Here is a 72,089-nt window from a genome sequence, read left to right as displayed (position 1 = left end):
GGTGGTGCATCTAAGCGAACCCTGGCTAGGTTTCTCCCTCCCTGCATTTTCTCCTTCACCTCTGTGCCAGTCCCTGGGATCTGGAATTGTCCTGCCACAGAACCTCTTCATCTGTTCCTCAGTCATCTGCCTCCCCAGCCTGCCTTCAGTGCCCATTCCCTGGCTCTGCTCCACTGGAGTTTGTGGTGATATCATCTTCCTCCTCCTCCAGCTTTGGGCCCCACCACACCCCAAGCACTGAACTCCTGGATGCTGAGCTCTGCCACGAACCCTTCCTTCATCCTCCAGCCTCTGCCGACTTCATTTGATTCTTGCCACACCGTTGGTAATTCTCTATCTGAAATCGCTTCCAGTCTCGCAGATCTTTGCAAAGATCCTTCTGGAATAACATGTGGTTAAATGGCCACTTCATTTTGGTTTCATTTCTCCACTTGGCTTAACAACAACAACAACAAAGGCCAGTCCTAGGGGCTCACGCCTGTCATCCCAACCACTCAGGAGGCTGAGATCTGAGGATTGCGGTTCAAAGCCAGCCTGGGCAGCAAAGTCATGAGACTCTCATCTCCAATGGACAACCAGAAAACTGGAAATGGAGCTGTGGCTCAAGTGGTAGAGCACCCAGGTCCTGAGTTCAAGCCCCAAGATAGGTATACTGTACACACACACACACACACACACACACACACACACACACACACAGATGAGATTTCAGCCCTCATGGAGTGGCAGTGTCTGCTCCTGCCAGTTAACACCATCGTTTTCCCTTTTGTCTCGGATGATGGTGTTTTGCACATGGCACCATTAGACCAGGGGTGAGCTGGAATTGTCCTCTCACCGGCCAGCCCCGGCACCTTGCAGTGGATGTTCTATGGACTCCTTCCTGTGTGTTCTGGTGCCTTCTTGAACAACTCCTTGAAAGACCTCCCACGGTATTTGTCAGCTCCGGTCAACCACCTCTGCAGGCCAGGTCAGCCAGTGGACCAAACCTTTCTCCTCCAAGGAGAGAGAAGTAAAACGTCAGAACACTACATATTGCTCACAGGGTGGGAATATTAAAAAAAAAATTAGGTTATCATAGACTGTCCTTGGAAAATTCTGTAGCCCCAATTCTGACCTGAGCCAAACCATCGGGAAAAAACACTTCTCTACACGATCTTCCTCCCTGGACATGGCCCGTATCATACATACCGTATCATACACAATATATAGTATATATTACATATACTGTGTACTATTTAATATAAGTTATTTAAGTATAACACATGTATAATGTATAGTATGTATATATTATATAATATATAAACAGTATATTTAAATAACATTTAGACTATAACATATTTAAATATATATATATATATTTAAATTATATATTATTTAAATATGTATATATTTAAATATATTATATTTACTATATTAAATATAATCATATATATGCATATATACATATATGTGTATATATATATAGACCTATATCTATATAGATATCTATATTTATGTCTATATCTAATATCTACAGATCTAGATCTATCTATCTATCCATCTATCTATCTTTCTATCTATCTATCTATCTATCTATCTATCTATCTATCTATCTATCTATCTATCTATCTATCTATCTTCTGTTTATCTATCTATCTATCTACAAGTCTTTGCTCACTTGGGCTTGAATCTTTGTATCCTCTGGAAGGTTCTGGAGCTTTCCAGATGTCTGAGGAGAGGCTGATGTGGGATTGGCCCCATGTGTGGATGGAGTTGGGGTGTGGAGAAGTGCAGTGGCCCCTGGTCCCACAGCAGCACACACCGGGGTCTTCTGCCTGGGAATAGCCCCTGGGTGGATGGGGATGCATGTGCATGTGCACACACACAAACACACACACACACACACACACACACACACACACACACACACACACGGCTCCTCAGAGAGCGTTCTCCAGTTCCTGGTAGACTTTAGGAAGGCGTCCATTGGTCTCCACGTGTAGAATGTTGTTTGACTTAAAAGCGTGTGTTCTCCTTTGCATCTCTCCCGCTGTCCTCCAACCAACCAGGTGTAAGGCAGGGCACTCAGAGCAGTCAGCTGCCTGCACACGGGCCCTGGTTAAAGCCCAGCAAACTCACCATCAGGAGAATGGAGGCAAGGCAGCCTCGCCATGGCTGTGAAGCTTGTTTGTATAGTGCATGTCAAAAATGACCTGGAGGATGAGGTCTTAAATGCAAAAGCTTTATGGGTGCTTGGGGGCAAAATAACAATAAGAATAACAATAACAATAGCACAAATATAATAATACTAATAACAACAACAATAATAATTATAATAAATGAAATAACACTCCCCCAAATGAGACCGTGAGATGTTCAAATGCTACTTATATCTTTTGCTTTATGCACTCTCCAAATGTAATTTGAGAAAATATGCCATTATTCTCTTTTTTTAAATCTTTGGTTGGTTGTGGGTCTTGAACTCAAGACCCCGGATGCTGTCCCTGAGCTTTTCTGCTCAGGGATGGAGCTCTACCACTTGAGCCACAACTCTGCTTTTGGCTTTTTGAGTGGTTCATTGGAGGGATAAGAATCTCACAGACTTTTCCTGCCTGGTCTGGCTTCTAGCCATGATCCTCAGCTCTCAGCCTCCTGAGTCGCTGGGATGACAGGCGGGAGCCACCAGCGCCTGGCTGTATACCATAATTATTTAGAAGCTACTAGAATAAAAAATGCAAGGAAAGGAATTGACTATTCTAGAAATCTCAGGTTGAGGAAAAGTGCACGCTAGGGAAGTGCTGTACACACAGCTCCTTGGGCGTTTGAAACAGGCCTTTCTGGATACCTCCGGCTGTCCTTGAACTTGATATTCCCCCGGCATGCTGGGACTACAGAGGTGTACCATGACACTTGGCAAACAACATCTGTATTTAACAACCTAGTCGTCAGCCTGAGCTCTAACTAGGGCTGTTTTCTCTAGTGAAGCCGCTCTTAACTCCCTCCTTCCCTTCCTCTACTACCACCACCATCACGTGTGAGAGCCATGTTCTTCAGTAAGACAAGAATTGTGTCCTCCTAAAAAGAGTCCTTTGTTGGGGCTGCTACCATCATCACCGCAAATGGTACATATACGTCACAAAGTTCCTAGAGAGAGAGATTGGGTCACGCAGCCCATGAATGGACACAGAATTTAAGTGTCCGGCTGCCAGCCTTCAAAAAAGCCAAGTGAGGGCATTCGAGGCTCTGGGTTCAAATCCTGATACTCACTCTCGTACACACACACACACACACACACACACACACACTAACACACACACAACTTAGAGAAGAACATAGGTTGAAGATGACCTCATATGTGACAATGATTCATTTTCTTTGCAGATTTCCATGCGCATCTATAGACTAGCAGTAGCAAAAGCAAACAAAACAACAAAACAGAACTATGGTGGCCCTCTCAAATTGAAAAAATGAAAAACAAAGCCAAATTAAGCCCATGGTTCTGTCAGCTTCAGGCCTCCCACCAGGCAGAGAAAGTCGTTAAATAACACGAGGAGAATGCTCTAGAACCAATATACACACTGTGCCGAACAATCCGGTACTTGAGACATTGAAATGATAATTGTCCATTTGGTGACAATCATACAGACTAAGGTTAATTTCTGTGATTCTCAGCCACTCAGGAGGCTGAGATGTGAGGATCGTGATTGGAAGCCAGCCTTGTCAGGAAAATTGATAAGGCTCTCATCTCCAGTGAACCACCAAAAAGCTGGAAGTAGAGCTGTGGCCCAAACGATAGAGCACCAGCCTTGAGCACAAATTGCTCAGGGACAGTGCCCAGGCCTTGTGATTAAGTCCTAGGCTTGACACACACGTGTATTTTTGTTGGTCATGGTACTTGGACTCAGGGCCTGGGCGCTGTCCCTGAGCTCTTCAGCTCAAGACTAGCGCTCTACCAGTTGAGCCACAGTGCCACTTCTGGTTTTCTTGTGGGTTATTGAAGATAAGAGTCTCAAGGACTTTCGTGCCCTGGCTGGCTTTGAACTGCGATCCTCCCTCCTCCCCCCACCCAATTATACCCCCCTCCCCCCCCACACCGACATTGTAAAGTTGGTTTTGACATGACATTTTGTACTTCTCATTGTTGCAACAGGTCCACCTGAATCCTTAAACGACTTGTTTGTCCCCATCTCCTCCACATGTTATACTGACATCAAATATAGTGAAAGTGGGGGTTACACTGTGGGGGAGGAACATACAAAGCAACAAAGAAATAATCTTATAAATGCGTTAGAAACACATGCATGAAAGAAACGAAAACATTAAAATACATATTTAAGGGTTCATTTTCCTAACATCACATTATCTGACCTTTTCTGCTTGACTCATACCTATACTAGATATTGCAAATAAGGGAAACCATAGGACCTATGCTTCTTTGGGCCTGGCTTACTTCCTTCCCTCCTCCCTGTCTTCCTTCCTTCTTCCCTCCTTTCCTTCCTTCTTCCCTCCTCCCTATCTTCTTTTCTTCCTCCCTCCCTCCTCCGTCTTCCTTCCCTCCTTCTATCTTCCTTTTCCTTCCCTCCCCCTTCCTTCTCTCCCTCCCTCCATCTTTCCTTCCTTCTTCCCTCCTCCCTGTATTCCTTTCTTCCCTCCCTTCTTCCTTCCTTCCGCCTTCCCTTTTTTCTTCACTCCTCCCTGTATTCCTTCCTTCCCCCTTCTTCCTTCCTTCCTCCCTCCCTTCTTCCTTCCCTTCCTTCTTTCCTCCTGTCTTCCCTCCTGTCTTTTCTTTCCTCCCCCCGTCTTCCTTCTTCCTTCCTCCCTATCTTCCTTTCCTCCTCCCTGTCTGCCTGCTTGCCTTCCTTCCTTCCTTCCTTCCTTCCCTCCCTCCATTGTTGTGTCCCCTGGGATGAGGAGCTAAGGTACAGAGAACTGGCACACAGACTGGGCTGAGCTGTGTAAGCCTTGGGGTTGGTTTGTGGGAGATTCTTAGGAAAGTCTGGGGGTTGGGGTGGGGCTGGGACTGCTGATGACAGGGCATGGCTGGGGGGCAGACCAGAGGGCTGGTGATGAGAGTTTTGAGGTTCACCTTTGGTGCTGACAACAGGTGGGGTAGTGCGTGGTACAGTATCTGCCCCAGAAGCATTTTCCTTGTGCCAGAGGTTGGTTATCATGTGTGTGTGTGTGTGTGTGTGTGTGTGTGTGTGTGTGTGTGTGTGTGTGCATATGGTGTTTTCTTTTTCCAGTGCTGGAGTTTGAACCTGGGGCTTCATGCTTATTAGGCAAGTGCAGTACCACTGAGCTATAGCCCAGGTACTGTTATATGTATATGATGTTGTTGACCTTTTATTTTTGATGCCAGTCCTGGGACTTGAACTCAGGGCCTGGGTGCTGTCCCTCAGCTCTTCAGCTCAAGGTTGGCACTCTACCCCTTGAGCCACAGCCCCACTTCTGCTTTTCTCATGGTTTATTGGAGATAAGAGTCTCACAGACTTTCCTGCCCAGGCTGGCTTTGAACTATGATCCTCAGATCTCAGCCTTCTGAATCTCTGGGATGTCAGGCAGATGCCTGGCTACTTCCTTGCTTTTTAAGTTCCCGATTAAGAAGACAGATGTCAGCATCTGCTTCCCACCTAGGCAGAGCCGAAGACTGATCATTAGGGAAATTTAAACTTCATTAATTACCCCATGTTCATAAGAGGCTCGGAGAGAACAGGAGTGCTGCTTAAGTAAATATGTTCTCCTCCCCAGGTGACGGCTCCCCTGCTATTCAGACACAGGCATCAGGGTTGGCTTTTTTGCCATTTAATTTTAATTTTAGTGGGTTGGGCCATTAAAAAACATTTGGGTTACCGAGCATTTGATCAGCTTCTTCCAGCAGGTTCTCTCGCAGAAACTGCTCTGTGCAATTTTGAAGCTACAAGCGATGTCTAAATCTAAAGTGGTTTATTTTATGTTACGTGTTTATTTTTACTTTAAAAAATTGTTATTATAAAGGTGATGTACAGAGGGATTACAGTTCTATAAGTCAGATAAAAAGTACATTTCTTTTTGGACAATGTTTATCTTGTGTGTGTGTGTGTGTGTGTGTGTGTGTGTGTGTGTGTGTGTGTGTGTGTGTGTGTGTGTGTGCTGGTCATGGGGCTTGAACTCAGGGCCTGGGTGCTGTTCCTGAGCCTTTGGATTTAAGGCTAATGCTCTACCACTTGAGCCACAGAGCCACTTGTGGCATTTTTGGTGGTTCACTGGAGGTAAGAATCTCATGGACTTTCCTGCCCAGGCTGGCTTTGAACTGAGATCCTCATATCTCAGCTTCCTGAGTAGCTAGAATGACAGGCGTGAGCCACTGGCGCCTGGCTCTAAGTTTGCTTATTTATTTTTTATTAGCACAGAGCATTCCATCTGTGAATAGCTGCAGCCGCCATCTTCTGGTTCCTTTACCCGGGAGTCCATGAATGCTTAAAGATTTTTCTTGTCAATTGTAGCCCAGGTTTAAGGGGACAGAGAAATGTCAGTTGATAAGTGAATGTTTCATGCTGAATTGTCCCATGTCAAGATTTCTTGACCTCCCATTACCCCACCCCTCACCTCCCAATCTCCGAGACGCTGAATAAAAATTGTGGTTATGTGTGTTGCTGTTTGATTGTCTCTTGCTTTAAAATTTAAATATTTTCCTTAAAATTTAAATACTTTGTTCATTCTGAGTCTCAAAAAGTGATTTCAAGCCAAGCACCAGTGGCTCACGCCTGTCATCCCAGCTACTCAGGAGGCTGAGATCTGAGGATTGTGGTTCAAAGCCAGCTCGGGCAGGAAAGTCCATGAGACTCTTATCTCCAATGAACCACCAGAAAATCGGAAGTGGAGCTGTGGCTCATGTGGTAGAGTGTCAGTCTTGAGTGAAAGGCTCAGGGACAGTGCCCAGGCCCTGAGGTCCAGCCCCAGGACTAATAAAAAATAAAAAAATAAATCTCACAGTTTTATTTCCTCTCCTTTTTCCTCCCCTCTCCTTGATAACTCAGGCTTCTCATTTGTGAGTAAGCTGAAATACAAATTCCTAAAGACTCCCTTAAAAAAACTGTCTTCCTCAAAACCTCTCCTTTGCAAGTTGTTATAACTGATTGTGACCGTCTGTTTGCACGGCTCTCACTATTTTTCCTTTTCACAAATCTGACCACCTTAGAAGCTGAGATCATTCTTGAGTTATTTTGGTCCATCAGTTGCCTGGTGAAATTTAAAAAAAAAACCCACATACAACCCAGTAAACACTCAATAAAGACTGTATAAATAAGTAAGTCTTCCCCTTGGAGATCTTTCATGGACCTTTCTCTCTTCCTCATTTGGTACCTTAATTATGTCAATTACTGTAAGTGTTCCGTTCCTGATTGCTGCAAGAATTCAACCCATTTACCCTCGAAGAATGGTTCTTATGAGAAGCAAGCAAGCCGGACATCAATGTCAGGAAAAGGACATCATATCACCACATATCTGATGCATCTGGGTCCAGGATTTCTTCGTTCTGTCACAGCAGGGGTCATGTTTTCCCTGAGGGGGTCACTGCCATGACTCTCAGGGGCTTTAAACATTGCTTGTGGTCCAGTCCCACACACACAGAAGAGTCATGAGGTCAGACTTCACTGATAAACCTTACATGACTTCCCCAAACCAAAGACAGCCAGCCTTCCATATTCACCTGGGCCACATCTATGGGTCCAACCAATGGTAGACAGAAAATCTCTGCATCACCGGCCACCAGTGACTCATGCCTGTAATCCCAGCTATGCAAGGAGGCTCATGGTTCCAGGCCAGCTTTTGCAAAAAGTTAGTGAGACTGCCTGCCCCACCCCCCACCTCAATAGAAAGAGCATGGTGGCACATGTCTATAATCTCAGCTATATGGGAGGTGTAGGTAGGAGGATCAAGGTTTGAGGCAGGCCCAGGCAAAAGCATGATGCCCTTTCTGGAAAAAAAATAGAACCTAAGGAAAAAAGTATTTGAGCTTATGTTTCAAATGGTAGTGCTTCTGCCTTGGAAGAATGAGGCTCTAGATTCAAATCTTGGTGCGAGCCCCAGAAAAATCTTTTGGTGTTCTATTTCTCTCCAATCCTCTTTCCCACATCAGCCTCTAACTGGCTCCCTGTACCCCAAGTCGTCCCATCCCACATTGCATTGCAGACCGCAAGTGAGCTGTGCATTTCCACTGTTGAACTACGGTTTCCTCAAGCACGATTGTCATCAGAAAGCTAGCACTGGAAATAGGGCTGATTCTCATTTTTTGGACTTTTTTTTTTGTCCTTGCACCCCCCCCCCACCATGGTTTTAATTCACTCGGTTCGCAGCCGGGAAGCTTAGCCCAGCAGTACGGAGCTGGTGCCACTGCCTTGCTCATATGTCATATGAGCATCAGTGGCTCATGCCTGTCTTCCCAGCTACTCAAGAGGCTGAGATCTAAGGATCACTGCCCAGGAGAACTCAGTGGACAGTTCCCATGCAGGAAAGAAACATAAAGATGAGGGTGAGCAGAACCTCCATTTTGCTGAGTTTAGAAGCTTTGTCCCTCAAGGAAGAGGAAGAGAACAGTTGAATGAATGAACCTGCCAATTACCAATGAATGAATGAATGACCAGCAACTACTAACCAACTAACCAATCACCAATGAATGAATGAATGAGCCATCAAGTACTAACTAACCAACTAAACAATCACCAGTGAGTGAATGAATGAACTATCAACTACTAACCAGCCAACCAACCAAACAATCACTAATGAATGAGCCATCAACTACTAAGCAACCAACTGACTAGATAAACATCCAACCAGCTAACCAATAACCAATGAAAGAATAAACATCCAACTAACCAACCATCAACAAATAAATGAGCATCAACTACTAACCAACCAACTGACCAGCCAAAACTAACCCAAAAAACATCCAACCAACTAACCAATAACCAATGAAAGAATAAACATCCAACTACCAACCAACCAACAACAAATGAATGAGCCATGAACTACTAACCAACCAGCCAACTAGCTAAAACTAACCAAAAACATCTAACCATCAAGCTACTTACCCACTGCCAACAAATGAGTGAATAAACCAATTACTAACCAGCTAACCAACTCACCAAACATCCAATCACCAACAAACCAATCACCAATGAATGCGTGAATGAATGAACCAACTGCCAACCAACCAATGAATTAACCAGCCAAAAAGCCAACCATCAACCAACCAAGCAGGCAGGCAAACACTGAATAAGCCAGCCAGTCCACGGCTGCCCACTCCAGTCCACGCAGCTCTCTGTGGTCCGGGATCTGCAAGGGCCACCTGGAAGCCTGGAGCATGGAAGCCAGGCTGCCCAGATGGTGTGGGAGGTAGGGGAGGCAGTGGGGAGGAAGGAGTAGGGAGCAGACAGTTGGGACAGGAGCAAAGAAGTAGCAGAGAAGCTTACTGAACCACACCCAGGCATGCTCCTGTGGCTGCTCCTGGTGTCTTGTCTGTGTCATGTGTGATCCAGGTAGAGCCCTGTGGTTCTGACTCTGCCTGCCCGTGGCTGGGTGAGATCTCCATCCAGGCCTTGGGCTGTGAAGTGGGGTAACATGACAACAGATGAAGCAGGTCCTCCGGGTTCTCAGTCCTGGGTCTCCACTTGAGGTTTCATGAGGCACCAACCATGCACGCAGAATGCTAAGGCCCAGCCACCGGTGGCTTTCTCTTATCCAGCTACCTCTACGGGTGGCATTCTCTGGCTATAGCTAACCAGAACAGAGTGAAGCAACAGGAAATATATATCATATGAGCGTCAGTGGCTCATGTCTGTCTTCCCAGCTACTCAAGAGGGTGAGATCTGAGGATCACAGTTTGAGGCTAGCCCAGGTTGGGAAAGTCCATGAGACTCTTAGCTCCACTGGACTGCAAAATGCTGGATGCAGGGTTGTGGTTCAAGTGGTAGAGCGCCAGCCTTGAGCATAAAACAAAAAGCCAAGGGACAGTGTCCCAGGCCCTGAGTTTTATTTCTTCCAAGGTGGCTGTGAACCTGGCACATTTCCACTGTTTCAAAACCATTTCCTCTTTGCACTGACCACACAGAGGAGGCAGCTCGTCCAATTGCTTGTGCCATGGGCGAAATAAAAGACCCTGGCTTGCTTTGGCTTTTAAGCACATTTTCTTTTGCACATGCTTTCTTGTCCCTCCCAAATGGAGCCATCCAATTACTCTCCTCTTTGGTCTTTTAATTTCACATTTTTTTTCCTTTTTCTTTTTTGTATACTTGGAGACTGCACTGAATTCGCAAGCAAAGCACCCAAAGAGCATTTAGATGAAAAGAAATGTATTTTACCTTGTAGCCACGTCACCTGGACTAGCCCTTGTGTTAAACCAAGTGAAGAAAACAAGGTTCTTATCACTATTATTATTATTACTTGCTCATTGTGGGGCTTGAACTCAGGGCCTGGACACTGTCCCTAAGCTTTTTTTTTTCCCCTCAAGGCTAGCACCCTAGCATATTAAGTCACAGTCTTTTGGGCAGCTAACTGGAGATGAGAATCTCACAGACTTTCCTTGCCAGGTCTGGCTTTGGACTGTGATCCTCAGATCTCAGCTTCCTGAGTAGCTGGGATGACAGGCATGAGCTACCAAGCACCAGCCACCTTCAACTTTTCTTGAGACTCCTCCCCTCCAACACCACAGTCCCCTCTTCTGCAGTTTCCTCGCTTAAACCTGGGGTGCTGGCCATTCCTTGTAGGCCTTTCATCCCCTGCCTCACCATTCCACCAGAACATGCGAGTGGGTACAACCTCCCTCCCCAAATCTGGGAGACATGAGTCTCAGCTTCGCCTGCTCTGAGAATAATGATGAGGCCTTTGCTGAATTCTGAAGGTCATGGCCGGGTGGGAAGGTGGAGTTGCAGTCTCTTTCCTGTGCCATCTGTTCCCCGTGGATCTCGATGCTTCTAGGTACAGCATGTCTGAAATCCCCCATCATCTTTTCCAAGTGGGTGCTGGGCCTTGCTGGTGCGTTGGGGTCTGGGTTGGCCACAGTCGTGGTTGACACTGAGCGCTTGTGGTGCCTTGTGTGACTGGGTGATTTGTGTGTGTGTGTGTGTGTGTGTGTGTGTGATTTTTTGGAGAAGGCATGGCATGGGGTGTTAGAACAAGTGGGGGAGGGGAAGAGAGAATGCTGGACATCTTTTCTGAGCAGAGACACAACGAGGAGGGGAGTGGTTTCCTAGGAGATGGAGCTCTTCTTTATTTAAAGTTTTCCCAAAGAAAGATTTCTGTGCTGGCTTCTGTTCAGTTACTAGATGAGGGGGAGACAGCCTGGGAGGCCCCACTCAGCTCTGCTCTCCGTCAGGAGCCATTGTGGGTCAGCTGAGTCCCCCCCCCACCCCACCCCTTGTCCTCCCTGCTTCCCTTTCCTACAGCGATCCTACCGAAGGCAGTGGGGCTTGGCTTCCCAGGACTGAGAATCAGTACCTTGTTGGAGAGGGAGGAGGACTCTGTTTGCCTGAGTGCTTGTGATAAGTGTCTCGGCCAGTGGAAGGTGATAGGAGTCAAAACATGGGTGAAAGCACACGACGGCTACCACCCTGCCCCAGGCCCCTGATTTCAGCATCTTCCTCAGCTCAAGGGGCGACCAGTCTTCCTCAAGGTTGAGCGAGGTTGATGCGGACAGCACTGGGATATTGCACAGTGCTGGCTTGGGCTCCTGGTGTGGATCTGGGGAGATCTGAGGGCCTGATGCTGAGATCTGAGGATCAGGGTTCAAAGCCTGCCTGAGCAGGAAAGTCCGTGAGACTTTACTGCCAATGAGCCACCAGAAAACCAGAAGTGGCACTGTGGCTCAAGTGGTAGAGTGCCAGCCTTGAGCTGAAGAGCTCAGGGACAGTGCCTAGGCCCTGAGTTCAAGATCTATGACTGGCACACACACACACACACACACACTCACAGAGTGGAATGGCTCAAGTCTCTAGAGCTCTAAGTTCACACAGGAGTGTAGGGTCGGAACACGTCTTGTCACTTGGTCCCACAAGCATGTCAATACTGTAAGACAGCTATTCTCTCTGTTTTTTTGGTGGTCATGGGTCTTGAACTCAGGGCCTGGGCACTATCTCTGAGCTCTTTTGCTCAAAGCAGGCCCTCTACCAACTTAAGCCACAGTGCAACTTCTGGTTTTTTGGTAGTTTATTGGAGTCAAGACTCTTATGGACTTTCCTGCCCTGGCTGGCTTTGAACTGTGATCCTCAGATTTCAGCCTCCTGAGTAGCTGGGATGACAGGCGCCTGGCTTGTAGAATTCTTGCAAGGGCAGTGAAGAGCCGGGCAGCTGGCAGGGTCTGATCAGCACAGCCAATGACACCCGCAGCGATCACCCATCTTTGCTCCCATCCTCAACCAATCAGTCGCTGTAGGCCTATTTAATTAAATCTACCAGTTGATCTGATCACAGGAAGGTTTCCTTTCTTATGGACATAGACACTTTAACCACTGGGAAGATATGCCCTACATTTAACATGATGAATTGCCATTTTGATTCATATTAAGTCTCTGGTGAATCTGTGTAGTGTAGGTCAGCTCTCCTGGATTCCTCCCACTCCACAGGGATCCAAAAACTCAATTAGTTGTCTTCATTAGTTACTATCTCTTCTTCTCATTAACTAATGGCATGGGTCTCTTTCTGGGCCACCCAACATGTTATTTAACATTATTCTGTCTCAGATTCATACAAGGCTTCAAAAGGTAGACAGGAGCTGTGGACAGGAACCGTGGACAGGAGCTGTGGACAGAATACATAGCTCAGCTACTCTCAGGGTTGATTCCAAATCGTTCTATGTTGATACAAGTGTCAAAAAGGCAGATGGGCAGGGGCAGAGGGAAGATACCTGCAGTTTCGGTTATCCGTTTTCTATTGTTGCTTTAAGAAATCATCACAGCCTATTGCTGGTGGCTCCCGCCTGTCATCCTAGCTACTCTGGAGGCTCAGATCTGTGGATCAAGGTTTGAGGCCAGCCTGAGCCAGGGAAGATCATGAGACTCTTATCTGCAAGGAACCACCAAATTAAATAAATAAATAAGGGCAGATAGAGAGTTGTGGCTCAAGTGGTAGAGCGCCAGCCTTGGGCAGAAGAGCTCAGGGAAGTGCCCAGGCCCTGAGTTCAAGCCCCACAATCGACAAAGAAAAAAAAGAAAAAAGATCATACACTGGGCCTCACTCTGAGTCTGGGAAGAACATTACCATTTCATGAGATCCTGATGGTCTCCTGGGGTCAGGGGTCAAAATCATCACAAAAGCTGCCCATGTGTCCTCAGAGATTCACAGTGAACTTCCTCAGGCCAAACGAAGTATCTAGTCTTGGGTGCTGTTTAACTTGGTTTCTCAAATTTGATATTTTAACATTTTGGGGTGAGTGTGTGTGTGTGTGTGTGTGTGTGTGTGTGTGTGTGTGTGTGTGTGTGTGTGTGTGTGTGTGTGAGTGAGTGCCAATCCTCTGTCTTGAACTCAGGGTCTGGGCACCGTTCTCCACTTTTGTGCTCAAGGCTGGTGCTCTATCACTTGAGCCACAGCTCCACTTCTGGCCTTTTGAAGGTTCATTGGAGATAAGGACTTTCCTGCTGAGCTTCTCACCACGATCCTCCAATCTCAGCCTCTTGAGTGGCTGGGATGAAGATACAGACTACGGGGCAGTTCTTGTTCTCACTGGGCCAGCCTGGACTGAAGAAGAGCACAGGTTAGCAAATCCATCCCTGGGGCCGGCCCGGACCACCTTGCTGTCCATCGTGTCCCCTGTGGGTTTTCTTCATGTTCTCCATGCTGGTGTACTGAGGCTGCCAGCTGTCCCCAGCTGTTCCTAGCTCTAGGCCCCCTTTCTGGGCGCAGGGCTTGGACGTGTTTGTCGAGGGCATGTGTCCTTGCTTTCTTGGCTGGTGACTTTTCTGACACAATAGCTTGGGCACACCCTGCTGCCTTCCATTCTCTGCAAACATTCCAGCAGAAGGCCTCCACAAAGGCGGCTCAGCACCTGGCCAGTCTCAGACAGCAGGACTTAACTGGGCCTTTTCAGGATCGACATGAGCTGGCCCCACCCTCAGAGACAAGAGGACAGGGGACAGACAGACCCCCCCCCAGCCCTGTGAAGGACAAGCAGCCCTTTACTAGTGGGTTCCATCAGCCCAGGGAAGGATTCTAAGAGGCCTTGTCTTGCCTTGCATTGGGGCTTATTGGCTGGTTTGTGGCTGTTTGAACTGCACTGCATCAGGGAACATCCTAGTACTTGAGACACAAAAGCCACAGGCCTTGAATGACCACAGGAGGGCCACTAAATTGTGCTCCACATCTTGGCACAATTGAACAATGCTTAGTTAGGTCAAAACTTTGTCTATCATTCTCACAAAGACCCAAGTGGATTTCCCATGTCTGTCTTTTTTTTCCCTTCCTTCCTTTTCTCTCTCTCTGTTCCCTCTCACCCCTTTCTCTTTGATGCCAGTCCTGGGGCTTGAACTCAGGGCCTGGGTGCTGTCCTTGAAGTTCTTTGGTTCAAGGCTGGTGCTCTATCACTTGAGCCACACCTCCAGTTCCAACTTTTCTTGGTGGTTCATTGGAGATCAGAGTTTCACGGACTTTCCTGCCTGAGCTGGCTTCCAACCACGATCCTCAGATCTCAGTGTCCTGAGTAGCTAGGATGACAGGTGTGAGCCACCAGCATCTGGCACTATTCAGAGCTATTTTTATTTAATGCAACAAATTAGGCAAGTTAGGTGAAATAGTTAATATTCCAGAAGGATACAAATTCTCAAAAAAAAATTCCCAAGAAGAAATAGAAGTCTAAATAGGTCTGAAATATATAGAGGTTGAATTAGTAATTAAAAATCTTCCTACAGTGCCACCCCAGTGCCAGCTGGTGTCAATAGCAAATTTTACCAGGCCTTCAGAAAATTTCAATAACACCATGCTAAATAAACATGTTCAGGAGGAAGGATGGGCTACGTTCAGCTTGACAGTGCTAGTGCAGACTCAAACCCAGATAAAGGGGGCACAGGACAAGGAGCCAAGGAAAATCTCTTCCCAGGAGTGTAGCAGCATCCTCTAAAACCAAAAACGTTCCAGAAAGTGAAATGAAAACCACAATGAAAAAAATCTCTAAAGACACACAGAAATATCCACTGTCAGAAAGCCCCACATTCTTATACACTGGGAAAATTAAAATTTTTAATTTTTTTGTGCTTGTACAGGGAATTGAACTCGGGTCCTTTTAGCCTTTTATTATGATTGAATTTTAAAAAAGTTACATACCTGTCATCCCAGAGACTCAGGAAGCTGAGATCTGAGGATCACAGTTGAAAGCCAGCCTGGGCAGGAAAAGTCCGGGAGACTCTTATCTCCAAGGAACTACCAACAAAACCCAAAGTGGAGCTGTGGCTCAAGTGGTAGAGTGGCAACCTTGAATGAAAAAAGCTCAGGCAATTTGATGTTAGTACACTAGACACATAGATGTAAATATGACAATAAAATCCCTATGTGCAATTAATTTATGCTAATCCAGAAGGAACAAAAGAAAGCGACTCAGACACAAGTAACTGTGCCTTGCCTACGGCTATCATCGGAAAAGCATTTACTAGCATTCACTGATAATTATTACACGTGAGGTTGGAAATTAGCAATTTTCTCCTGTCATTCCTTCAGCATTTATGACTTGCATGAAAAACCTTTTGTTTCCATTGTTCACTATGTGGGGCATCCCAAGGGAGTAATGATTTATATAATGAATCATGGTCAATAATGGTCATTATTGATTTTTGCTTATACATTTATGTATATTTGGTGTATATGCTGGTCCTGAGGCTTGAACTCAGGGCCTGGGTACTGTCTTTGAGCTTTTTCACCCAAGGCTGGTGCTCTACCACTTGAACCACAACTCCACTTCTGGTTTCTGGTGGTTCATTGGAGATCAGAATCTCATGGACTTTCCTGCCCGGGCTGGCTTTGAACAGCCAATCCTCAGATCTCAGCCTCCTGAGTAGTTGAGATGACAGGCATGAGACACCAGTGCCTGGCCCAAGGATATTTTAATCATGATCCTTGGTGATCTCAACCTAGTTTTCCCTGTCCCCTTCTCCACCCCCACCCTACCCCCAGCCCCTTTGGCTGGGTATTTTGAAAGTGATGCTGAGCACTCTGGAGATGAAGCTGAATGCAAGCGCAAGTTGAACTGGAAACGGGTTTAGTGAGATGTTATTTATGAAGCTCGAATCAGCTCCTTAGAGACTTAGGTTGTTGGTAGCTTGCCCCAGAGAGAGAAAGACTTTCTGGTACAAGAACAAGTCACAATTGCCCTGTTCATCTCCTTGCTCTTTCTGGATGTGAAGCTGTGGGATAGATAAATGGATTAAAGTAGATTGCTGGCAACTGTGAAAGTGGAAGGAAAAAACCTGTTGAAATTGTTCTGGGAAGGGGAGAAAGAGTGCTAGAAGGGGTGGGACTGCAATATATTGATAATCTGTGTGGAAATGTACAATGAAACACCTGTAATACTAATACAAGCTAACGTATATGCATATACATTATAGACATACAGAAAGAGGCACTCTGTATTGCATGCATGCATGCATGCATGTATGTATGTATGTATGTATGTATGTATGTATGTATGTATGTATGTATGTATGTATGTATGTATCTGGCATTGCCTCTCTCTCAGTCCTCGGTGAGAATTTGTTTTTCTCAATAAGCATTGCTGGGGAATACAGTCAGACCCCTTGTCTCATTAGAACGCACTTTCCTTTGGGGTGGTGAGGAGGTGTGCCAGGACATCATAATTTGTCACATCAAGGAATGGCGTTTCAGATTTGAAAAAGCTGCCTGGCTCCTGATATAGTTTTAATGAAAGGTCTGTGGTTCACAGAGGCCAAGTTGTTTGTAAAAATGTGTAAAAGTAGCCGGGTGTCAGTGGCTCACACCTGTCATCCTAGTTACACAGGAGGCTGAGATCTGGAGGATCATGTCTGGAGTCCTCGCTGAGATCTGGAGGCCGGAGTCTGGAGGCCCAGCAAGGGGCAGCAAAATCGGCTGGACATAGTCCCCTGTGGACAAAGCCGGGTTGCCATTCCGATTTTAAGGAGAAGTCTAGAACCAGCGGGCCGCAGTCCTGCTAGGTCCTGCACAGGAAGCCGGTGCAAAGTGGGCCGGGGCCTGGCTTGGCGACAGAGCACCCACCCGAGACAGACGGTCTGCACGCGAACGAGCGGGTGTGAACTGTGAACCGTGTGAACAGGCGTGACAGGTGTGATTCCAGCTCGAGTGTCGGGGAGGCTGGGGACTGCGGGGTGCCCTGGACCCCCCATCCTGCTTGCACTTATCTCAGTCTGCACCTTCCCAGGGATCAAACTCCGGGCCTTGAATTTTGGGCCTGCAGGCTGCACTTTCCCCTTGAGGCTGGCGCTGCACCGCTTGAACCACAGCTCCACTCCGGGTTTTGTGCTGGTTAGCTGGAACTCTGGAGAACCCCGCAGACTTCCCAGCCTGGGCTCTGATACGGGTTCCAGGGGAGATGGCGGTGGCCCTCGGCTGCGCCTAGGCTCCTAAAAGGCTGGAACCAAGCCTAGCATGCGCCTGGCCACCTGGCCAAGGCCACCGTATGCAAATTACCGCCTGTCAATCATACCTCTCAACCTATCAGAGGCCCCCACGGAGGAGTTTAGCCAATCAGAGGCACCCAGGGGCAGCCCCGCCCACGGCCTGGGCCCCTTCATCGCCTCAGCGGCCAGCAGGAGGCTCCGCCAACTGGGGTTTGGCCTCGGGTATCCCCCAGTTCGACCCAGTGCCTGGCGCTTGATGTGGGCCGCCGCCCCCAGCTAGGGTGCTCGCGATCCCGCAGGGCAGAGGCGGGGGTGCAGGCCCGCTGGTGGGGCACGCGCCTGCGTGTGCTGTGTGTGCAGCCTCGGGGGTGTGAACCCCAAATCCAGCCATGGCCCGGCCTCCTGTGCGGTCCTGGGGTGCTGCCGCGCCGCCCGGTTCCTCCCAGAGTGCTCCAGACGCCAATCAACCAACTGAGGTAAACCTGCCACGGGAGGGAGGCGGCCCGACCCTTGACCCCAACCCCCGCCCGCGCGCACGGAGCCGCGGTGAGCGCCCAGGGTCGGGCCTGCGGGGGGCGGGGCTGGGCTGCGGGGACCTCGCTGTCGATCTCTGCGGGTTTTGGGGGTCGAGGGGATCCCGGGGGGCTTGTTGTGGTTCTCTGCGGGTTTCGGGGGCGGGGCCGGGGCTGGGCCCTGGGGATCCCCCTGGGCCCTGGGGATCCCTCCCTTCTCCCGGGTCCTGCACGGGGCTGGCATGGCAGGTGAAGCCCCTGAGGACGCGTGCGTGCAGAAGGGGCGGGACAGTGCGCAAGGGGGATGGTGGTGGGGGCGTGCGCAGGGGACAGCGGGCAGTGCGCATATGTGTAAGGGCGGGGGGAATGGCAGCGGCAGCGCGCGCGGGGGGGGGGGGGCGGGAGCACGGCGGGGGCCTGCGGGGCTGAGCGTGTGTGAGCCAGCACAGGCCTGCGAGCGGAGCCCCGGTTGTGGCACGGGCACCTGCAGAGCTGTCTGCACAAGCCAGGGTAGGAGGAGGAGGAAGGAGAGGAGGAAGAAGAGGAGGAAGGAGGAAAAGGAGGAAGGAGAGGAGGAAGGAGATAAAGGAGGAATGAGAGGAGGAGGAGGAGGCCCCGCCGCCGCCACCGCCGCAGCCGCCAGCGCAGCCATGATCCGGGTGCCCCCTACCTGTCAGCCCCCACAGCCCGGGGCTTCGGCCGCATCAGCCGAAGCCAGTGTGAGTGACTGCCGGTGCTGGCCCGCGCGTGCCCGTGTGCGCGCCTCCCCCCCCCCCCCCCGCCCCCCGACCCCCTCGGGTCGCCCGTCCCGGCGCTGCCCTGCGCCCCCCCTTACACACACACACGCACTCGGGGTGCGGTTCTCCCCCTCCACTGCTACCCACTTGGGATGTCTCCTGGAGCACGCCCCCCTCCACACTGACCCTCTTTCTCTCTCTCTTCCCCCCCCCTAGGAAGGGGCGGCGGCGCCATGCTCCACCGCCGCCAGGGGGACACAGCTGGCTCCCTGCTGCTCCACCCCAAGCTTCCACTGCTGAGCCTCTGTGAGGAAGAGGAGGGTCAGGAAGAAGAGCCAGGCGCGGAGCCCCACCGACAGTAGGAGCCCCACCCTCGGGCCACTGGAGGGGGGAACCGGGGCCACCCACCGACCGACCCACTGGACTGCCCGCCAGCCCACCGGCCCGCCACCCCGCCACCCATGCTGGGGCCGCCCCACCGTGCCCTCGGACCCCAGGGCCAGATTTCCATGCAAGCTCCCTGGCTCCCTCCCAAGTGGATATGACAGGCAGCACCCCAGGCCTGAGCCACCCACCAATGCTGGCCGCTGCCCTGACCGGCCGGGCTACAGGTTCGGCTCTTACCCATACAGGTGAGCCCCGCGCCGGCCGTGCCCCCCCCCACTCCTCACAGGGCTCAAGGGGCTCCCCGCACCCCTGTCCCCTTCCCGGACCACACACACACACACAAAAGGGGTCTCTACTATTCATTCCCTTCAAGTGATTCTTTATTCATTTATTTTTGGGTCTCTCACCCCAAAAAACGGATCTGAAAAATAATGCTTTTTTTTGGGGGGGGGGAAGACTTCTAACAAAGAAGGCGGCCTCTTTCCCCTCCATCATCAAACAGGTTTTATTGGGGGATCCTGGCAGGGGGCAGGTGGGAGGGTGGGTAGGCGTCTGGGTGAATGATGATTTTCTAGTTAAATGCCATTGTCTTCGCCAAGAGCTCCAGCTATCTATTCTTTTTTCTTTTTTTTGGGGGGGGGGTCCGGTCGTGGGGCCTGAACTCTGGGCCTGGGCACTGTCCCTCAGCTTTTTAAGCTCAAGGCTAGCGCTCTACCACTTGATCCACAGCGCCACTTCCGGCTTTTTTCTTTTTGCTTATGTGGTGCTGGGGAATCGAACCCAGGGCCTCATGCATGCAAGGCAAGCGCTCTACGACTGAGCCTCCTCCCCAGCCCATGTGCTCCAGCTATCTAGATTCCAACCCCCCCCACTTCTCCCCTTCTGCCTAATGTCTCCACCCCCACCCCCACCCCCCTATCTCCTGGCTCCATCTTTCCACCCCATCCTAATGATCTGCACCCTTACATTAAAAATCAGGAGAGAGGATTACAGCAAGGGTCACTGCGGCCATCTCGAGGGCAGACTGCTGGTCCCGTGCTGCCTCCCATCCCTGGAGGCCAGGTCGCCCAGGGGTCCAGGCTGGCTGGAGAGGCAGGATTGCCAGGTTCCACCCCCCCTAGGGGGTCGCTGAGGGAGACCTTAAAATCCTGAGCTGGGCAAGGAGGGACTGTGTCTGTAATCTGCTTTTTCATTTGGATTTGTGTGTGTGGGGGGGGGGAGATTTCTTTATTTCTTTATGTTTTTCAATCATCCTCCACACCATGTGTTCTCTCTCTGAGCTGTAAATTTCTCCTGTGTCTACACATCTATTTATACCCACACATTCCTCCCACCTCCCCCTTCCCTCCCTATTTTTTGGGGGCAAACTGCTGGAGCTCCTCAGTTGCAAATGGCTCTCTCCCTGAGTTCAAAATGCAGGGTGTGTGGGAAGGGAGTCCACACGTGAGAGAGCTTTTGTGCTGAACAAAGGGATGGTACTGACCCCGCACGTACGTGCGTGTGTGGTGTGTGTGTGTGTGTGTGTGTCTTACCAGCCCTGAAAATCGCATGGATACTTCCATTTCCCCCACCTTCCCCTTTCATCCATTTTCACAATATGGCAAAATGTCGGTTAGGCAGCATCTTAATGTGTGTGTGCATGTGTGTGTGGGGGCGGGGGAGGAGAGCTGAAGAAAGACTTAGTGAAATGATTCTTCTATGAGCCACTTGGGCAAGCCAAGGTAACTCTTGAGGGAAAAACAAGATGGGATCACGACCCAGCTAGGGGTGGCAACAGCTGGAGCTTCTGATCTTCCAGGGCCCACCTTCCTGCCTCACTCAACAGACAGCTGCAAACTCAGGGAACAGGTACACACCAGCCTGAGCTTGGGATCAAGGTCTGGAAGGAATCTAGAGCAGAATCATCAATAATGCTTTCCCGATATCTCATCCCTTTCTTTATGTGTGTTACTTATTTTCCCATCTCTGGTCTTAAAAAAGCGAATCAGCAATGCTTTGGAACCATTGAGATGGAGAGTCAACGGAAGGCGCTCGTCCCTCTGCCCTGTAGTAGATGATTATTAAAAAAAAAAAAAAAGAATTGGCCAGAAAGGGCGGATGGATGTCAGCCAGATGCCCAGTCATCTCCTCTTGTTTCAGAGTGTGTGTGAGACTCCAGTCTGTGCCCGAGGTGTCTCAGAGTGAGAGGTTCGAGTCCCACCGCCTCCACACATCCTCGAGGTGCTTGCTCACTTTGGAGGTCCCTCAGCTGGCTTCTCCACCTGCTTGCTCCAGGAAGGAGGTGGGCTGGGAGAACTCTTCATCTTTCTTCAGAATAGCTCAGAGGCAGGGGTGGGGTGGGCCATGATTGCAGGTAGAGTTCGCAGGTGAGTACCTTTGGGTCTCCCAGTGATTGGCGTGGAGTGGGTTGGGGCGATGGCAGGGTCTCAGCCCCCGTCCCTCCCCACTCACCCAGTAGGACAAAGCCAGGTTTCCAGCTGTCATGTGTGGACCCCAGGACCCACCAGCAATGGGGAGGGAGGGGTGACAGAAGGTGGGTGCAGAGGAAGAGAAGAGAAAGGGCATGAGGAGAATGTGGAGGGGCAGGACCCGAGTGGGGGTGAGGGGTTCCGACTGGCCAAGGCCTTTGGGGGAGTGGCCACAGGTGGGCCTTTGTGGGGTGGGGGGGACCCCCAAGACGAGGGGTCGGGGTGAGGGGGGAGCCTTTGTTCTCCTCTCCTCCTGGCTGCATGAATTGCCAGTTGGGTTGGCTTTTTGTCTCCTCCTGCCCCCTCCCCCCTGTCATGCATGACGAGGTTGCTGGTGGGAGCAAAAGTAGTTTTAATAGCAACAGCAATGAGGAGCACGCATGGTATGCAATTAAGACAAGAAATTAATAGGAAACCAAGACTTCCCAGGAAGGGTCAGTGGTGCTGTGAAGCGAGGAGTCCCAGCCCCCCTGGGGGCCGTGTTTCTGGGTTGCCGGGCTGGGGTCCCTGCATGGAGATGGTGGCCCATGGGCTCCGGCCTGCCTCCTCTTCTCACTCATTGGCCTTGGCTCTAGGAAGCCTGTCTTGTCTGAAAGTCTGCCTCTGCTACTGGGTGATTTTTTTCTTAGGGGTGATGCAGCAGGCAGAGGAGTAAGTGAGGATAAATGGCAGGATAGGGAAGGGAGGAGAAAAATCCCTCTCGAAAAATCACCCCCTCTGCACACCAGTTGCTTTTTTTGGCTGTTGTGGGGCTTGAGCTCTGTGCCTGGGTGCTGTCACTGCGGGCTTGAGCTCAAGGTGAGTGCTCTACCACTTGAACCACAGCACCACTACCTCCAACCTTTTCCCAGTAATTTACTGGAGACAAGAGACTCACAGACTTTCCCACCCGGGCTGGCTTTGAACCTCTATCCTCAGATCTCAGTAGCTTGGATGACAGGTGTGAGCTGCTGGTGCCTGGCTTCTTTCTCCTCCTTCTTTTATTTAGTCTGGTTGAGAAGAGCGGCTCCTACTGGAGGCGGAGGGAACTGTAGGACCTTGCATCTAGAAAGATGGCAGCAGATTCTTCCCTGTCCTCTTGGCTTTTGGCCTCATGGCCCCCATGGGTAGGGCCTGGTGCAGGGGAGGCCAGGTAGGGAACAGCACCGGGGCTGAAATCAGCAGATGGAGGAAGTGATCTTCAGCAGGGAGAAGCAGGCTGAGTGGATCTGGCTCTCAGCATGTTTTTTACATCATAAGACATCTTTCCAGATCCTTCTCATCTCTGCTGGATTTGAGGATGGGGCGGGAGAGGACAGGGAAGATGATGATGGCATTTTATGTTTCGCTGTTCAAGAATCAACTGACAATGACATCTGTGCTCCCCTCTGTGGGCTGACGTCCCTTCAGTTGTCTGAGGCAGGGTGTGAGGAAGGGGCAGGGAGAACTGGCCGTTTGACTGTGTGTGGTTGGGCGTGGTGGTTCCAAGCTAGTGTGCTTCTCTTTCCTTTTTCCGTTTTGAACTTGAACTTGGTCCCTGACCCTATTGGCTGGCACTCTATCAACGGAGACACGCCTCTGTGGCTATGTGTGGTTCACGCCTCTGTGGCTATGTGTGGTTGGGCATGGTGGTTCCAAGCTAGTGTGCTTTTCTTTCCTTTTTCCGTTTTGAACTTGGTCCCTGACCCTATTGGCTGGCAATCTATCAACGGAGACACGCCTCTGTGGCTGTGTGTGGTTGGGTTTGGTGGTTCCAAGCTAGTGTGCTTCTCTTTCCTTTTTCCATTTTGAATTTGAACTTGGTCCCTGACCCTATTGGCTGGCACTCTATCAACGGAGACATGCCTCCTTCCCCCCCCTGCAGTTCCTCTTTTGAACTACAAAGATAAAGGTTGACCCAAGGGGGTGGGGTGTGGATGGTCTTGGCCAGGCAAGGCTCTTCTGTTTTGTTTTGTTTTTCAGCCCCATCCTCCAAGCTTCCCTGACAATTCTAGAAAGCTCTTCCTCACAGTTGACTCCCATTTTCCCTTCTCTGCCATTGGGTGTGCACAGCCCCATCCTCGTGGAGTCCCTCCACCCCCCTCCCCTACCCTCTCTGTAAATAGAGATCAAAAGGGGAGTTATGGGTCTAATGAGTTGTTCACATTTTATTAGAGTGGATCTCCTCTTTCAACCACAAGGGATTCTCCAGAGACAGGAGATTAGTGGTGGGATTGATGTCCTCTTCCAGGATGCCGGGGCTGGGCCAGCAGCAGGCAGTCCAGAGAGGGGTGGGCTTCAGGGCCTGCCCAGGCCCTGGCGGTGGCACAAAACCCATTGGGTGCCTCAGCCCCTGGGGGCAGGAATGGGAGAGTGGTGGTATGAGCTGGAAGGGCGTGCTCGTGGTTGGATGTCCATGCTCCTCCCAGGTTAGTGGCCTTGTGGCCTTTCTCTGGGCCTTCTCGAAGCTACCGGCACCTGCTCAGGATTTTGGGTGTACTTGGTGCCCCGAAATTCTCTTCACGCACCCTGCTGGAGAACGGGAAGTATGTGAACTTCTCCAGGGCGCGGAGAGAGATTTCAATTCAGCACTTGTATTTAACATTGTTGAGTGACTAGTAGCACCTAATGAAATACACACGTGTGGACTAAGTGAAGGAATGAATGAGTTAATGAAGCTGGGGGCAGGGGTTGTCTGGTCTGGTGGATTAGAGGAAACCGGAAACGTCCAGCTCTGACCTGCTAGAAAGATGTCCACTGCCGGCTTCTCATTTAAGAGATGGGGGAAAGTGAGGCCCAGGGTCTCCAGGTTGATTTGCCTCAGGGCTGGCGGCTCCTCAGTACCCATGTCCAGTGGGTCTTCTTTTAATGGGTGATTTGCTTTCTTATTCTTTCTTTGGGTCCCCCCCTTTGTAATTGATCTTATCTGATATCTTGGCATCTCTTCTCTTTCACATTGTCTTCTTTTAGTTAATTAGATTTTTTTTTTTTGGTGCCAGTTGTGGGGCTTGAGCGCTGCCCCTGAGTTTTTTTTAATTTTTAATTAATTAATTAATTTTGATTTTGCTCAATGCTGGCGGCTCTGCCTCTTGAGTCACACCTCCACCTCTTGCTTTTTGGTCTCACAGACCTTCCTGGCCTAGGCTGGCTTTGAATATTGACCCTCAGATCTCAGCCTCCTGAGTGGCTGGTATTGCAGGTGTGAGCCACTGGTGCCCAACTTCTGTCTTTTCTAAGTGTGTGTGTGTGTGTGTGTGTGTGTGTGTGTGTGATTTCTCTATTCAACTATTCAATAAATACCTGCTACAGACAGATTTGCCAAACATGGGGTGACCACTGGGGCTGGACTCTGTTCTCTGCCTTCTAGCACTGTGGGAACAGAGTGCTTGGAGACCATCTCAGGGCCGGGTGAGATATCTCAGGAAGAGTGTGTGGGGAGAGAGGGATAGTCCATATTACAATTAATTTTTTTTTTTTTTTGCTGGTTGGGGCCTGAATTCTGGGCCTGGGCACTGTCCCTCAGTTCTTCAGCTCAAGGTTAGCACTCTACCACTTGAGCCACAGCGCCACTTCCAGCTTTTTTGCTTATGTGGTGCTGAGGAATTGAACCTAGGGCCTCAGGCATGCAAGGCAAGAACTCTACCACTGAGCCTCCTTCCCAGCCCACAATTGATTTTTTATTGTGATGATAAAGATGACGTGCAGAAGGGTGACAGTTACATCAGTTGGGTTGTGAGCTCGTTTTTCTGTGGACCATGTCTTCTCTTCCCTCGCTCTCTCCCCCAGTTTCTTCCTCCCGTCCCCATCCAGGAGTGGTAGAGTTCATTCTCCACGTGGTGTCCACTGAGGACCACGGCTGCCTTTGTTCACCCTCTGTCGCCTCATTTCTGTGCCTCCCCTTCCTTTGTTGTTGTTGGTTGTTTTCTGATGCAGATCCTGGGGCTTGAACTCAGGACCTGGATACTGTCTTTTGCTCAAGGCTAGTGCTTTATCATTTGAGCCACAGCCTCACTTCTGGCTTTTTGCTGGTGCCTTGGAGATAAGAGTCTCACAGAGTTTTTCTATCTAGGCTGGCTTTGACCCACGATCCTCCTGTCTCAGCCTTCTGAGCTCCTCAGGTGACAGGCCAGAGCCACATGTTCCCCACCCATATTTCAGTTTCCCCCTGAAGGATGAATTGCAGGAAAGGAGGAGAGAGTGGTTTCAGGAGGAGGAGGAAGGACACAGGGAGAAGGAGCTGGTGGAGGGCCCAGCCCTCCGTGTTCTGCACCCCCACTCAGGGAGACACATAACGAGGGGCACGTGCATGCATTCTCTGGCCAGCGGGAAGGGGGCCGGCTCCCTGATCTAGCCGCACCAGAGCTGTCCAGCTGAGGGGCTAGTGAAGGACACACGAAGCAAGCTTCCTCCCTGGCCACTGGCTTTCTTGCTGGCCAGGAGGAAGAAAGGGAAGCTGCTGGTTGACTCTCGGCCAAGACAGAGTTGGATGGGGGCCCAGGCCTGGCTGTTCACAGCGAGGGGCTGGCCTGGGCCCCTGTGTTTCTGGAGTGGTGAAGGCCGTGCCGTGCACACACTGGCCACTTTCACTGGGGGTGCAGAGCAGGCCGGGTGAGGGGTGTGGGGGGGATTGGACAGAAGGGGGGTGCCCAGGACAACCTCTGGGCGTGTCCCAATCCTGTAGCACTTCCTTCCTCAATGTGGACAGAGGAAGGGGCGGGGGCAGACCCCACGCACGGAAGCACCCAGCCCCTGGGGTTGTGGTTTGGACAGATGCCGCCCCCAAATTGATTTTTCACCTTCGAATCTCCACGCTGTGGTTTGCATTCGGAAAGACAATTCACAAACACGAAGCGAGGCTCAGCTGAAGATGTGCTCACTTGCTCTCCCCCCCCTCTCTAGCTCTCTCTTTCTCTCACTCACTCAATGGGTGGGTGCTTTCCTCCACTAGCTGGGCACCCAGCCCTTTTCACTTTAGCTGCTTTTATTCAGGTAGGGGACCTCAGATGGTGATCTTCCCATGCATACCTTTGGCATAGCTGGGATTACAGGTGCAAGCTCTCATACCTGGCCTTTAGCCTGAAGGCCAGATGTGGTACTCTGGGGCTGGAACTGTTGGGGATGAATTTTTAGGGGTCTCTGAAGGGCAGCGCCTGGAGGTAGAGGCACAAGACTATGCCTTTGAGGCCAGAGCAAGAGGGGAACTGAGGAGAGGCCAAGGTGGATCTATAGATGTCAGGCCTGGCTGGGGGTGGGAGGTGGACATGGTGGTCAGAATCCTTCACTGGACTTCCGGGTGTTGTAGGGGGGTGGGAGAGAGTTGTAGGTGAGAGCTTCCTTGGCCTTGAACTAGAGCCACAGCTCTACTTCCCACCTCTCTGCCGGCTCATTGGAGATAAAAGCACTTCCCTCCTCCCGTCTTCTGGGGCCCCATCAGGTCATGCGGATGTCAAAATAGAGGTTGGTGGAAGAGTAAAGAGGGGAAGGAGGAAGAGTGAGGAGGAAGAATAAGGAGCAGGAGAGGAAGAGGAGGAGAAAAAGAAAAAGAGAAGGAGGAATGAGGAGGAGGAAGAGCAAGGAGGAGGAGGAGGAAGCCTTAAGAGACACCTTTGCTCACCTGACTGTGGCTATAATCACTGATGGTTAGCCTGGCTGGCTTCGTCGTTTTTGCACAACCACCTTTTTTGGCTTCCTCCTTTCTGTGTTTTAAAATAAATGGGAACCCAGATGTACAGAGGTAGGAAAAAGAAAAAAAAGCCAATCAAGATCAAGATTTATGGATCTGTGTTCCTGAACAAAGCCCAGTGCATTCATTTATTTACCTATTTCTTTTCTGCTATTTTTCTTCTGGATGCCTGTTGGTGGAGGTGGGTTGGGGAGGAGTGGTAGTGAGTGTAATCTGGGTTTTCGGGTGTGTGTGGTAGGTTCTACAATATTCAGGGAAATCAAGTCACGCCTCATGGATCTGTGTTTTCAGACCTTGGCTGGTGGGCTCCACCTAGGCAGGGGCAGTGATCACAGACAGACTGAGTGACCATGGCTGGGAGTTCCTACCAGGCAGGCCAGGTGTGCCTCTGGAGTGTCAGAATGGGAGCCTTGCTTGTGTGTGTGTGTTTCTCCTTGTTAGAAACTCCAGGAATTGTTGATGAAACTCAAGGGTCATTATTTGTTTGATTTGCACCCACCTCTGCTGGAAATGACTTGAGAACAATTCCACTTTGGCCTACCTAGGGTTCTGGGCCGCAGGTGCCCTATCATAGGGAGGGGCACGTAGAATCTACTGGAGTGAGACGGAGACTAGACTTGAAGGGAGGGAAGGCCTTGCCGGTCTAGCTGTAGTCATGTAGGAGGAGGGCTGAACCAATTGCACCTGTGTTGGTCATTCGGTCTTCATCTAGCTTCATCCTTCTGTGTGGATGCTGTTTCCCCAAATTCCTCCAACTCCATTTCAAAGCTCTTCTCTCCTCTAGTTGCATCCCAAAGGGGGTGTCCGCTGCAATTCTTGATTGTTCTCCTCAGCTAGAAATAAGCTCTGAGCATGTCTGTCCTCGAACTCCTGTCCTCATCTCTGTTCCTAGCATTTTTCCTAAGTGGTTTTGGGGTCAGGTCTTATGAGGGTTTTTCACCCCTTCGTCATCCCAGGTCCTCTCTCTGTCCTTCCGTTTTCTGGAACAAACACGATCTTACTTCCTTAATCTTCCCGACCTCTTATTTATTTAGTTGGTCATGGGACTTGAACTCAGGGCCTGGGCGCTGTCCCTGAGCCTCCTTGTGCTCAAGGCTAGCACTCTACCACTTGAGCCACAGCGCCACTTCTGGTTTTCGAGTGGTTCATTGGAGATAAGAGTCTCACAGGGACTTTCTTGCTCATGCTGGCTTCGAACGATGATCCTCAGACCTCAGCCTTCTGAGTAGCTAGGATCACAGGCATGAGCCATTGGCGCCCAGCTGTTTTCTTTTAAAATTTATTCTGTGCCTATTTACAAAGGTGCTTTGGTTTCAAGAAGAAAAACCCAAGAAGGTTACTTCTGAAATACACACGATCCTTTCAAGAACCTTCTCCTGGAGTCTGTTTTGCTGGTGAATCCACATTTATTTACAGAAAGCAAGATGAGAGCACTTAAGGGAAAACACAAGTAGGTTTCTAGACATAGGGAACTTGAGATCATTAATGTTTTTGAAAAAATAAAAAAATAAAGGGTGGGGTGAAAGCTCTACAGGCCTTTGGTGTGAATCTGACTAGGATAGTCTCCCATTGGTACTTGTGACTGGTCTCTGCTGGTGGTGACTTCCGGCAGCTACGGTGCTGATGGGATAGATGTCCTTGGAGGCTCGTGGCTGGCCCTTGGCATTCTGTGTCAGGTTCATACGTGGAGGCCTCAGGAGACTGGCCTTGTGTGATTCTCGCTGCCCTTCAGAGGCACAGAGACAGGGGCTGCAGAACTTGGGGTGGCACTGATACCAGCCAGGTTTCCGAGTAGGTCTCCTGAGAGTTGAGCTCCTGGTGTGTGGCCTGCTGGGGGTGTAAGGCACGGTTTACATTGTAAGTGAAGGAACTCCTTATCCGCACTGGCTTTGGGACGTCCCCCAAAGTGCCCTTCTAGAGCCTTGTCTCTTCGCACATCACACAAGGCTGATTTGGTTCGAATGAATGACTAGAATTCCTGCAAAATAGCCCATTTCCAGGTTTTGATGTACTTTGTGGAGGACAAGAGGGCGGGAAATTGCCCCGCACGTGGTGATCCTGTTTCCCACAAGGCTGAGTTCTGGCCGCTGTCCTCTCCACCTTCCCCTTTCCTGCTGTACATATGTCCCCAGCGCCCCCCTGTGCATCTGGGAGACCGTCTACTCTCCTGCGCCTGTCTCTGCCTGCATTCTGTCTGTGTATTCGGACTCTATGTGGAGATTGACTGTGATTCTCCCTACTCAAGAATGGCCGGCGGGAGTGCTGTTTCAGTGATGGGTTTTTTAATCATTGTTGTTTTTAAAGGAGCTTTCCAGAAAGGATGTGAAGCCAGGTGTTGTCACTTTCTCCTATCATTCTAGCTACACCTGAGGCAGAGATTGGGAGGATGGAGTTTCTAGATCAGCTAGGGTAAAAAATTCAGGAGAATCCAGGTGCCTATTGCTCATGCCTGGAACCCCAGTTTCTCTGAAATTTGAGGATTGAGGTTCAAAACCAGCAGAGGCATAAAAATCCTCGAGACTCTTATTTCCAATGAACCACTAGAAAATCAGAAATGGAGCTGGGCTCAAGTGGTACAGCACTAGGTCTCTAGCAAAAGAGCTAAGGGACAGGTTTATGATCATTGTCTGAAAATCCATGGGATGGAATGGCTTCCTTGCTCACCCATGATCATAATAGGCTGAGGTCTCCCAAGTGTGTAGGTGGCAGTACAGAATTGTGTGGTGAGTTCAAGGCTGGTGCTGTACCACTTGAGCCACAGCACCACTTCTGGTTTTCTAGTGGTTCATTGGAGATCAGAGTTGCACAGACTTTCCTTCCCAGGCTGGCTTTGAGCCATGATCCTCAGATCTCAGCCTCCTGAGTCACTGGGATGACAGGTGTGAGCCACTAGTACCTGATGTATTATACCTGGTGTATATAATACACCTGCTGTATTATGAATGTATTTTGTTTTGAGATTTCTCCGATGCAGCCAGCAGCTTTGGCGGCATCTTGGATACATTTCATGTCTTGTCTCTCCCGATGTCTCTTAGAAGCATGTGGGTTCTTTGGCCAGTGGATGAGCTCAATACTTCTTGAGAACCTGTGGGACCCCTGGGTGTCTGTTTATTTAGAGGATGTGGCCCCTCCGTCCGCAGCCTCCCCTGCCAGCCGGGTTGGGGGGTCAGTGGCTGGCATCCAAAGAGAGCAGGATCTACGGGGTCATGCGTGTGGGGCAGTGCTATTTGGGTGTGGTGGGGGACTGGGACTGCCCTGCAAATGCAGAGCACAATCAGCCTGGGCGCCGTGTAGCAACCCCTCCCCCCCAGCCTGCCCCCCATCCAGACTGAACAAGACTCTGTTCTTTTGCTGGGAACATTTTTGAATTTCAACCTAGAGGAAGGGGCAGATGGGTCCCTGATAGTATGTCATCATCCCCTCCCCTCCGCTCCCCTCCCCTTCCTTTTCCTCTCCCCTCTTCCCCTTCCCTTCCTTTCCCTCCTTTTCCCTCCCCTTCTGTTCCCCTTCCCTCTCCCCTTCCCCCTCTCCCTCTCTCCTCTCTTCCCTCCCCTTCTTCTTTTCCTTCCTTGGAGACAGTGTGCCTGTATTTGCCCCAGAATATCATTCTTTATTCCTTTGCATTCAACACAGTTTGACATTTTGCATGATTGTCTGGGTACTAGTATTAGATGTCATCTTATCCTTCTCTAATAATAATTTTAACAACCAAAAGTCAATTGGTGTGTGTGTGTGTGTGTGTGTGTGTGTGTGTGTGTGTGTGTGTGTGTGTGTGTGTGAGTGTGAGTGTGTGTGTGTGTGTGTGTGATAGTACTGGGGCTTGAACTCAGGACCTCCTTTGCTCATGCTCAGATTTTTCTCTCCTGGCTGACACTCTACTACTTGAGCTATGCTTCCTGTCTCTAAAAAGTCAGTTTATTAAAGTGATACTTTAATAAATTAGTAATTAATTAAGTGGAGTAAAGGTACTCTACCATTTGAGCCATGTATCAAGTTCATTGTCGCATTTTTAAATTTATTGTGCTTGTCCTGGGCTTTGAACTCAGGGTCTGGGCGCTTTCCCTGCGCTATTTTTGCTGAAGGCTGGTGCTCTACCACTTGAGCCACAATTCTACTTCTGGCCTTTGGTGGTTCACTGGAGATCAGAGTCTCATGGACTTTCCTGCCCAGGCTGGTTTCAAACCTCGATCCTCAGCTCTCAGCCTCCTGAGTAGCTGGAATGACAGGTGTGAGCTGCCAGGTGCCTCCATTTTAATGGGGGGGGGTAATCTATTCTGAGATCTTGGCAGAACATGTAAGTCAGGGAGTCGCAGATGCTCATCTGGAACGTTCTCCATGTCCTCAGACTTCCTCCAAGGAAGTTTGTCTGCTGGTTCTCCATGGAGGTGACCTTTGGGCTGGCTCTTGGTTGGAGCTCTCTCCCTAGTGTCTGACTGGTTCAGCCACCCTCCCGTGAGGCTCCCCACTCCTGAGTATCGCCTCTGTGGCTACACGTGTTACTCTGGTATCTTTGCAATCGCTGGCCTAGTGCTCTTCAGGGAGGTCAGCCATGAGTCATATGCAGACGAGGCCCCAGGACCCCTCTGACTAGTGTCAGCGTGTCCATCGGGAGCTGAAGTAGAGTCGGCTTTCTCGTGCCTAAATAAATGCCGTACTTCCTGGGGGTAAAACTCATGTTATCTTGTGTCAAGTCCTGAACAGAGGATTTGGCCTGGGCTGAAGTGTGTGTGTGTGTGTGTGTGTGTGTGTGTGTGTGTGTGTGTGTGTGTGTGTGTCTGTGTCTGTGTCTGTGTGTGTGTCTGTGTGTCTGTGTGTGTGTCTCGGTGTGTGTGTGTCTGTGTGTGTGCTGGTCCTGGGGCTTGAACTCAGAGCCTAGGTGCTTTTCTGAGCTTTTTTACTAAAGACTAGTGCTCTACCACTTGAACCACTGCTCCACTTCTGACTTTTTGCTGGTTCATTGGAACTAAAGACTCCCATCAGACTTTCCTGCCCAGGCTGGCTTTGAACCACGGTCCTCAGATCTCAATCTTCTGAATGGCTAGAATTGATAGGTATGAGCCACTGGAGCCTGCCTCAGAACCCCACCTTTTATTTCAGTGTTCTCTCTGCTTCTCTGCCAAGGTGTACATTCTCCACAGGCATGGTCTAATGCTGTGTCCTTGTTCATAGGGATTTTGTTTAACATCACTTATGTGTTTATGTGTTGCAAGCTAGCTGGTATTCAAAGGACATTTAATGCCCACCTTTGCCTGCTTAGTGTTGGGAGAGCAGCAGGAGAAGGGGATGGAGCAGAGGTCCCAGCTGGGACTTTGGATGAGACCAAAATGTGGGTTGTGTTGGACTTTATCCCATGAGAAGATAGAAGCTGGGGTGGGGTCCTCAAATTGGGTAAAAATCTCTGACTGGGGGAAGACTCTCTTGATTTTTCAATTTGTTTTCCAATTTTTATTTTTATGTAGGTCATGGGGCTTGAACTCAGGGCCTGGGTGCTGCCCTTGAGCTCTGATTTGCTCAAGAGTAATGCTCTACCATTTGAGCCACAGCTCTACTTCTAGCTTTTTGTGGTTCATTGGGGATAAGAGTCTCACGGACTTCCCTGCCTGGGCTGGTTTCGAGCCACAATCCTCAGATCTCAGCCTCCTGAGTAGGTAGGAAGACAGGCGTGAGCTACCAGTGTGGAAAAGGAGAGGATGGGAGAGACCGTTGGGAAGACAAGCTAGAGCAGGGCCATGGGGATGGTGCCATCTGCCCAGGCCATGGGCAGCTTTGCCCTGGCTGCGGTGGGGGAAATGTCTGCCTGTGTCTGCTCTCTCAGGTCCCCAGTCCTCAGGGAGGTGAAGGCCTGCTTGTCTAGTGGAGCCTGGCTCACAGGTTTTCTGCTGGCTGGGCCAAGCTGTCAGCTCCCTCCTATTGGGAGATAAAGAGGAGAGGAAAGTCGTGCGGCCCACATTGGCATCACCCCGGGGCGAGGTTCGCATAGGGCACCACAGCCTCTCCTTGCTCAGGGAATGGCAAAGAGCCGTCTGCAGCCACTGCCGCCGCCTCCAGTGTAGAGAGCAGAGGACATGCAGGGACCCCCAGCTCTGCAAGGAGTGTGAAGGTGTGGGTGATCGGAAGGTTCTAGTTTCCAGATCTTTCCTTCCCGCCTGCCTGTCTTCCATTGCCAGAGACAGTGCCAGCCCTCCCCTCTCCCCTTTGTGGCTTTTTCTTACATGTCAAAAGAAGAGGGTGTCTCTCATTTACCTAGAATTTCACTACCTAGCTAGTCCCAAGGTGTTAATGCTCCTAAGGTCATAGAAAATGATAATAAGAAATACTGGTGTTAGAGGAAGCATGGTGTATGTGTGTGTATGTGTGTGTGTGTGTGTGCGTGCACGCATGCGTGTGTACACACATATGCACCAGTCTTGGGGCTTGAACTCAGGGCCTTGGCACTGTCCCTGAGCTTTTGTGGTGGTACTCTACCCCTTTGGGTCACAGGCCCCTTGACTGGACCCAAAAAACAAACAAACAAAAACCAAAGATTATCAGTGTATATTCTGGTTGTAAACAAGTGTCACATAATCCAATATTGGGCAAAATTAGATTTCTTTTTTTGGGGGGAGGGTTCCAATTGTGAGGCCTGAACTCTGGGCCTGGGTGCTGTCCCTCAGCTCTTCAGCTCAAGGCTAGCACTCTACCACTTGAGCCACAGTGCCACTTCTGGCTTTTTTTCTTTTTTGCTTATGTGGTGCTGAGGAATCGAACCCAGGGCCTCAGGCATGCAAGGCAAGCACTCTACCACCGAGCCACCTTCCCAGCCCCGTCCTTTGGAATTTTTTTAAATGGTTAAACATTTTTCATAGCTCGAATTCTATCTGTTGGAGATACCTCTTTGGAAAAATGTGGCTTCTTGGCAAAGATAAGTGCAGTAAACTCTAACTTTGTTCTTTCTATACTCCTGTCCTCTACCCTTTGGTCAAGCACCAGCTGCCGTTTGCCAGTCTAATCAATGCCATCATGGCCTTTTACCCAGAAAATATTTCAGCAGTAGTTGTACAGGCTCGGAAGCATTCTTATGAATATGTATGAATAAGTGTGAATAAGATATGCATAATGTAAATAAGTAGGTCACACATGAGGACCCCCTGCTTTGACTCCAGTTCTTTCATTTCTGTGTGGTCTTTTGCCTCTTGCTACCTCTTCTATCGTGGCTGGTAGGGCTATGATGACTGAACTTCTCTGCCAGGTGTTTCACAGTGACAGTCCTTTTCTGAGCTGTGGTACACATCCAGTCAGCTCTGTAAACTACTAAATCCTAGTGTCAACTTTGTCTGCATCATTAGTACTCTAAGAAAAAAGCAAATTGCTTTTGTAAAGTGAATATATATTCTTCATTGCTTAATTTTTATCTAGGTAAATGTAAGGACTTAAAATTCTTTGACGGGCTGGGAAGGTGGCTCAGTGGCAGAGCACTTGCCTTGCAAGCATGAGGCCCTGGGTTCGATTCCTCAGCACCACATAAGCAAAAAGAAAAAAGCCCGAAGTGGTGCTGTGGCTCAAGTGGTAGAGTGCTAGCCTTGAGCTGAAGAGCTAAGGGACAGCGCCCAGGCCTAGAGTTCAGGCCCCACTACTGAACCCAAAATAAATAAATAAATAAACAAACAAATAAATAATATTCTTTGAAAGCTTATCACTGAAAAGTAGCAACTGCTTTTATTTTGGTGAACAGTTTTCCACGTTGCTTGATATGTTCAAATAGAGATCTATGTGTGTACTTTTATTAAGTCAGTGAGCTGTAAACCCTCTGTACATCACCTTTATAATAACAATACAATTTTTTAAAGTTAATGATGCTTCCTATTTTCATACATAATTTTTTTCTTTTTGGCTCAATAGAGATAGATTTATCACATTAATGTTAAATGCCTGCATAGCAATTCACTCTTTCATATATTCTAATTTACTAAATATGACTCCTATGGTGGTTTTAGGTAATTGTCAGTTTTGGGTTTTTATAAGCAATGTTGTATAAACATTCTGAGTACTTGAAATAACTCTGTGTAATTACTCCTTAGATTAATTACTAGAAGTAAAATTTCCAAAAATGCTTTCAAAATAGTATAGACAAGTAAAGCTTGCAGTAAAGGTAGACTGAGGGGCTAGTGAATCTGGGTGATGTTGAATTTGGGGAAGGGAGGATTAAAAAATTTACTTTTCTGCAGGGAGCCTGTGGCTCACGCCTGTAATCCTAGCTATTCAAGAGGCTAAGATCAAAGCCAGCCTGAGCAGGAAAGTCCATGAGACTCTTATCTCCAATTCACTACCACAAAACCAGAATTGGCCCTGTGGCTCAAGTGGTAGAGCACTCACCTTGAGGTGAAGAGCTGAGGGACAGCACCCCGGCTAGAGTTCAAGGCCCAGAGTTCAAACCCCACTACCAACCACCCCCCCCTAAAAAAATAATTTTTTCCCTCACCTCCTCCTCACTGATTAAATTTTACTAACTTGATATCAAATAAATTTGTAAATCCTGAATGTTAACTGACAACTTGATGAAGGGCCTGAAAGAAATAGATAACAAGGTGGTAGCCTGGCATTTGAAATATACATGAATCCACAGTGATTAATCCGTTATCAGATAATCAGTGAATCTTCTAGAAAGTGAGAGAAGCAGACCATATTTGTACTTCCTATCCCAGCTCACTTACTTGCTAACTGTGTTCTCAATACTTGGTACTCATGGTTTAGAATTGTTTCCTGTTAAGTCTAGAAACTCAGGATAGCTACTTTGTGTAAAAGTGTGAAAAATACTTCTAAATTCCCATTCTTTCATTTGCTAGCTTATCTGTTTCCAGTCTTATCTGAAAATGACAAGGGGAAATAAACCTATTTATAAGCCAAGTGCAGTAGTACATGCCTATAAACCCACATGCTGTTATCCCAGCTACTGAGACTGTTGCAAAGTTTATGATATAGTCTCTTGTACCTGCTGTTTTGTCAGATGGCAAATGTATGTAAGCCATAGAACCAGTAATTAAATGATATATTAATTGCACTGTTCTGTAAAGTTACTTTTAGTAGCAAAATTTCTTAGATTTGAGTTAAAAAATCATATATTTTCAGTATCCCAATACTGAGTATATATGAAAGGTGGATTTTGTGTGTGTGTTTTTGTTTTTGTTTTTATCTGGCATAAGAGCTTGAACTCAGGGCCTAAGTGCTGTTCCTAAGCTTTCATGCTGAAGGCTAGTGCTCTATTACTTTGAGGCACAGCTCCACTTCCTGTTTTCTTGTGGTTAATGGGAGATAAGAGTCCCACAGACTTTCCTGCCGAGGCTGGCTTTGAACCATGGTCCTCAGATCTCAGCCTCTTGAGCAGCTAGGATTACAGGCACCTGGCCGAAGGTATTTTATGCTAAGAAAGCTGTTTTTGTTTTTGCTTTGGGTCTGGTTGTGGGGCCTGAACTCTGGGCCTGGGCACTGTCCCTCAGCTCTTCAGCTCAAGGCAAGTGCTCTACCACTCCAGCCACTGCGCCACTTCTGACCTTTTTTTTTCTGCTTATGTGGTGCTGAGGAAGCGAACACAGGGCCTCATGTATGCAAGGCAAGCGCTCTACCACTGAGCCACCTTCCCAGCCCAAGAAAACTGTTGAATAACAGTAGGTCCATTTGTTTTTACAAACAAAAGAAATTTCTGCTTTTATCATTTCTTATTTGTGATTATTAGACAGGTAAACTATCTGTGCCATATCTTTACTTTTTGTTGTTGTTGGTTGTGGGGCTTCAACTCTGGGCCTGGGCTCTGTTCCTGAGCTCTTTAGCTCAAGGATAGCCCTCTACCACTTGAGCCACAGCACCACTTCTCATTTTCTGGTGGTTTATTGGAGATAAGAGTCTCACTGAGTTTCCTGCCCCGGCTTGCTTTGAACGGTGACACTCATGTTTCAGCCTCCTGAGTAGCTAGGATTATAGGCATGAGCCATGAGCCAGGGTGTCTTGTATATCTTTACTTCTTAAAGTTATGGAATGAGTCTTTAAAAAATATATTTTTAATAGAAAGAGAAGTAACTTATTACTGTTTGTGTAATGCCTGTTTCCCTTCCTTTTAGTGTTCTAATATCGTTCTATAATGCTGAAGATGAGTCAAACATTCTCTTACCCAAGCTGCCCACATTACCAAAAAAGTAAGTATCAGAGTTGTATTTCTTTGGACTTAATCTTGCAGGTTAATCTGCTTTAAATATTGGTACATACTTCTCTCATGAGTATCATTTTACCTTTGTCTCTCCTTTCTCTCATTATAGCAGCACCTCAAAAATATTTAGGTAAAATATACTTTTTTGTTGTTTTCAAATAAAATAATGTTTTTTTTTAGTTGAAAGAACATGGTTGAAAGATGACTCAATTTATTTTTATATTGTAGTGAGGAGAATTCTGATGAAATTATTAAACGCTTGGGAGATGTCAGGTAAATCTAATTTAAATAAGTCACTTTTCATATTGGAGGAACATTTCCAAATTTTCAGGAGCAAATCTTTTGTTATGTTATCTCATTGTAGACACGCTGTGTCTTCAAATAATAGATGTCACCGTCTTGCTGTTTTTACTGTGTGCTCGTTCTTTGTTTCGTGTGTTAGCAGTAATGCAGTATACTTGTTTTTAATAAGTAAAAGGGGATAGTACTAGAATTTTTAAAATTTCAATTTTAATTATCCAAGTTCTTCATTGTGTCATATCCATAATAAAACTGTTTTGTTATTGGCTGTATGTGAATACAATTATTAGTATGTTATGTTACTATAAATGCTTAATGTTAGCTATAAGAAATATATATTGTTCTTTGGAAACAAAAGAAATGGCCTGCTGTGATTGAATATTGAGAGTTGCTGTGTTTGCTTAGTGTATCAGTTTTCCCCACAGAGGAATTTTAGCACTCAGATTATATTAAAGCAGTAACAATTGATATTTTGGCTAAAAAAACCACAGTCATCTAAAAGAGAGAAGAGGAACCAGCAGGAGGGAGAAAGGAAAAAGAGATGGTGAGGGAAGGTGAATATATATGTATGACAATACCAGCATGAAGCCCTACAGAAACTTAGGAAGGAATAGATAGGGAGGAAGGATAGTTAAGAAAGAGTAATATAGATTAGGAGTAAATTTGATCAAAGTGTATTATATTCATGTTGTAAATATCACAGTGTAACACTTTTGTACTATAAGTTCATGCTAATTATTTTTTAAAGATAGTGTAGAAATAAAATCCACAAATATAAAAAACACCCACAATCATCTGTGTTGTTCACTGGTTCTCTGCTTGTTACATTTTTTTATTAGATTAAATATTCTTGTCCTTGGAGGAAGCTCTGGATTTATTGAGCTTTATGCTTATGGGATGTTCAAAATTGCTCGAGTCACAGGAGTGAGTTTTTCTTTTAGGTTTCCTGTATTATTTCTCTTAAAATATAGTGGCTAGTTTACTTATGGAATAAGAATAACATAGTAAGTTTTATTTTTATTTTTTCAGTTTCAATTTGTTTTTAAATAATTAGAGGATTTTTTAAGCTAAAATAATGATATTACTATAGAGATGAGAAACTTTTGGTGGAATTACTCATGCTTTTTCCTTTAATGAAAAGATTGATCTGATCCACTTGACTGTGATTTAACTGGAGCCTAATGAAAGCTATCGGAAGCCACTCTTTGTTGAGTACTGAGTCTCCTACTACTGCTAAATCAGTCTTCTCCAGAGCCTTTTTCATCTCGCTCTCACAATTCCCCAAGGTGTAGAAAATATCATAGCCTTCAGGGAATTTGTTCATCAACCTTTGATGTGCAACTGTTGATGGGATTGGGATCAGAAGTTTTAATGTTTATAGGTCTTTGTGACTAGGAGGAGCCCTTTACCTGCTTTACCTACCTTTACCTGCTACATGAGTATAGCTGAAACCAGAAGTGTGTGTCACAGCTTTCTAAAGTTGTGTATAAATTGTTGCTTCCAGTATTACAAAGTGCACCCTAGCAGTGATACCACATGTATGAGGGTGTGTGATTATTTTGCAGATTGCTGGCACTTGTCTTGCATTGTGTCTATCAAGTGATTTGAAATCATTATCAGTGGTCGCAGAGGTTTCCACTGGTGATGCTTCAAAGGTTTCATACTTTCAGCTATGTAATTGTAGAGATTAAGAATATGTTTTAGTTTTTCAGTTGTTTTTTAGGGTGGTTGGTGCTGAGAGTTGACAGGACGTACGAGCATGCTGTCCACCACTGAGCTGGGTCCCCACCTCTGTGGGTTTGTATCTATATCTCACTGTATTCTAATGGGCAGCAAAATAAAACATCTCCGTGGAGTTTCTAAATTGTACATATTGAATGCTGTTGTAGTACTATTATTTTCCACATAAAAACAATGTTTTGATGATCTACAAATTGGTTCCTATAACAGAATTACTTGGTTTTGAGCATTTTCTTGGGACTCAGTTATTAGTAATAATAAGGGCTGATATTCATCATTTATTATATGCCAAACCCTTAGTGCCTTAAACACAACAACATATGGATAGGCACTGTTATTATACCTGAAGAAAGTACTGGACACATACAAAAGCTCATAATTGGAAAGTGATACTAGGCAGTCTGCATTCAGGTTCTGTGCCTTTTTTCTCCTTCTAATGAGAGGAAGGCTTGCTTTGTAATCCAGACTGGCCTAGAACTTCAGGTTCTCCTGCTTTAGCCTCCCAAGTGTTGGGATTACAGGTGTGCACCATTAGGCTCTAAACATGCTTTTTGTGTAAAACATTTAAGTATTGGTGAGGGCTCTTTTATTGTGTGTAGCATACATAATAAGATTAGGAAACTGTTTGGGCTCCTGTTATTTAGATTGTACCTTTGCTTTGCCAAGAAAACTTCCCCAGTGTTTCCTCTGAAAATCCTATATGTTTATCCTAAGTATGTGTGAATTTTCAAACAAAGTAGAACAAAAGGATAGAAGATGTGAGGACTGCTTAGTGTCTTCAATAGCATGCTGTTCAGTGTTCCAGAGCACCCTAGACATAGAATTCACAACAATGGTAGTACACATTTGTGTCTTAAGGCTGAGCAACTGTGATCACCAGGCTGTATTTGTGCTATAATAGAGCAGCTCTTTTTTTTCTGTGAAATTTGTAAAAGTTTTTTTTTTTGTTTTTTTTGTTTTTTTTTTTTTTGTCCTGGGGCTTGAACTCAGGGCTTGGGCACTGTCCCTGAGCTTCTTTTGCTCAAGGCTGACATTCTACTACTTGAGCTACAGTGCCATTTTTGGCTTTTTCTGTTTATGTGGTACTGAGGAATCAAATCTAGGGCTTCATGCATGCTAAGCAAGCACTCTACAACTAAGCAACATTCCCAGCTAGTAATAGATTTTTTTTTAATGACAACTTCTGTGCGATACAACTGGTAAGGGATATTTTCTTTGTTTTTACCAGTAGTATTTTAATGCCTTTTGATGCCTTCCCTTGGTTCTGATGCCTCCAACTTGGTTATGTTTCAAAGGGGACAGAATTATGATTTGGTCTTCCTGATACTTAGTTACATCTTTGCTCCTCTTTAAGTTAGAGGATGCACACGTGTGCGCATGCACATGTGTGTGTATGTGTGTGTGTGTGTGTGTGTGTTTTACAGGAACAATTTATCTTTAAAAAAGTAAATACATCTGATTATGACTCAATTTATTCTTGTTTTTCAGCTTGAAACCAATCTGCTCTACTCCTTCTTACATGAAGTAACTCAGATGGCCAGGAAGTTTATTCACATTTCAGCTCTGTTGCAGGTATTTATTCATCACTTGCTTTCTAGTAGTATCTACTGTAACATTTGTAATTTTATTTTTTAAAACTGACGTCAGTTGGATGTCTATTCTGCTAATCTTACAATATTTATTAAAGCCAGAAAAAGTAATTTAATTAATCTACTCATCCAATCCTATCACCTCCAAATGAAAGGGAAAAAATAGTCAATCTTTTAAATGTTCCTGTTAATGTTACTTATACTTTATTGCAAATAAAATAGTCTTTTTATGATTTTAGGTTTTGATCATAACAAAGATACCCCAAATTAGTAGATAATTTTGTAGGTTAGCAGTTTGGACTAAACTCAGCCAGAAAGTTGTGGTGATCTGTACCTGGTATGGCTCATATCACCCAGCTTGATCATGCAAGCTGATATGTGTCCCTGGCTGAAGTGGCTTTGCCTCTGCCCTGCATCCCTCATCTTCTAGCCAGCTAGTCCTGTGCTGTTTCTAGGGTAGTGGCAGCAAAGGTTTCAAGAGTACACATTGAGGGATGGGAATGTGTCTCAGTGGTAGAATGCTTGCCTCACATGCATGAAACCCTGGGTTCGATTCCTCAGTACCATGTACACAAAAAAGGCTAGAACTGGAGCAGTGGCTTAAGTGGCAGAGTGATAGTCTTGAACAAAAGAAGCTCAGGGACAGTTGCCCAGGCCAAGTTCAAGCTCAGGACTAGCAAAAAATTAAATAAATAAGAGTGTAAGTTGAACTGTGGTTGGTGGGACACTTCTATAATCCAGCAATTGGGAGGCTCAGGCAAGAGTATTATAATATCAACTTGAGTTATATAGCAAGCTTGGGCTATATAACAAGATCCTGTCTCCCTCTCCGTCCCCTCAAAAAAAAGTGCAAGTCAAGATGTATAAACAACTTGAAAGCCCTGGCCTCAGCAGTGTTTTTTCTGCTATGTTCAGTTAGAGCAAGTTATAGGGCAGCCAGGTGCAAGGTGAGGAGAATAAGTCAGGATAGAAGAACTGTAAAGAATTCAGGCCATTTTTTTCATTATTGTTCTACCACAGCCATTAATTTACTTGATGGCAAATGTAACTAGGTGTCGAAATCTTTTAAGGGTCCTCTGACAGTTTAATAGTTGAACAAATTAACATTTTGACAGTGTAATAAAACACAGCTTAAATAATAAAATGTAAAAGATGTTTGTTTTACTAGGTATAGAAATGTTCTTTTGAAATGAAGGAAGGGGTAACACTGTGCAAAAAAGAAATGTACTCATTACCTTTCTTATGTAACTGTAACCCCTCTGTATATTACCTTTACAATAAAATTTAAGTATAAAAAAAGTTCCTTTCTAAAGTTCTAAGAATCATTGATTCTTTGGTAAAAATAGTTGTTACCAAACAGTTAGACCCTGGTGGCTTACACCTGTAATCCTAGCTACTTAAGAGGCTCAGATCTTAGGATCATGGTTCAAGGCCAGCCCAGGCAGTAAAGTCTATGAGACTTTTAGCTCCATTTAACCACCAGAAAATAGGAGGTAGCACTGTGGTTCAAGGTGGTAAGGAGCTAGCCTTGAGCAAAAGAGCTCAGGGACAGTCCCCAGACCACAAGTTCAAGCCCCACAATTGGAAAAAAAAAAAAAAGAAGTTACCAAAGGTTAGCTATGGTCTTCTCTTTTCCTTTGGCTTAACTAAGTTAATTAGGGTGGTTGAAAGTAAGTTCTGGATTTTTTGTGACCTTAAATAGCACATATTAGGTAGAATGTGGGTTTAAAATATTTTTTTCTTTTTGCTAATAGTATATAAATTTGTCACTGACATGTATGTGTGAAGTATGGGAAGAAATACTGATGCAGATGGATTCTCGTCTCACTAAGTTTGTGCAGGTAATGTAACTGATATTTCCTGTGGAAAGAGTTTAAAAGTCTATTTGCTTTATATGCTATATGAGAAAGGTCAGTTTAATTTATGAAATATTAAGACCATAATTTCTTCAGACAGCTTGGCCTAATGACTATTTTCACAGAAAATATTTGCAAAAAGGAGTCTATATTAGGTTTTGTTACTATAACAAAGTACCTGAACTTGGGTAATGTATACAGAAAAGAGGTTTATGTATCTTCCAGTTTTGTAGACTAGAAGTCCCAGATTGTGTGGCTCTGTTATTTTCTTCCTCTGGGAGATGGCATCTTGGCAGAGGGATCACTTTGTGACGCAGGAACCAGAAAGTGGAGAAGGGTGGTCTTGCTCTTTTAGAATAACTCACTCTGCAGGATCTAACCAGGTTCCTATGAGAACTACATTTTCTTCACATAGCAGCACCCTCAGTGACCTAACCACCTCCCAGTATGCCTTACCTCTTAAAGATTCCACTACCTCAGCAGCATCATAATACATGAACCGTTGGGGGACAAACCATATCAGATCCATAGCTGACTCTTCCACCATTGGAACAACTTAATGCAGTGGGTGTGCTTTGGGAATGAGGAAGCTATTGAAACAGCTGACTGGTTGTCTCCAGTCACTGAACCTCAGATATTTCCTGTATATAAGGGCTTGAGAGAAGACAGAGGAAAGAACAGTGAGTAGATGTACTTTATAAGCTGCAAAACATGTACCACATATTTCTTTTTATTTTATCTAGGAAAAGAACATAACCACATCAGTACAGGATGAATTTATGCACTTGCTGTTGTGGGGGAAGGCAAGGTAATAAACTCTTCCTTTTCCTCCCTTCTCCCCCGATTGGTTGTAGGGCTTGAACTCAGGGCCTATGTGCTGTCCTTAAGATCTTTTCGCTCTACCACTTTGAGCCACATCCCTGCTTCCAGTTTTTTGAGTGGTTAACTGGAAATAAGACTCTCACAGAGACTTCTCTGTTTGGGCTGTCTTTTTTTTTCTGTACTGGAGCCTGAACTCTGGGCCTAGGCTCTGTCCCTGAGCTCTTCAGCTCAAGGCTAGCACTCTACCACTTGAGCCACAGCGACACTTCAGGCCTTTTCTGCTTATGTAATGCTGAGGAATCCAACCCAGGGCCTCATGCATGCAAGGCAAGCACTCTACCACTGAGCCCAGCCCTGTCTGGGCTGTCTTTGAATCACAATCCTTAGATATCAACCTCCTGAGTAGCTAGGATTATAGGCATGAGCCACTGATGCCCTGTTTCACCTCTCTCTCCCCTTTTTAAATCAATTGATTTTAAAAGTAAATAAAAATGAATAATTCATTTGTCCAAATGAAATAGAAAATTCTGGTATAAAAAGAGTATTAGGAGTATAGATCTCCAGGTTTTTTGATACACCCTTTTGGGTTAATGTGATCATTTTGTACAGAAATTTTAGTTTTTATGTTGCCAAACTAAACTTTTTCTTTTTGGTATCTTAGAACTTTCCCCATCTTAAGCGCATGAAAAGGTTAATCTGTATTTACTTCTGGAATTATTTTTTATGGTTTTCATTTATTCCCTCCCGTGTTTCAGATGTGATTTCCATGGTGCTTTGTGGAAACCTCTGCCATCCTTTTCCTAAATGCTTACATTGGTACAATATGGCTTAGTGAGCATTGCCCTTTGCCTTACTAAGCCAAGTCCTTTTTAATATGCAGTGTATCCTCATGTGTACTTAAGTGTGTTAGGGTTATTTTTTTGTTTCTTTTTGTATACAAAAGAAAGTTGTATTTTTTTAAGAAAGTTTTATTTTTGTTGGGAGTAGTTTTACTTTGTTCCAAAATCTTGTTTTTTTCTTTGAAATCTATGATTTTAAGCAATGTGTACAGATTTTAGATGGAGAAATGACTAAAACATCCTTTTACATTGTAGTGCTGAACTTCAGCCCCTTTTGGTGAACCAGCTAACTGTAAAGGTGCTGTTAAAGTCATCATATTCCAGTATTCAGAAGTTGGTTATAAGTCATTTGCAGAGGTATAAAGATGATGGACATTGCTTTGGTCTTTCTGAAAATTTACCTTTATTGTCTGGCATTTTCTTCTGGAATCTTTCCTAGCTGAATTTTTTTTTTTTTTGTCAGTCATGGGGCTTGAACTTTGGGCCTGGGCACTGTCCCTCAGCTCTTCAGCTCAAGGAGAGTTTTCTACCACTTGAGCTACAGTGCCACTACCCTGAAAATTTTTTAATAATAATTTTTAGTGAGATTAAGTGATTATATAAATGTCACAAATTTCATAGTACTGTAGGATAGTGATATTTTGTTAAAATCACAAACACATTTTAACCTTTGCAAGGCAAATTGTCATTATCTTGGTCTATAAAGTTTGTGAATTCTATGAGCTTTGACAATATTTCTTCTGCTTTGGGTGATAAATATATTTCTTTCCTTTTGCTTAGTGTTAGCTGTTCCCTCTTTCCCTCTCATCCCTCCCTCCCTTGAGTTCTTTAGTTCATTTTCATCAATGCCCAGTGTAGCTGATGGGTTCCTCTGTTGTATTTTTTCACCTGTTTCCCTCTGATTCCATGCCCTCCTCCTAGCTTCCCTTAGATGTGTGCACATATATACCCCATATGAGGTCAAGAACATGGAGTCATTTAGAAATTATATGGCAGATTAAGTAGATGTCCTTTGTTTCTTGAGTCCTGTTTACTTTGTCGTATTTCCTTGCGTTTTGGATTTTAACATCCTCATATCAGGAAGAACATGTGCTATTTGTCTTTCTGCTCTTGTCTTACCTCACTCACACTGATTCATTTTAGTTCCATCCATTTCTCTGCATCTGGGTTGTTTCTATATCTTGGCTATTGATTGTGAATAGTGCCTAGCTGAAATTTTTGCATTGGCATTTGAAGGGGAATCTTGGCACACTCAAGGGTAAAGATTATTTCTGCTTCATGAAATAATTTTTCACTATCTTTTCACCAAGCAAGTCTCCCATCTGGATCCCCCCACTATACTATAAGGTATATTTTGAAATAGGGCATATATTCCTTTTTTTGTTCCACAGAGAAAATTGAGTATGTTGTATATTTTATCTTGTAAAACATATTGTGTATTTTTCATTCAACACCCTAGAATTTTGTTCTGAGTCTCATTTTACCAGGATGAAACTGAATTAGTTATATGGATGGCCCAAAGATAGTACATGGCAGAGCCACAATTCCTTTTAGTGTTCCAGGTCTCGTGTTGTTCCTATCCGTAGCTGCTTGAGTGACAGTTTTACAAGCGGATGCTGAATGTTCAGTTTAAATTTGTATACAGCCCGTTATGTAATGCCTTCTGCACTGGTCTTTCTATACTTTGTTCCACAAATGTCTGGTCTTTTTACTCTTCTTTTTCCTTTTCTTGCAATGCTCTGGGTCAAAACCAGGGTCTTGTATATGCTGGGCAAGGATTCTACTAGTGAGCTATATCCTCATCCCTGTAGAATGTGTATTCCTCAGTAAATCCAATAGAATACCTCTCACAGATGCTCCTGTTCCCTTCTTTTTGATCAGTCCCCATATTTTTTCACCAGTCCCCATATTAACTCATATTACACTTATACCCTTGTCCTATGCATTCCCCTCAAGGTATTTATGGCCATTGGGAAGATTACACTGTATGATTGTGTGGTTGAGACCTGTCTCCCCTGTTATGCTGTAATTTCTGTGGTCACAAGGACCTGATTCTTGTCAGCTTTCTGTCCCTAGCATCTAGCACAATGTCTGACACAAAGTTGGATCTCAAAAACTATTTGTTTAGTATCGGATAGATATGGGTGAACAAGATTGCCTACTGGCTCTCTTTAAAGTGCCAAGATTGGGGCTAAGGGGTAGCTTAGTGGTTGAGCACTTGCTAGCTTATGCAAGGCCCTAGCTTCATCCCTAGCATTGCGCCTCCCCTCAGATAGTGCCAGGACTGTGAAACACAATTTGTTCATATAAAATTTAATCGTATTGTCATGTATATTCATTTCAGTAGATGATAGCCAGATGATTGTGCTTATGTTTATAGAACTAGAGATACAATTTTTTTAATGGCAAGAAAATTAAATAGTTACCTTAAATTTTTATTTCTGAAAAATTGGAACTGTCTACCACTGCCTACCACCCTGACTAAGTAATGATACTATGTCTCCTGTGACTAAGTAATGATACTATGTCTCCTGTTGTGCTAGTGGCTCAGAGTCTTTATTGTATTATTTGAGTGAACTGAAAGGAATGGCTTCATGGAAGCAAAAATACAAACCCCTTGGACTGGATGCTATGGGAATTGAAGGTAGTGATTTAATTTCTCAACAGAATATATTAGGTATAGTTTACTTATTTAACAAGGACTATTTCTTTATATTTTTTATTTCCTTTTAGATGCTATTGATTGTGAATATTTACATTTGAAATTAATAAGAACCTTACACACATACCTGTAATCCCAGTGCTTGGTATGCTAAGGCAAAAGGATTGTAAGTTTATTTAATCATACAAAGAGTTTCAAGTCTATGAAATTTAACTTTGATTCAGTTTTTAATCTATTTATATTTGGCTAGTATGTCCAGTACAGTAAGATACAGTTTAGGAATACATTTTACTTTCTCTTTCTGTTGAGCTGTTTTTCTTTTCTTTTCTTTCTTTCTTTTTTTTTTTTGGTGCCAGTCTCAGAACTTAAACTCAATTCCTGAGTGCTGTCCCTGAGCTTTTTTTCTCAAGGCTAGCATTCTACCATTTGCTCCATTTCTGGCTTTTGGTGATTAGTTGGAGTTTATGAATCTCCTGGATTTTCCTGTGTGGGCTGTCTTTGAACTGCAGGCCTCAGATCTCAGCCACCTGAGTGTCTAGGATGAGGCGTGAACCGCCACAGCACCAAGCTTCTCAGACTCTCTTGTCATTCCTGGCTGTTGGCTCTTTGAGCTTTCTGCACTTGGCTTCTCCTGGAGAACTTTGTCACTCACCAGTATTCAGTACTTCTGAAACTAGTTTTAAGTTGTTCTTTACTCTTTATTTTTCTAAGTTTATAATACATATGCTTCCTCCTGTTCACTGTCATTATGATTGGGCTCTAGAAAGTGAAAACCCCAGCACTTGCTCAGAAGACAAAGTGAGAGGAGAAATGACATTGCTTTTCCTGTGTTTTGGAATATTTTTGGAATTTACATTTGCTGAGAGCAAATATGATATACTAAGTTTTCTAGGATTACCTCTCACGATGAATAGAAAGTATTTAACTTCTTGATCCTCTTAAGTAGAAAAAATGTCACTACGAAGGGTTACAGATGGAGGAACAGAGCAGTGGGGGAGGGCTTTAGTGTGGTCTGGTTGTGTTAGGTAGGGGTGAAGGTATTAGTTAGGTAGAACACAGAAAACTTTGTTTTTCACTGGTGCTGCAAGAGAATGTTAGTTACCTTACTTGATAACATAGGAGTGCTGCAATCTTTGATTTCCTAGTAGGGTGATTGATACTGATCCACCTCTCAGTGATATTATGAAACATAAAAAAAAATACTTGTACTGCTGGGAATGTAGCTCACTGGCACACTGTTGTCTAGTATGCACAGGCTCCCGGTTCAGGTCTTAGGACCTCAAGGAAAATCAGTACAGGTATTATTTGCTTACTGTAATTATCACATAGAAGTAAACTTAAAGAGTTTATAAAAATTGAACTCATCTCTGTATTCAGAAAGTTCACCAAAATGAAAATGAGTTTGATTTATAATACTTAACGTTTTTTCATTTGTGTCAAATCCAAGAGAGTTCAATTTTTGAGACCTCATTTATTTGTTGGACTAAAAGATTAGTTTCATAAAATGATGTCCAGTGGTATCAGACATTGTGACATAACATAAGTTTATAGTAGTAACTTCCTCTTGGAGTCAGTTTTTTTTTTTTTTTTTTACTGATTAGTAATTTTTTAACAAAAAATGTGGGAAAATTTTTTCCTCACTTACTTGCAGAGTTAGGAAAAGAATTCATATGTCACAGAATGCTGGGAAAGATTCAGTTTTTTGGAAACACAGTTACAACCAGATAGTATCATTTATTTGCTTAATTTTTGAAAGAATCGAGATGTGTTTTGTTTTTGATTGCCTTAATTTTAGGAATGTAATAATGTTTGGCTTGTAAAATCTGCTCTTCTAAGGGCTTAAATCCTGACAAGACAAAGAAGAACAGTAAGGTTTATTTTACTCTGTGACAGTTGAACAGTACTACATGAACTGCACATGACTTTTTTTTTCTGATTTGTTTATCTTTTCAGAGTTATAGACATTAGTATAAAGAATTTCAAGGCATTTTTCCAGTGGCTTTCTGTGGGTAAGTTAACTTTAACATTGTTGTTTTAACACTTTTGAAAACTGTGGAAATACATCTTAGATTTGAATTAGTCTGTTAAAATTTCAAATACTTATAAAATAGTATAATGAGCCTCCTTGTTTCCTTCTTTCACCCAGCTTCAACTGTTGTCCATCTATGGCAGTCCTATTTCACCTACTCCATGATTCCCCCATAGAAGTATTAAAGCTAATTTGTAACACCTGTGCCCCTTACACTCACTAGTACAGTGATCCCTTACCTATCTTGGGAGTTAAGTTCCAGACAACCCCGTGATAAGTGAAAATCCCATGCTCTATTGTGGTTCATTTATTGCTCTGGAAAGTAACTACCTGATAGGTGAGGGATCACTATTTCTGGTTTGTTTCGTTTTGTTTTTTAACCCTGGGATGCAATGAAGCTACAATACAGCGAGGGACAACTGCATTTCCTTAGGTTAAAATTTAATGTTTGAGCCCTTGCTATATATTGGGCACGGGTATAAGATTTTCAAAAAGCCCTTCAGTAGCTTGTGTTACATTTTACACTCTGTTCTTCAGTCTCTAGAGCTGTGTGGTCCATGGTGGTAACCACTAACTAGCCTGTGGCTGTTGAATTGATGGAAATCATCTAAAATTACACATTTAGTTATGTAGTCAGGCTAGCCTCTTTGAAGTTCCTAGGACTCACAGATGATCACTGACAGCACAGAACTGGGATCTTGCTATTACATTTTCATGGGCAGTGGTGCCCTTGCTAAGTGGTACACAGACTTCTTTAGGACTTTCTTTGTAATGCCACTACGTCTTTGCCATTGGGTAGGCAGTTTAATTAACAAATACCTGTTGACTTCACATGAGATGGTTTGATCACCACTCTGAGGTACTTGCATTTTTTTAGGCCCATTTATACTGCTATTTTTGTGAAGTATATTCTTTAAATAATGAAACAAACATTTCTCTCCAACATATGCAACATTTAGTTTTATGTCTCATATTTGTTAAAATTTAGAGTGAAATACAAGATAAATTCCTTTTGATATGCTAATACTGCAAAGTGTCCAAATGTTCAGTTCTAATATTACAAAAGCAGACTTTATGCTTATCACTCTACTATAGTTACTTTTGTTTAAAACCTGAATGTGATCTTAAGTTACTTGAATTCTTGGTTGGATATTTTTGTTTGTTTCCTTTTTTTCAACTATATGATTGATAGTTGGAATAGGGAACTGGAGTTTTTTCAGGCTAGCTTGTTGCAGATCTGAGTTTTAATTAGAATAAATTGCAATATTAAAAGTAGGACTTTAGAAATCCTTTCTCTGATGGGATTAGTGGTTTAGTTTTACTTATAATTATTGCGTGCTCTAACTAAGCATCAGCAGTAGAAGAGCAGTGAGTAACGGCTCAGTTCTTATCTCCAGAATGTGACACTGTTGTCACCCTGGCTTTGTCACTGACACAAGGTTATAACTTTGTTGTCTTTTTTTTTGTAAAATGTAATTTCCATGAAGGCATTTTTACTGCTCTGTCCCCAGCAGCATAATCAATAAGGTTTTGTTTGGGGTGAGGACCAACAATCCTGAATATATTTTAGATCCTGATTAAGTCAGATTTTAGTTCATACTAAATTGTTCAAAGAGAAAGTTTTTTGTAGTAAAAAGAAACTGTTCAAATGGAAAATTTAGTTCAGTAAACCTCATTTGGTCTTTGAGGTATATCTGTAATAAAAATTACATTTCAAGATAATTTTTAACTTTGTATTTCCAGCCATGTTGAGAATGACCGAAGACCATGTGCTTCCTGAGCTGAATAAGGTATGCACAGAAGTACTTATGGCCAGCCCTGTGTGTCAGCAGGTTCCATCTCAGTAGATTCAACCAACCACCAATGAAAAATATTCTGAAAATAATGCATCTGTTCCAAACATATGCACTTGTTTTTCTCTTTACTATTCCTTACACAATACAACAATAGTTATTTACATCGTATTAGGTGTTACAAGCACTCTAAATGGGATTTAAAGTGTACAGGAGGATGTGTTTTCTTATATAAAGATCTTGAGCACCTGAGGATTGTGTTATCTGTGGGGGTCTTAGAACCAATCTCTCAGATAACAGGGGACACCTGTGTAATTTCCTTACCTATTGTCCTGATTGAGCTCAGCCTTGCTCATGGTTTTGGTACTCTTACAGAGTTAGATAACAGGACGTTGGTCTTGTTATCTAAATAAATTTGAGTGGTTGCATAATATTTTCATCTCGCGGAATACTGTTACGGATATTTGAATTTACAATTTTCATGTTTGAATGAGGTTGTATAATTCTTACAACATAGCATCCTTATACTCTTTAACTGCCTTAAGTCTTTTTATTATTGTGAAAATATTGTACAGAGGGGGTTACAATTACATGGGCAAGATAATGAGTACACTTCTTATCAAGCATTGTAGCCTCCTCCTTTGTTTCCCCTTCCCATCCCCGCTCCCCCACTTAACCCTCCTCCCCCCCCCACCAAAGTTGTAAAGTTCGTTTTCGACATATGACTTGTACATCTCATTTTTTTTAGTCCAGTCGTGGGGCCTGAACTCTGGGCCTGGGCGCTGTCACTCAGCTCTTCAGCTCACGGCTAGCGCTCTACCACTTGAGCCACAGCGCCACTTCCAGCTTTTTTTTTGCTTATGTGGTGCTGAGGAATCGAACCCAGGGCCTCATGCATGCAAGGCAAGCGCTCTACCACTGAGCCACTTTCCCAGCCCTTGTACATCTCATTGTAGCAATGGGTCCACCTGTATCCCTACTTAAATGATTTGTTTTTTTCCCTTCCCCTCCACAAATTATAACAACATCAAATACAGTGATAGCAGGGGTTATTCCGTGGGGGGGGGGGACATACAAATGAACAAAGAAATAATCTTATAAATGTGATAGGAACAATCGCATGAAAGAAAAAAAAAACATTTGAATACATATCTTAGGGTTCATTTCCCTAACATCAACTTATCTGACCTTTTTGGCTTGACTCAGACATATACTAAGTATTGAAAACAAGGGAAACCATGGGACCTATGTTTCTTTGGGCCTGGCTTCCTTCACTTAATATAATTTTTTCCAAACCTTTCCATTTCCTAACAAATGGGGAAATGTCATTCTTTCTGATGGAGGCATAGAATTCCATTGTGTATATATACCACATTTTCTTGATCCACTCCATCTACTAAGGGGCATTTGGGTTGGTTCTATATCTTATGCCTTAAGTCTTAAATGCATTTTTATTTTCCTTGAAATATAAGTACTTAAATGTTGTACCTAAGTTGAAGCCTGGAAATGAGCAGTTTCTTTCTGTGAGGATGTGGAAAGAAGCATTCCCTGAAAGCGAGCTTAGAGAACAGCCAGCCTCCTCCTTGCTCTCCACAGCCCACTCACCTGCACCCAGGCCCAAACTGTGGATTCAGGCAAATTATTGGGAAGCTTTCTTTTTACCGTGATTTGTTTTCTTTTTGCCCCTTTTTGTTAATAGATAACTCAGAAAGATATCACATTTGTTACTGAATTTCTTACTGAACATTTCAATGAGGAAAGAAATAGCTATTTTTACAATTAAGTCACTTTGAAAATAATCACAGCAAAGATGGTTCATGGTTAAAAAGTAATGAGCAATTACTTTTATAAAAAGACTAATTTTAAAAAGACTAAACATAAAGTCTATAAGTAGACTTCTGTCTGTATGTATCTTACAATCTGCAAAAAACTAAATGCAATGGATAGCTGTTTTATAAAATACATATTGAGTTTGTTAATTTTAAGATTATTTTCTTAATATTTTGAGCTTTTAGAAATAAACTATGTTTGTTCTTTCTAGGCTCCAGACTTTTCTAATCGAAAAAGAAAATACTTTAATGTTGAAAAAGTTGGTCAGGTATGGGCTTTCTATTGAACTTGGTTTGATTTTTAAGAACGAATTTTAAGACTTTGTACTGTTAATTCATATTATCTAAATTTTATGGAAAATAATACAATGCCAGTATAACTGGCATTGTTGTTTATTTTCTCAGCTGTCTTTGATGTACAGCTTAATAGAAGACAGCTAATTTTAATGTCTACCTATGTGTTTATTCTGTTTTAATATGCTAATTTGCTTAATGTATATAAGGAAAATCTAACTTCAAGCAGGTGTGTGTCCTTGGAAAGGAGAAAGTACTGAACTAGTTTTGTCCTTTAACTGAGGATATTCTTTAATATTATACAAAATCCTTCCAAGTGTTGGTCTCTTGGAAGTTTTTAATGTGGAATCTAAAATTGTGTTTAGTAGACACTTCATACTCAGTTTCATTAAAAATCTCTCCATCTTCCTTGCACTTTGAAAGGCACTTTTACTCATGCTTGTTTTCATAGCATCATAACTTGGTCTTTTTAGAAATATTGGTTCTGTGGCTTTTACAGATCTTTTTAAGTACTGACGCCTTCCATTATACATTATAAATATGTGACTTCAGTCTACTCTAATCAGTCTTTAGTTACTGTGAAGCTGTCAGGCACTCAGTAACAGATGCAGGTGCCAACATTTTGAGTTTTGCTTAAAAGTTGCTTTTTTTTTTTGAGACAGGGTCTTGCTCTATAGGCCTTAAACTTGTGATATTCCTGCCTCATCCTCTTCTAAGTGCTGGAATTACAGGCCTTTAGAACCAAGTTTAGCTGAAATGTTATTTGCAATAAATATTTTAGGTTGTTTTGTTCAAAGTCACTTTATTTTCAAAAAAATACCTGCCAAAAGTAAGAGTTTGAGGGGGTAGAGGGATGGATGAGTATGCATGTTCAAAGGGGTAACATTGACCAAGACATATTTGTCCATAAGCTGAACCATGGCAACTCCTTGTACATCTATTTAATAAAATAAATAAAAATTTTAAAATTAAAAAATACCTCACAAACATCTAAGTATGAAGAACCAGTTTGTCCCCTAGTCTTTTGTTTCTAAGTAAAAATGGAATGTCATTTTTAAAATATTTATTTATTTATTATTGTGAAAATACTGTACAGAGGGGTTACAATTACATGGGCAAGATAATGAGTACGTTTCTTATCAAGCATTGTAGCCTCCTCCTTAGTTTCCCCTTCCCATCCCTTCCCATCCTCCCCCTTGGAATGTCATTTTTTATAAAATGTCTGCCTTTACAACTGAAACAAGACAGTTTCAGTTTTTCTTCAAGACAACTTTGCATGCTTTGATGTGTTGTAAAATCACCCGTGTGCCTCCTAACTCTGACTCAAAAAACGTTAAAAGATCTGCCATCAAGACTTGAGAATTAACAATTTAATAGTTCTATCAGGATAAATGAAACTGAATATGTGACAAAGAACACAAGAATTTGGTCTACTAGGTGAGGGGTGCAGGTACTGGCTGTTCTTTCTTCCACACCTTCAGTGCAAATGTTGACACCGTGAAAGGGCAAGTGACACCTTGGCACTAAAGCTGGCATTAACCTTGTAGTCAATGGAAGCATGCTGAGCACTCTCAGGGATGGGGCTACACTGTGAGAACTGCCCTTGTGGAGCATACTGTCAGTTGGTACTTGTAAAACTAAAATATAGCCCTGATAGGTAAGGTTAAAATATATCTTGAAAATGAACCACAAAATGTAAACTCTGGTTTCTACATTTACTATACTCTGACCATTTAAGTCATTTTCATGTTGTCTAGAATTTGTCACCTCACTTAGAAAAATAATGTACCTTCAGAGAACCTGGCAGTACAACAAGATAACTTAGTAACTAGAATAATGTTAAATACATATTAGAGCCTGAATCATTGCTTAACTGAAAAAAATTTAAACTATTTTTAGTATTTGAAAGATGAAGATGATGGCCTTGTGTCACCCCCTAACACGGAAGGAAACCAGTGGTATGACTTCCTCCAAAACAGCAGCCATCTTAAAGGTACTTTATGAACCAAGCAGATGTTGGCCATGTTTATACATATTTGAGATTAAAGAGTAACCTCAAAATTTGTCTAATTTCTTCAGGCTTACTTGGCATGTCCATTTTATTTGATTAGAGAACAGCATTTTAACAAGTAGAGTATGATGTCACCATGATAGATAGAAAACACCCTGAAATTAACTGTGCTGTGGTACATTAACTATGCTGACACTAAAATTATTTTTTCCCTCCTGACACCAGCCAGTTATGATACCAGCTGAAGGTCCTGCAATGCAATTCATTGCAATTATGACACTGAGCACCCACAATGATCATTAGCCTCCAGAGGGAGGAAGGCTCAGTCTGCTAGACTCCTCACATCACATCAGTCCCAAGAGCTAGGTTCCCTTACCCACACCTCTGTGGGACTTGACTATGGGACATATGTCCCAACTTTCTCCCTTAAGTTGGCATAGCTTCCAGACTGGTGTACAATGCTCAGGAACACATTCAGCTTTCCTTTCCAGACTGTTTGTAATAAAAATTTAACTTGGGCATAGCCCAGTGGAAAACATCATTCAGGGTTTGATATGGAGGAAGAGGCCACAGCTTTTAGATCCTCCCAGCACTCAACATGTTCATCAACCAGGGAGCCATCCAAACCTCCCCAGTGTCTTTTTTTTTAATTATTAAGAAGGTTAGTAAAGAAGGGTTATGGTGGGCTGGGAAGTTGGCTCAGTGGTAGAGGGCTTGCCTTGCATGCATCAAGTCCTGGGTTTCATTCCTCAGGACCACATAAGCAGAAAAAGCTGGAAGTGGCTCTGTGGCTCAAGTGGTAGGGTGCTAGCCTTGAGCTGAAGAGCTGAGGGACAGCTCCTAGGCACAGAGTTCAGGCCCCAGGACCAGAAAAAAAGAAAAAGAAAAAGAAAAGAAAAGTTATGGTTACGTAAGGCAGGTAAAGATTACATTTCTTTTTTTGACAATGTCACCCTTTCCCTTGCTCTCTCCCAGTTTGTCTTGGGTTTTTGATGGAGGCTTCATTATAATGATTTAGTCACTGGGGTAGAATTCAACCCCAAGCCCCGATTCCTTTCCTGCAGTCTGGCAGATGGAGCTGAAACTTATAAGCTTCTGGTTAAGGCATAGACTTTCCACGCCACCCAACCCTGAGGCTTTGCAGGAACCTGCCAGAGTGGCCACATTAAAATTGGCCATCATGGGCTGGGAAGATGGCTCAGTGGTAGAGCGCTTGCCTTGCATGCCTGAGGCCCTGGGTTCGATTCCTCAGTACCACATAAGCAAAATGAAAAAAGCCGGAAGTGGAGCTGTGACTCAAGTGGTAGAGCTCTAGCCTTGAGCTGAAGAGCTGAGGGACAGCGCTCAGGCCCAGAGTTCAGGCCCCACAACCGGACCCCCCCCAAAAAAATTAAAATTGGCCATCACATTTACTACTCAGGATATCTGGGTTTCAGGAGCTGAGTTTTGGGAACTGGCGACAAAGGCAACATGTTTTTCTGTAATTACCTAGTATGTCACCTCTTGAACCTTAAAGTGCTGAAATGATTATTTTTTTTTACCTAACACAGCTGGTAAGGGAAGTGCTGAGTGTGGGAGAGACAGTCTCAGAGCCATTTGAGCTGGTGGGCCTGAGTCACAGCTTGATTCACAGCTCTTTTCATCCCAGGCAGTTCCAGAGGCCCAGTAGGCCTCTTTGTTTTTTTTCCTTTTAAGTTGGAGAATAAGATGAGTTCTTATGGATATTGTAATACTGTATAAAAAAGCCATTTTAAAATAAAAAGCATACTGAATACAACAGCAAAAAAGAAACAAAGCTAGCAGTGGCAGAGTATCCTGGACTGCTGCTGCTATCACATTGTGGCAGAGTTGAGAAGAAAGAACAGGTTTCAGTACATAGCTTATGGTTTCCAATGCCTTCCATTTTTCTAATAGCCAATAGCATTTTACTGTTGGGCTTTGGTGTAGGACTAAGCATGAGAAGGACCAAGCGAATGTAGTTGTATTAAGTGGACTGGATTGAAGGGAGATTCTGGTCATTTATTTTAACAAGGTATGTCGAAAGTATAATGAGAATTCCACCATGAAAAAGTATGGACTATAGTAATCAAAACAGCTTGGTATTGGCATAAGAACAGACCTCAGGACCAATGGAATAGAATTGAAAACCCAGAAATGAACCTACAGACCTATAGCCATCTAATCTTCAATAAGGGAGCTAAAACAATAGAATGGAAGAAAGACAGCCTCTTCAGTAAATGGTGCTGGCAAAATTGGTTAACTACATGCAGAAAACTAAAGCTAGATCCTTATATATCACCCTGCACCAGAATCAACTCCAAATGGATCAAAGACCTTGAACTCAAAGCAGACACTCTGAAAACATTACAGGATGGAATAGGAGAAACCCTAGGTCTCCTTGGCTCAGGCCGAAATTTTCTGAATAGAGACCCGGAAGCACAACAAATCAAAGAAAGGTTGGACAAATGGGATTGCATAAGGTTGCAGAGCTTCTGCAGGGCAAATGACATAGCTAGCAAGATCAATAGAAAGCCCACGGATTGGGAGAAGATCTTTACTAGCCATACAACGGACAAGGGTCTCATATCTAAAATATACTTGGAACTCAAAAAATTAAACCACCCAACAACAAATTCCTCAAAGAAACAACTGCCCAATAAATAAGTGGGCGAAAGACTTAAAGAGAAGCTTCTCTGAAGAAGAAAGAAGGATGGCCAATAGACACATGAAGAAATGTTCAACATCCCTAGCCATAAAAGAAATGCAAATCAAAACAACATTGAGATATCACCTCACTCCAGTTAGAACAGCAAAAATCAAGAACTCTAACAACAACAGATGCTGGAGGGGATGGGGACAGAAAGGAACCTTACTTCATTGTTGGTGGAAATGTAAACTTGTTCAACCACTTTGGAAAGCAGTATGGAGGTTCCTCAAAAGACTTCACATAGATCTCCCCTATGATCCAGCAATCCCACTTTTGGGCATTTACCCAAATGTTTACAAACAAGACCACACTAAAGCTACCAGCACAACTATGTTTATTGCAGCATTATTTACCATAGCTAAGATATGGAACCAACCCAGATGCCCCTCAGTAGATGAATGGATCAAGAAAATGTGGTATATATACACAATGGAATTCTATGCCTCCATCAGAAAGAATGACATTTCCCCATTTGTTAGGAAATGGAAAGGTTTGGAAAAAATTATATTAAGTGAAGTAAGCCAGGCCCAAAGAAACATAGGTCCCATGGTTTCCCTTATTTGCAATATCTAGTATAGGTATGAGTCAAGCGGAAAAGGTCAGATAATATGATGTTAGGAAAATGAACCCTTAAATATGTATTTTAATGTTTTCGTTTCTTTCATGCATGTGTTTCTAATGCATTTATAAGATTATTTCTTTGTTGCTTTGTATGTTCCTCCCCCACAGTGTAACCCCCGCTTTCACTATATTTGATGTCAGTATAACATGTGGAGGAGATGGGGACAAACAAGTCGTTTAAGGATTCAGGTGGACCTGTTGCAACAATGAGAAGTACAAAATGTCATGTCAAAACCAGCTTTACAATGTCGGTGTGGGGGGGGAGGGGGTATGATTGGGTCGGGGGGAGGGGGTGGCTGGGAAGGGAGGTGAAGGGTAAACAAAGGAGGAGGCTGCAATGCTTGGTAAGAAATGTATGCATTATCCTGCCCATGTAATTGTAAACCTTCTGTACAGTATGTTCTCAAATAAAATAAAATAAAATTTTAAATTTAAAAATAAAAAATAAAAAAAAATAAAAAAAGAAAAAGTATGGACTGCCTCTGACAATGGATTATTTTCTCCTAATCATTGGTTTGCTATAGTTTTTGTTTTGTTTCTGTTTTTGTCTGAAACCAGAAAGCCCTTTGCTGTTTCCTTATTATGCTCGAAAATCATTGCATTTTGTGAAAAGGCAAATGGAAACCATTATTGATCAGTGTTTGCAAATGACAGCAGTAAGTTGGGAAGAAATGCATGTCTTCGTGTGGGAACAAGAGTATAGTATGTCTCGTCTATGTAAATGAACATATATATTAGGATAAATTGTAAAAATGCTGATATTCAACTCGTTTTGATTGTCAAAATTGGCAGTTTCTTATGGCTTGGTTATATCCATAGTTAATTCCTTATATAAATTTATTTTACTTTATGTATTTTTAAAATTATTATAAGGTAGGCACTTATGGCTCATGCCTGTAATCCTAGCTTCTCAGGAGACTGAGATCTGAGGATCGAGTTCAAAGCCAGCTAGGGCAGGAAAGGCCATGAGGCTTATCTCCAATAAACCACTTAGAAAACCAGAAGTGGCACTGTGGCTCAAGTGGTAGAGCACTAGTCTTGAGCTGAAGAGTTGAGGGACAGAGTGCCCAGTCTTGAGCTGAAGAGCTGAGGGACAGAGTGCCCAGGCCCAGAGTTCAAGCCCCTCCACCGACAAAAAAAAAAAAAAATTATTGTAAAGGTGATGTACAGAGAGGTTACAATTACATAGGTCAGGTACTGAATACTGTACATTTCTTTTTCAACAATGTAACCCCCTCCCTCATTTTCTGCTCACATAAATTTAAAAATTATCGTCTTAGTAAAGTATCTTTAGTGTTTTATTTGCCCCCCCAGATCAATCTCAATACAGTCTTAGTCCCAGAGCTGGTGTGTCTTGTCAGTGACTGATGTCATGAGACCAGAGGGAGGGAGTGGTCTTTTAGCACAGGCCAAGCAGGCTCCTCACCACTAGCTGCTCCCCTTCTCTCTAATGATGTTTCCAAATCTTGCTTTTCTGTAGGATGAAATTGGAAAATCAATGAATCAAACCATCTGTATTCCATTATATAGAGATGCTAGAAGGTTATCTTCTTTACCTGTTAGGTAGTATAATTTAGCAGCAAGTTTGAATTTTTCTCTTTTTTTTTTTTTTTTTGCTTTTGTTTTAGTGAGGACTCTGCGCGCAGATTGTTCACATTTCCTTTTCTGTGTGTGTCTCCTCGTCTTGTGTAAACAGTAGTTTTTGTTCTAAACTTAAATAGCTAAATACATTACTTTTCTTTCCTTAGGTGGAATAATAAAAGTTCAAATCTACAGTACCTTCTTTTTACTATTTTAGAAGACTCACTGTATAAAATGTGTATCTTAAGATTAAGGCATACTGATATTTCCCAGTGAGTATTCCTTTGAAGTTTGAACCGAAGAGATGAGAGCTTAATATTTGTAATAATAATAAGCCATTCAGCTTCCCTCCAGCATTTCGGGTTTCAGCGAAGCTGCCTCATGACTTTAGGTTTGCATTCAGTATTCTCAGTTCTCACATCTGGGAGATGGTAATGCTGAATTGAGAAGCTATTTGATCCCTTCTTGTTCTAGAGTTTTAACTTTTATATTAGTATATAGCCTCGTATATAAGTTTTTTTTTAAAAATAGGTTTAGGAAAATGACAGCAGACCTGTGTTATATCTAAGAACACTTAGTGATTCAAAACTGTGTTAGTAAGTACTTTATAGAAAGGCTTTTTTAAATTTTAGGTTAATTATCTTTCATCAAATAAGAGCTCTTGCCCACAGAGACTTTTTGAGATTCCAAAGTAAACATTCTGAAAATCAAATGATATTCAGGGTTCCATTAGCATTTTAAATCGTTTTAAGTCTCACTATGAAGGTACTAGTTTATTTTTGTGTGCCACTCTGGGGTATGAATTTAGGCTCTGGGCATTGTCCCTCAGCTTTTGTGCTCAAGGCTATTGTTTTCCCACTTGAACCACAATTCCACTTTTGACTTTTTGGTGGTTAATTGAAGATAGGAGTCTCCTGGATCCCTGCCCAGGCTAGCTTCAAATGATGATCTTCAGATCTCAGCGCTGAGTAGCTGGGATTACTGACATGAGCCACCAGCACATAGCTAAAGGGATTTCTTTTTTCATTGTCAAGAGGGGTTACAGTTAATAAGTAAGATAATAGGTACATTTCTTGTCTAACTTGTTACCCCCTGCCTCATTTTTGTCCTTTCCCTCCCCTCCCTAATCCTCCCACTTGCCAAATTGTACAGATCATTTCCAACATATTGACTTGTGAATATGGCTATTGTATTGGATCCCCCTTGTCCTTTGTCTCACGATTCTGTTCTCCTTTCCCTTCCCTAATTCAGATAAATGTATGTATAATACCAGGGTACCAAAATCAAATACAGTGACAATAGGGGATAAACCGCAGGGGGAAGAACACACCAAAGAAACAAAAAGTACATAGTACATTAAAAACAACAGGGCTGGGAAGGTGGCTCAGTGGTAGAGTGCTTGCGTTTCATGCCTGAGGCCCTGGGTTCGATTCCTCAGCACCACATAAGCAAAAAGAAAAAAGCCAGAAGTGGCGTTGTGCCTCAAGTGGTAGAGCACTAGCCTTGAGCTGAAGAGGTGAGGGACAGCGCCCAAGCCTAGAGTTCAGGCCCCATGAACGGAACCAAAAAACAAAACAAAACAAAAACAACAATAACAAAGAAAAACCTCATGTTTCCATGTCTTGGAGTTCATTTCACTTAGCATCATCTTATATGGTCATATGTACATAGCTCTTGAGCTATTTTTCTCATCTGTTAAAATTATCCTAGAAGTATACTAATTATTGAAAATAAGGGAAACAATGGGACCTATTTTGGGGGGGTGTCTGGCTTCACTTGATAGGATTTTTTCCCAGTCTTTCCATTTCCTTACAAATGGGGCAGTGTCATTCTTTCTGATGGAAGAATAGAATTCCATATATGTATATATATATATATATATATATATATATATATATATATACACACACACACACATGTGTGTATGTATGTATACATATGTGTGTATGTATGTATACATATGTGTATCACATTTTCTTTTTTGTTGGTCATGGGACTTGAACTCTGTCCCTGGGCACTGTCCCTCAGCTCTTCAGCTCAAGGCAAGTGCTCTACCACTTGAGCCACAGTGCCACTTCCAGTTTTCTGGTGGTTTATTGAGGATAAGAGTCTCACAGACTTTCCTGTCTGGACTGGCTTTGAACTGCATTCCTCAGATCTCAACCTCGTGAGTAGCTTGGGTTACACGCGTGAGCCACTGGCCCCCAGCTTTACCACATTTTCTTGATCTATTGATCTACTGAAGGGCGTGTGGGTTGGTTCCATATGTTAGCTATGGTGAATAATGCGGCAATAAACCTAGTTGTGCTGGTAGCTTTAGTATGGCCTTGTTTGTGGTCATTAGGGTAAATGCCCAGCAGGTGATTGCTGGGTCATAGGGGAGCTCTATGTGCCTTTTGAGAACCTTCACTAAAGGGAATTTTTGAATTCAAGATGTTAGTTTTCCTTAGTTATGGCCTTTAGCTGCTTAGTGATTAAGATTTTAAACCAAGCTGGTTTGCCTGACTAAGTGTTTAAATTATAGTATTCTGGAGTGGAAGTGGTAGTGTTGGTCTGGGATTTGGGAAGTAGATATGTGTGCTAACATTGCCAGTCATGTTTGTTCAGGCATTTAGATTTATTGGCTATGTAGTTGTTCCATAGGGTCTCATTCCCCTCTCTCCTTTCTTTCTTCAAGATCTGTAAGTAATGGACTAATTGCTGTGAAATTTGGGAGCTTCACCTATGCTACAACTGAAAAAGTCAGAAGAAAATAACGCCCAAGCCTGATTTGGGACAGAAGCATGTGTGATGTATGTGTAGTCAGTGCTATGTCAGATGTGCTGTCAATAAAGGGGCTCTGTCATTTGTAGGGGGGCAGATTTTCTTTTACTTTGATTCTTGTTAGCTCTGTTCACTCAGTTATATATAAGGTATAACTCATGAAATTTTCACAGGCTTAAGGCCTAGCCATTTATGTTCAGAGTTTTCTAGAACAGTGATAAAATGTCACAGATCATTTTGTTTGATCTGATGATTACTTATTTTGTTATAACTAGTTATATTTGTGAAAATTGATATAAAAGTATAAACTGATAAGGTGTTTTGTCATTGCAGGGAATATCACCTATGGTTTTATTTTGTTTTTGCTTAGTGTCAGCATGTTATGTGGTTATGATCATTTCTGATATAACAAAATGCATCTCACTTCCAGCAACTACAGCTGTTTAGATGCCCAGTTTTATGATGATGAAACTGTAACAGTCATTCTTAAAGACACCATGGGACGTGAAGGAAGAGACAGACTCTTGGTCCAGTTGCCATTGTCGTTTGTGTATAACAGTGAAGATGCTGCAGAGTATCAATTCACTAGAACTTATGCCACAAGGTAACTAACTACCTTAGTGGTATAGGGTCTGTGTGGTTAAAGTTAGCTTTAGTTTTTTAAAGGTAGGATCTCAAAAAGAGCTGAAGTGTGGCTCAAGTGGTACAGTACCAGGTGCTGAATTCAAAACCCAGAACCACCAAAAATTTAAAAAAGAAGTGTCCCATTGTGTATCTCAGGTTGCCTCGCCTTGAAATAACCAGGCTTGTCTCAAATTCATGAAGTTCTTGCATGGTCTCCAAGGTGTTGAGTTGTCAGTCATATGGTACCAGGCTTAGCTTATATTTAGCTATATTTACCATATGCCAAGAATTCCAGTTTCTTACATATGCTAGGCAATGTTTTTTTAGTTACTGGTCTACCCATACAGACAGCTGAGCAGAAAACCTCCTGCTTTGTTTTTTTTTTCTTTGTCCATCATGGGGTTTGAACTCTGGGCCTGAGTGCTGTCCCTCAGTTCTTCAGGTCAAGCCTAGCACTCTGCCACTTGAGCCACAGTGCCACTTTGGGTTTTGTGGTGGTTTATTGGAGAGAAGAGTTTCACAGTCTTTCCGGCATGGACTGGCTTTGAACCATGATCCTCCTGAGTAGCTAGGATTACAGGAATGAGCCACCAGTGCCTGCCTGGCTTCCTACTTTGTATTTTTAAAATCCGAACTTCATACAACACACTGAAACCCACCAAACACTGTTAGGAAAGATGAGGAGGAGACTAATTGCTATTAAATTTAGGAGGATCATCTACCCCACAACTGAAAAAAATCAGAAGGTAAGTCTTCCTTCATGCTACAAAGTCTTCCCAAATGTTACAAATTTCCTAATGTTACAATTGTATGTTACCTCAAAAATTAAAAAACGGGAAAAAATGTGCCGACTTTAATCATTGTCTTGTCCCTTGCTTTAATATTAAACTAGGATTTTTTGCTAGAATAAGATGAGGAATTATTTGGAATGGAGAAGAGGACTTCATTTGAGTTATGTTTTAAAGGATAGCATTAACTTTAGTTTGTTGTCACTAATAATTATAAACTTGCCTTTAGTGTTTTCCAGAATTGGGACCCCAGTTCCATTGCAGAGTCTATAGTCAGTTCTAGGAGATAGTTTTAGTTGCTTGAGGATTTAAAGTAATGAGATTCCTTCTCTAATTTAAAAACATGAGCATCTGCTCTCCTTGAAAGGGAATTGAGGACTGGGTGCATAGCTCAGTTGTGCAAGGCTTGAATTTAATCTCTAGTACTGTATCCTCCCTCCCCATCACCCAAAAAACAAAGGGCACCAAGACCTTACTAAAATGAAGCCAAGGCTCTGTGGAATGTAGTATTTTTACAGACTGTCTTGTCACCTGGGAATGGAGTGTGGGTGGGAGTAGGACCCCAGTTGCCCCAAACCCCTCCTCTAGTGAATGTGGGAGGTGGAGGTCCTGTTTGATTCCTGGGCTGGTTTTTCCTCCAGGCTAGATGAACAAAGCAGTGTTATTCCCACATGCACCCTGCACTTTGAGAAGCACTGGCGGTTACTGGAGAGCATGAAAGCTCAGTACGTTGCTGGGAATGTTTTTCACAAAGTGTCCTGTGTGGTGAGTATGGCTTTGTTTCTATGCAGCATCCTATGAGTACTCAAGCATGTCATCTCCAAGGCTCATTCTCTGCTTGTCATTCTGTCCCTTGGTTTCAGTTAACTGAGCAAGCAGCAGGCTAGTTATTTTGTTTTCTTGTTTGGAGAAACTTTGAGTAATTAAGAGCAATTTCAGAGCGAGGTGCTGGTGGCTCACGCCTGTAATCGTAGTTACTGAGGAGGTTGAGATCTGAGGATCTTAGTTTGAAGCCAGCCCAGGCAGGAAAGTTCAAGAGGCTCTTATCTCCAATGAATTACAGAAAAAGCCAGAAGTGGCTCTGTGGCTCAAGTGGTAGAGTGCTCACCTTGAACAAAAGGATAGCACCCAGGCCCAGAATTCAAGCCCCAGGACTGGCAAAAATAGTTTGGCTTCTAAGTTACATAAATTCACCATGTGCTGTGTGGAGATCCTTTTATGTAAAATGAAGGTGGAATTGGGTGATTTTATAGTAAATTGTTAAAAATATAACTTTCCTATAAATCTATACTTTGCTTAAAGCTTCTGATTTCTGCTTCGTTTTATAAAATTTGTTTGCAAAGCCATTAGTTAGAAAATTGTTAATGTAACTCCTGACACCAGTGGCTCATACCTATAATTCTAGCTGCTCAGGAGCTGTGGCTCCACTAGAACGCTATGAGCAAAAGATGCTCAGGCCCCATGTTCAAGTCCCAGTTCCAGGTGCATGTGCGCTTTCACACACACACACACACACACACACACACACACACACACACACACACACACACACACATTAATGTGCCTTTTCTTTAGTTAAGTTCAAGTCTCCATCATGTAAGAGTATTTGAAATGGACATCGATGATGAATGGGAGCTGGATGAGTCTCAGATGAAGAGAAGGAAGCCAGTGGTAAGCCTGTGAAGATCAAGGAGGAAGTGCTGTCCGAGTCAGAGACAGAGGCCCACCACGCCTCTGCTGATGCTCCAGCCCCAGAGATAGTCGTCAAAGTGGAGAAGCTTGACCCTGAACTGGACTCATAATCCAACTTGCCATTGTTTATTACATGTTACTGTGGCAGCCTTTGGATCACTTGGACCTGACATGAGCCGATGAATCATTGCTCAGTGCAACGTGAATGATTGTTGGCAAGTTCATGATAAGATAAAATTGTTGGAAAGAAGTTGGTGATCATAGCACAGGTGTGGTCCTAGAATGCTCTAAATGGAACTGTGACAAATGTTCTGCTTTCCCATCCCTTTTCTCTCTGTCTCTCAAGTGTCACCAGTCACCACTCCATCTGAGAGTACTCTAGTGCTAGATTGCATAATGTTCAGGTAGATAACCGCCACACAGTTAAAATAAGGGCCTACTTGTTTCTCACACCTAATAGGAACCATGATCAAAACATGAATTCTGTGATTGTTGCAGTTGATCAATGTCTACTCCCTGACAAATGGAGAATAGTTTTCAGCTTGTGGAATACTTGGGATTCAAATATCCAGCCATCTCTCTGCGTTTTCCTTTATTCCCTCACACCATGTCCCTCCATGAATATAGGACTACTAACTTTATTTTAAAAATCCTAGGTGACATCTCATAGGTTTTGACCTCTGTTAAGAGACTTAGCTGGATCTAGAACCAAAGGATTCAGAGATATGGAATCATTCTGTGATGATGGCAGAGCACGGGAGTGGCCCCTATCACCAAGCAGCTGGTATAGAAAGCAATCAGCTTACTCTGACAGTGGAGGGGGCAGGTATGTGACTGGAGATTTTCAGCTCAAAATGCTTGCTTTAGGGCAAGCAGTGGGGTGTCAGGACTTCAAACCTGATCTTCTTATCTTCCCTGATCCGTGGGGGACTTGGATTACTTATTCTGACATTTAAAGGTAACTTCTACCATGAGCTTTCAAGACAGGAGCTTTCAGAAGGTGGTAGTGGTGTCTGTAAGTGCATATTTTGGGCAGACCCCTTGTTAGTATGCCTGGGCTTTGGGAAGGTAGGGTATTAATGCACTTGAAGTACATCTGACTGCAGTCTGGATTCAAATAATCCTTACCTGAGCTCTGCAGTGAGTTAGCGATCACATGTTTATGATGGGATTTGTCTTGTGAACCAGACAATGGCCTGTTGAATGTGAGGGGTGATGGACTTGGACTCTGTACTCCCCAGGAGAGACCTCTGTGCTTTTACATGTGCATCATGACTGGTTTTGCGCTTCAGACACTGGTTCCTTTTCTATATCTTCATGGCCAGTATAGCTTGAGCTCTATTTCCAACAGCTATGTGGCTCTTGGTGGGCTTGTGTGTAGGGTAGACTTGAGGTGTACGCAGGTGATTCTGAACCCCAGGACAAAGATCAGTTATATATAACTCCAAGGAGGCATTGAGACTGCCCTTCAGAGTAGAAGATACTTGCAGGAGATATGTATCTCAGTTCCCATAGTGAGGTCCTGGGGACCTCATCTAGCATAAAAACATTGCAGGCCTGAACTTGGGGGGAAAGAGAGCATGATGGACATAGATAAGATACCACTCTGTGGTCACCATCATCAGCATGCCTAGCGGGAAATGGAAAACACAACATGTTTAGTATACCTCAGTCTGTACCCAGATTCTCCAGGTTATAGGCCATGGCAGAGAGGAAACAGTGAATAGCAGGTGCTTCTCTCTAGACGAAGGCTTCTACAGGGGCTCTCTTGTGAATTGCTTTACTGTGCAGAGTTGTTAGAAATATTCAAGCACTAACTTTTGCCCCTGTATGATGCCAGAGTCTTGAAGTGAGCATGCTTATCTGTGTCAAAACTGCAAACTAGCTCACAAGTATTTAAGTTCTTGAATGACTTTGAGCTGGAAGATTCTTCATTGTTACAGATGTCCCTGGCATGATGGGAAGTTCCAAAGTCCCCCTTCACTACGGCACTGTGTTTGTCGGAATCCCCCGCCTCCCCAGCATGAAGAGGGAAATTTTCTTCTCACGTGGTTACATTTTTACTGGCTTGCAAATTATAGCCAGGCAGATAATACTACCTATAGTTTTTCCAAGGAATACCTGTTTGGTATTTTTATCTCATGGAGCCTTCAATAAATGGGTGCTTGAAACGTGTGCAACTTTCCCCCCATGATCTGTAACTTTTGGAAATGTCCCCTAAATTTGGGCACTGGGAGTTTACTTTGTGTTCCCCTTCAGACCAATATTGCTCATGGCTGATGTGATGAAAATGTACTCATGTCTCCACTGTATGTGTCACACATTCTGGATGTCTTACAGCAAGGGGAAAGATGGTATCCCACAGGAAATGATCTAGGTAATTCTCATTCTGCTTGTATTGTCAGGTGCATGCTGAGTGAGACAAGTGTATCCCCATGATACCTTGCTATGTCTGAATCTATGTCTGAATCTTTGGTGGGTGACCAAAGGAAATTGACTTGCTACAGGCCTCACATGGCCAAATTATAGGCCCTAGTATCCTCATGGGGATTTGGGCTGGGAGCTCATTCAAAATTTCTTGATGGGGTTTCAGGGGTACTTGGGAAGGCATGGGCTGGGACTCTTTGGAGGTAAATGTGGAATCTCTCCACCAGCATTACAGGCAGGTCTTCAGGAAGACTTGTCTCTGCTTTTCAGGCCCCTCAACTGATTGAATTGGGCCCCTCAATGCTAAAATGATCTTTCCAAAAAATCAACTGATTGATGACACTGATCACTTCTCCAGGTACTAATCCACCTTAGACCAGTGTTTGGTTAGAGTTTGGGAACTGTATCCACAACCAACAAATAAAATTGGTCATCATGGAAATACAGTGATCTGTTTTCTGGAGAACCTAGTCTCTGAAGAGAAGACAGATCTGTTTTACGGTGTGACTCTTCTGTATAGCTGCATTTCGAACTCTCCAGTTACTTAGTTACCAGGACACTGTGACCAGAGCAGAAGTTAAAAATCCCAGTAGGTCTCCGACCTCTCGAGCAGCATCTCAGAATACTTGCACAGAATGAACTAGCTTCTGGTATCTAGGTGTGTGTACAGTGTATTTCCAGTTGTCCTGTGAATTATCCCGTATTGCTATAGCCAATGCCATTTCTAGAGGCATCTATGGATCTAGACCTATAGATGATACAGTAAAGTTTCAGTGGTAGATATTTAACTTATCTAGCATACGGTTGGGCATCTTTATTTTTTTATATGATTAGTAGTTGTCTAGCTCTTAGGTGGTTAATGTTATATGGCCTTGGTAATTACCATGTGAGTAATTTCAGAACCAAGGAAGTAAGTTCTGTGCCTCCCTAGTGATCATATCTGGTTTGTATACTTCAGTCAGTCTTCTGTACCTTGCACATGTCTCTGGTCTACAGAAGTTAGCTGTTGACTGTAGGCAGACCATTAAGAGTTCTGGAATCATCACTTCAAAGATGAAGACTGACCAGGGGTGAGCCCTTGGAATGTGTGAAGATAGATCCAAGCACCAGCTTGGCCCAGGGATGAATCTTTCCTTCCCATTGCAATTATTTTTGGAGTACTGGTGAAATGCAATGGGTTTAAACATTCTGCTCAACTAATGTGGGGTTTCTTGCTGGTCTCCTGTACCTGTGCCTGACCTCTTGCCAGAGTGGGAAGTTCTCTAGTCATTTCCCTCTGGGAGATACTGCTAGTCATTCTCAGTGCAAAACCTAAGTGAGCTGTGTTAGGCCTTGGTGACATGGACTTCTTTCTGGGCGAATCCTATTCTTCTGTGTGTCTCCAGGAAATGTTGGCTTGAAAAGTATTTTTGTAATCTTACCCATGGCCATTCTGTGTCCTGCTGGTTCCACTCCTGAGATAGAAACAGAGTGAGGCTTGCTGGATCTATTTCCTATCCTTTTAGGAAGGTCTATAAGGTGAATTGCAGTTTCCTGGCAAAATATGAAGCAGTAATTGCAGGCTAGCTTTGATAAGTACTGATTGATGTTGCTGATTATTAGGGCATACTGTTCAATTTGTTGTGCTCCCAGTAGGCAGAGGAAACAACTTGAACTATCCAAGAATGGACTAGTGACCTTCTCTTCGGTATCAAAAGACAGGAGTAGGCCCAGAGAGGCCGGTCTGTATTCAGGCAGTCTGTAGACATATGTGGTGTCTATAGATGGTCTCATATCTGATTTTACTTAAGGTGTGGTCTTGCTGTTATCGGCATCATAGAACCTTCTCTCTGTCTAAAAATACCTTCTAGATGAAATTCTTATCCTATGACTGAAGAATAGACCACTGTAGCTGGAGGAAGTGTGTGCGTGGGGGGGGGGGTAGATGCATGCCTAAGCTGGCTGTGATGTCAGCTTCTAGGGATAGGTCATGTAGATGTTAAAATGTGGGCCATTTGATACATTTCTTTTCAGTGGTAGGGCTGGGGAGGCCCAGTGCCTGCTAGGGTGACATAGCCTGGGTGGGATCTGTGTCTTAAGTGCTTGTAGATCTCTCTGAAAGAATGAAGATCTCTTGTGTCTCAGGATGGTTGGTATACTCTACTCTGTCCCTGGAATGGGTGACTTGTATGGTGGTTTAGTCTTCTAAATGCCTAGATTATACATAAACAGTGTACACCATAAGCTATGAGGGAGGAGATGTCTACTAAGAATAAATATCTACCACAGCATTGTAAAACACTTCTCCTGGTTTAAAGGTCAGATGCAATTGCCATTCCAGTGAGAGGCAGTTGAATGATCTCAGTGTGGTACCTTATGGAGAGTTTGGAGTCTGTGTCATTTGCTGACAGAACCAGAGTGGGAAGTCTGAGTATGGACTCATTGGGTGCCCAAATGCAAAGCTGTCTGAGTGCTAGGCAAGTCACCCTGTCTACTTGACAGTAAGTACATCCCAGGTTCTGGCCTTGGCAGACCCTACTTTAAGTTACGATAATCCCGTAATTCCCTCTGTCTCTTCAGACTTACTTGTGTTTCATCTTCTGGGCTCTGACAAGCCAGCCAATCCAATGGCTATTAGTATACATGATTGACTATCCTTATGTTAGACTGTTTCTCTTAACAAAAGATGAAGTATATCTTTGCTCATTGGGTGGACTTTGAATAACTGTTTTGGGTGCCTTCTAAGAAGCCACAATATCATAGCAGCTCATTTTTGGTTTTATTTTACACTGAGCCAATCTATTTAACAGGACTCTTCCTCCTTGTCATAGAAATATCATCATGAGTCCAAAGGTGAAGACTGAGATCTGATATCCGGGTCATTGGGAATCTGAGCTGCCTGTTCTTGAAATTTAAATGACAGATTTGCTACTTATAGTAGTTGTATTCATTGGAGCTCCCAATAGTCAGGAAAAGAGAGAATGGTTTGTCAGGTATACCTTTCCTACTGATTCCTGCATGGACCTCCTTCCAGTATTGTCCCCTTTACTCTGTCAAACCCCATGAGAGTTAGGGCAGAAAGTAAAGGTAAAAGACCAGTTATCTTTTGCTCCTTCAGACTGACCCCTAGTTTCTGAGCTCACTCGAAGATGTCTTCGAGCAGTATTCCAAAATGTCATGTGTGCTATAAATATCTTCAAAACTGGAGGGTCCTTTGACTTTGTGGTAAAGGAAGAAAATGCATCCTTGTTACTTAGGTGGAAGTCAGAAGTGATATTTCTGTGTACTTTAGGCATCTAAAACCATCACTAAAGATAATAGGGCTCCAAGGCTTTCCTTGTAGCTCTATCTCCCATAATGTAGCATCTAGGTGCTTTTCAGAGCACTTGCTACTTCCTCATCCTAAAATCTAACTGCTGCAGTGTCAGTAACATGTTCTGTGGTATACTAATGATCAGTGATTTTTCTATTGACCATGTTGGGACAGGGAACAAGAGAGCTGGGTGAAACTGAGGCCTCACCTAAGGCCTATTGGCCTTCCCATAAAAACACCAAAGTAACAGTCACTGAGGAATAAGAGAAGGTATTGTCCATATTTATTGATATGTAGTAAAAGGCAGGGAGGATGGTAGTGCTCAAGGTTTCTTGGGCATGACAGCTATGAAAGCTTAATAT

General features: G+C 44.1%; 1 protein-coding gene across 1 annotated transcript; it reads left to right on the top strand.

The window, feature by feature from the left end:
* Positions 1–18,708: 18,708 nt before the first annotated feature.
* On the top strand, positions 18,709–66,118 carry LOC138821922 (anaphase-promoting complex subunit 4-like). Its single transcript, XM_070014365.1, is given in 27 exon segments — positions 18,709–18,777; positions 19,111–19,427; positions 37,383–37,456; positions 37,571–37,598; positions 37,697–37,741; positions 38,608–38,692; positions 39,334–39,465; positions 40,997–41,080; positions 42,852–42,938; positions 43,697–43,761; positions 44,870–44,971; positions 47,158–47,291; positions 48,821–48,845; positions 49,230–49,285; positions 51,049–51,095; positions 52,798–52,881; positions 53,140–53,196; positions 55,121–55,214; positions 59,119–59,216; positions 60,041–60,102; positions 60,189–60,227; positions 60,309–60,413; positions 62,819–62,891; positions 63,333–63,508; positions 64,958–65,081; positions 65,892–65,958; positions 65,961–66,118. Coding segments are annotated over 27 exon segments (2,487 nt in total).
* Positions 66,119–72,089: the final 5,971 nt, after the last annotated feature.

The sequence above is a fragment of the Dipodomys merriami genome, unplaced genomic scaffold, assembly GCF_024711535.1.
Source record: "Dipodomys merriami isolate MVZ:Mamm:240054 unplaced genomic scaffold, mDipMer1.0.p SCAF_964, whole genome shotgun sequence".
NCBI lineage: Eukaryota > Metazoa > Chordata > Mammalia > Rodentia > Heteromyidae > Dipodomys > Dipodomys merriami.
This window is presented reverse-complemented; position numbering and strand designations above follow the sequence as displayed.